The following is a 72,089-nucleotide window of genomic DNA, read 5'->3' as shown; positions in this document are numbered from 1 at the left end:
TGACCAGTTGGTGTCGCTATTTATGGCGGATAGGCGTCTTTTAATTGTTTGTATTAGTCGCTCTATCATTCCTGTGGCTCTGTGGTCTCCCACTGGAGCCAGTATTAATTTTATGTTGTTGTTTTTGCAGAATATTTCGAATTGTCGTGACTTAAATGCTTGTGCTTGGTCGCACCTTATGTTTCTGGGGATCCCGTGGAATTTTATGTACTGATTTAGATAACTAATGGCTGTCTCTGCGTCGCAATTATGGTATACTTTTGCGTGGGGGTATCTCGAGTATCTATCTACTGATGCTAGTATATATGATTCTTTGTATTGTTCATCAGTTATTGGGCCGGCAAAGTCCAATTGGACTTCTTCGTTGGGTTCTACTAGTGCTGGTAGTTCTGATATTTTGTTTTTGGGTATTAGTGGTTTTAGATTCTTACCTGTCTTTATGCACGGTTGGCAATTTTGAGTAAGGGTGACGATTTCCCGGTGTATTCGCGGGAACCAGATGAGGTTTGCTAGGTGCATCATACCGGTTTGTCCTGGATGTTTTCTGTGGATGGCGTTCATTATTGGTTTTCGTAGCTGTGTTGGTATAAACAGTTTACCATCGTATAGGATGCATCCTGTTGGAGTCACCCCTAGGTCGCGTTTCAATGAATGCCAGTACCGGCTAAAATGTTTCAGTGTTGTCCAGTCTTTGTCCTGTACTATTTGGAAAAGGCTTCGGCTCTGGGGATCTGCTCTGGTGGCCTCTGCGATGAATTCCTCTCCTAGGACTTTGTGTAGATTCTTGAGATACTCTGGTAGCTGTTCGTTGTTTGTATTTGCGAATGGGTTGAATTGTTGTCTAGTATTTAGTGGGGTGCGTCCAAGTCCTGTGTTGTTTGTTTCCTCTGTCTGTGTTGCTATTGTGTTTGTGTTTGATTCTGTGAGATTTTGTGGTGTGTCCATCTTCGTTTTGTTTTGTGCTCTGTGTCGTTTTGTTATAGGTATGTTGTTTGTGTCCAAGTTTGGTCTTCTTCTTGTTGTGATGTATACTTTCGATGTGAATAGATCTTGTGTAATTTGTTTTGGATGATAATGGTTGTGTTGTTTTGAATTGTTAATTAGAAAGTTTGTTAGATAAGAAGGCTTAATAAATAGCGACTGATTGTTAGCGTTAATTTGGCGAAAAGCGTGTTGCTTTTGTTCGTTCCAATTGGAATGGTTTTTGACGTCATTGTATGTTCTAGTTTTTCGAGCATTCTGATTGGCTAATTTTCTTTGTTGCGTTAACAGAGCGTATTTTAGCGATGTTATTATATTTATGACGTGGTTTTCGTTCATGTTCTCACCAGTTGGTGGTGAATTTGGATGGCGGCTTAAATAGTCCGCGAATCCCATATCCTTTCCTGCGATATGCTCGACTTTAAAGTGAAATGGTAATAATCTGTCGACCCACCTTGTCAGTCGGCTTTGATACGTTTTATTTCCTCTATTATTTTTTAGTGCGGATAATAACGCTTGGTGGTCTGTTTGAAGGGTAAAGTGTGATCCATATAAGTAGTATTTAAAATGTTCCAGAAAACATTAAAAGCAATAGATTGGCAAATTCAGGAGTTAGATCAACAAACTAAGATGATCCAGCAAGCTAGTTCCCAGTTTATTGAAGTATTAATGAAGTCTAATGAAGCTTTAATGAAGTCCGATGAAGCTGTAGAGGAAGCCCGAGATAAACCAGAAATTATAGTAGATAAAGACACAGTTGAAAGTATTAATTTAATGACAATTTAATCTAACCCTCAATTTAAGTTATTGTTCGGAAATTCAGATATTGGTGAGTTTGAAATGAATGGTGTTAAATTAATTTATCAAGAAATTCATTTAAAGTTAAAGATAAAATATATGAATTTTTAGATGGGTTTATGAACTTTCTCACTAAACCAAATATAACATATGGTGATATCGAGGAACATGAAAACAAAATTAAAAAGTGTTTACTAGATATTTGATATGATGTAGGAGAAGGTGATAGGAAAAGCAGTAGATATGGAACAATAAAATGTATACGATTGGGAAAAGATAGTGTATTTGGTAGGGCTTTAAATAGCATTGACATTGGCATTGGCATTGAACCCAATAGTTTAATAAAAAGATTAGAACTACTTATACTAGAAACAAAAGCTGGGCATGATTGATTATATGATTTAAATGTTAAATAAATCTAAACAACTATTATCTATGAATAATTTTAATCAAGATCAACTAGACAACTTTGTTTTTAATTATGGTAAATAAGTAATGGTGGAAAAACAACAACAAGATACAATTAAAGCTAAACAACAACTACTAGCTAAAGAAGTATTTGGCCCCCAAATCACAAAGTTCAGAAGAGAAAGAATAATACCATTATATAAAGATGAAACATGGTCAGCTGATTTAATTGATAAGTCTTCTCTAATTAAATACAAAAATAGTTTTAATTTATTTTAACAGTTATAGATTTATTCACAAAATATTCATGGGCTATTCCATTGAAGAATAAATCTGCAACTAATGGTTTTAAAATAGTATTAGGTGACGATAGAAAATCAGAAAAGTTTTGGGTAGATAGAGGTAGTGAGTTTTACAATAAAACGATTAAATCTTTACTAAAAGAATTTGAAACAGGCAAAGACGGTTCCGGGATGGAACTATATTCTACTTATAGTGATTCAAAGGCTGTGTTTGTAGAGAGATTTAATGGAACGCTATTACACATAGTTAATAAAACAATGGTCATTAACGGTGATGGTAATTGGTAATTGATATTAAATGATGCAGTAATAACCTATAACAATAACAGTCACTCTACTATTTATATGACACCAATTGATGCTTCTAATAATCCCGATAAAATTAAATACAGGTTTAGTTCTAAGAATATTATACCTAAACTTGAAGTCGGTGATTATGTGAGGAATGCTGAAAAACGTAACATTTTCTCTAAAGGTTACACTTCTAATTGGATTAGAGAATTGTTTAAAGTTAATGAAGTTTTAAAAACCCAACCACCAACATATAAAATAGAAGATATTAATGGTGAAATAATAGAACGTAAATACTATGAACAGGAATTATTAAAATCTGAGTTTGATTTTGAATCCAATAATAAGGTTTTGGAATCATCAAATATAGACCCCCGGTCAGCTACAAAGTAGATCGACATCGTCGCCACTACGTGGATCAGGGAACCTGCTTCGCAGATAATTTCTTACTGTAAACAAATACAAAGATGATAAGAAATAGAATTAAGGAAACGAAAAATCAAGGGTTATCATCAAACAACTTAACACTAAGTAAAGCTGGGTTCTTACAAGATAACAATAACATTGACATGAAAGATACTAATAAAATTAGAAATGTACACCCTCCCATAGACAAAAAAGATTTTGTTAATAAAGAGTATTGTGACAATAACTTATTATCTTCTTCTAATAAAACTGATATTTTAAATAAAAATATAACTGAAATAAGAAAAAGTGTTTTTGATAAAGTCATAACTAAAATCCTACAACTAAACAAAATACAAGTTAATCAAAAACTAATTAATGAGTTTATTAAATCAGCAAATGAAAATACAAATACTGTTAACTTTTGTAATAAAGTTGCCTCTGGCGCTATCTCTAAGTATAATCAATTTGATAATAATAAGAATTTGATATTTATAAGTTTAATCAGAATATTATTAACATTCACCTAGATCGTATGTTTCCTACTGGTCTAAGGGGATTAAAAAAATTAATGAAAAAACTAATTCTTTTATAGATGAAGCCCTTTTAAAGAATAAAAAGACAATAGTACAATATATAATTGTTATATTACTTGAAAGTAAACTTCTTGACGAGAAAAAACAAGCAAGACTAAAGAAGCATTATGATTTTGATCCAGAAGATATAATGAACGATATTCAGATTTTATTTACTACTGAAGATGAGTCAACTATCAGCACCGAGTGAGAGATTACTTTACCCAAACTTGACAACCATTAATGAACAATACATCAATGACAAAATCCTAGCTAATAATAAATTTAATAACAATATTAACATTATAAAATATATATTAGAAATTAATATGAAACTGAAACTAGTTACTATAATAAGACGTTGAGTAGATATTCGAATTACATTATCATTGCTGAGATAACAAAAATATTGTTATCATCTATAGCAACAACTGCAACATCAACATCAGTTGCATTAAAAGGCATAGGATTACCTTATTCTATACCAACAGCTTTTGCTACAGCAACTGTTTGTGGTTCAATATCAAAAACTATTAATACTAAAATAGGAAACAAAATTATGAAGCATTCTCAAATGTATATTTTAAGTAAACAGATTAGTGACGAGTTTATTGAACTATATAATAAATCAATGAGTGATAATAAAAAAGGATAATGATGAATATAATGAATTAGTTAGGATATATGAAGAATATAAGAAGAATAAGAAAAGTAAATTGAGTGTTTTTTTAAACTAAAGTTAATAATTAATTATATTATAATTAGTAATAATAACATTAGTATTAATATTTACTATTAGATCTATATCTAGTCATAGTCATAGTTATAGTCATAGCCATAGTCTTAGTCATACTTATACCCATAGCAATAGTTATAGTCATACTTATATTTACACTCTAAGATAATTACTTCAACTTCTTTGTACCTAAGTATAAACCTCTTCCTTTTTGTACTATTTTTATACCTTCACCAAAAGTTGCAAATTTAATTAAATCAGTTGTTGCTGATAAGGCTGCACTGGAGGTTTCTACTTGCAGCTGCAGCTCCCATTTTACTTGCTATTTCTAACGCCCTTACTGGTTTATTAGCAACTTTCTTTCCGAAGTTAATTATTGCTCTACCAACACTTTCAAAGAAATCTTTCAATCCTTCTGCCCCTATTATTGCATCATATACCGTCATAGATTCATTTCTTCTGCATTTAGTGCAATGACACTTTATTATCTTAGTTCCTTTAGCTGTGACAACCCCTCTGATATTATTAGTACTGTCGTGTAAGATAACTCAAGATAGCAAAAAGAGCAAGTTCGAAGCTTGAATTTTCAACTCTTTCTTGTAACGCTTTAGGCAGAACTGCAGTTCAGCTTTCACGCTCTACGTGAATTAGTCTAAGTACCAGTTGGCACTTGTGGTAACACTGTGTAACAAAGCTGTCACTCAAGTTTACAAATGGTTGTCACCAATTGGTGAAACTCAACAATAATGTAGCAACAAAATGAATATGAGTTCATTCCATCAGGAATATAAATATATGTAATATAGTTTATCCGTGTTTATATTAATAGTTGGGATACTTGGTTAACTGCTGTGGGTGGATCCGCCACCACACTTCCCCTCGAAGGTTTGATTTTTGATCTTAATCAAAAATCTTGTTTAGGGCTTCTATGTCCGCTGTGTTGAGTGAGGATGTCGAACTTGTTCCTGAGTACTCGTCCTCTTCTTCTTCCGTATGGATGTTGTCTCGTTCGGTATTCGTCTCTTGACGTTCCTCTGGTTGTTCTGCTAATCCTTTGTTCGGCATTACTGGTGGGTTTATTTTGTCTTCTAGTAGTGTTTGTGTAGTGTTGATGCGTATGTTAGAACCAGTTGTTTGCGTTGTATGTTTGTCAATGTTTTGTTGATGTGTGGTTTTGCTGTTGTCTATGTGTTGTGGTTGTTGTTTGTCGTCGATGGGTTGTCGTGCTTTTGTGTTATCTCCAATTGGTGTGGATGTTGAGGCTGGAGTGATTGTTATAATTTGTTCTTCTTCGGGTTCTGTAGTTGCCTTTTTCGGTGAGTTTGTAATTTTCTTTATTATCTTGTCTATTTTTGCTTCTCTTTTTGATGGGCTGTCGTCCTTGTTTTTGGGTTGTGCGTACATAAATGCGTTAGGACTATTGGAAGTCAAGATTTGTAGTGGGCTGTCTTGTGATGAGTCTGATGCGAGGTTGATTATTTGCACTGACTTGTCTCGCTGTAGTTGTTTCATATCCAGTTGGATACGTGGTGATCTCGCTTTGTCCTTTTGACGCTGTTTTGCTTTTTCTAATTTCGTTTGTGCGAGGGCTGCCTCTTTTGAACGTATATCGAATTCTTTGTTGGGTTTGTATGCGCGTTTCGTTGGGGCCGTTCCTTTTCGTCTGGGTTGTTTGGGTGCTTTTGCTGGTTGGGTCCTTTGCGATCCGCTCGGGCCGGGTTGGTCCTTCTGTGGGTTGCTCTCTCCTGCCCTGCTTGGTCCCGGTTGGTCCATATGGACCTGTGATTCTGGGGCGTGGTCGGTTAGTTTCTTGTTGGGTTGGTTCTTTTGGTTCTTCTTTTCTGTTAACAAAAATTCTTTTATTTTTTTCTTGGTTTCTATTATATTCTCGTACAGTTTTACAGGCTAGGAAGTGCATTAGTCGTGGTTTTGTTTCGTTAATTATAGCTAGATCGTTTTTTCTTACTACGACGTTTTTGCGGTTGTGTGTATCTAGTGTTATTGTTGTTGGAGAATAATTTGTGATTGTGCCGTCGGGTATTATGTTCCATAACGGTTTAAGTGTGCCTCGAGGCTCTTGTGATCTACGTGCTAATGTTTTTCGCGCTACTTGCTTTTTTGTTTTGGTGATGGTGGTAGTTTTGTCCCCAAAAGTTAGTGTAAGTTTATCTGGTATAATTTTAATAGGTGATGTTAGCTTACGTTTCGCTGCTTTTTTTCTTCACATTCTGTAGTGTGGAGTTGTCTGAAGCAGAATCTTCGTCCGGGGTGTCTTCGTTGAATCTGATATCAAGTTCGGGTTCCGAGTCGGTCTCGATGTTCCAGATGGATTCTGCGTTCAGCATTGGTTGTTTGAGGCCTCTCCTTTTGTCTAAATAGAAATTTTTTATGTTTTTGTATGATAGGTTGTTTTGTGATGGTTTTGTTGTTATGTTTGAAAGTTGTGTATTAGTTTTTCTTCCGAAGTGTGCTGTGTATGGTGTTATTTGTGTTGTTGTGTTTGGGATTAGTTTGATTTCTTGTATTATTTCTGCTACTTTGTCTGCAAGTGTTACTTGTGACCAGTTGGTGTCGCTATTTATGGCGGATAGGCGTCTTTTAATTGTTTGTATTAGTCGCTCTATCATTCCTGTGGCTCTGTGGTCTCCCACTGGAGCCAGTATTAATTTTATGTTGTTGTTTTTGCAGAATATTTCGAATTGTCGTGACTTAAATGCTTGTGCTTGGTCGCACCTTATGTTTCTGGGGATCCCGTGGAATTTTATGTACTGATTTAGATAACTAATGGCTGTCTCTGCGTCGCAATTATGGTATACTTTTGCGTGGGGGTATCTCGAGTATCTATCTAATGATGCTAGTATATATGATTCTTTGTATTGTTCATCAGTTATTGGGCCGGCAAAGTCCAATTGGACTTCTTCGTTGGGTTCTACTAGTGCTGGTAGTTCTGATATTTTGTTTTTGGGTATTAGTGGTTTTAGATTCTTACCTGTCTTTATGCACGGTTGGCAATTTTGAGTAAGGGTGACGATTTCCCGGTGTATTCGCGGGAACCAGATGAGGTTTGCTAGGTGCATCATACCGGTTTGTCCTGGATGTTTTCTGTGGATGGCGTTCATTATTGGTTTTCGTAGCTGTGTTGGTATAAACAGTTTACCATCGTATAGGATGCATCCTGTTGGAGTCACCCCTAGGTCGCGTTTCAATGAATGCCAGTACCGGCTAAAATGTTTTAGTGTTGTCCAGTCTTTGTCCTGTACTATTTGGAAAAGGCTTCGGCTCTGGGGATCTGCTCTGGTGGCCTCTGCGATGAATTCCTCTCCTAGGACTTTGTGTAGATTCTTGAGATACTCTGGTAGCTGTTCGTTGTTTGTATTTGCAAATGGGTTGAATTGTTGTCTAGTATTTAGTGGGGTGCGTCCAAGTCCTGTGTTGTTTGTTTCCTCTGTCTGTGTTGCTATTGTGTTTGTGTTTGATTCTGTGAGATTTTGTGGTGTGTCCATCTTCGTTTTGTTTTGTGCTCTGTGTCGTTTTGTTATAGGTATGTTGTTTGTGTCCAAGTTTGGTCTTCTTCTTGTTGTGATGTATACTTTCGATGTGAATAGGTCTTGTGTAATTTGTTTTGGATGATAATGGTTGTGTTGTTTTGAATTGTTAATTAGAAAGTTTGTTAGATAAGAAGGCTTAATAAATAGCGACTGATTGTTAGCGTTAATTTGGCGAAAAGCGTGTTGCTTTTGTTCGTTCCAATTGGAATGGTTTTTGACGTCATTGTATGTTCTAGTTTTTCGAGCATTCTGATTGGCTAATTTTCTTTGTTGCGTTAACAGAGCGTATTTTAGCGATGTTATTATATTTATGACGTGGTTTTCGTTCATGTTCTCACCAGTTGGTGGTGAATTTGGATGGCGGCTTAAATAGTCCGCGAATCCCATATCCTTTCCTGCGATATGCTCGACTTTAAAGTGAAATGGTAATAATCTGTCGACCCACCTTGTCAGTCGGCTTTGATACGTTTTATTTCCTCTATTATTTTTTAGTGCGGATAATAACGCTTGGTGGTCTGTTTGAAGGGTAAAGTGTGATCCATATAAGTAGTATTTAAAATGTTCCAAAAACCAAACGACTGGTAGTAGTTCGAGTTCGTTTATACTGTATCGCTGTTCATTTTTGTTTAAGAACCTACTGGCGTATGCGATCGGGTGCCAATTGTTGTTTTCTTTTTGTTCTAGGCATGCCCCTAATCCTTCTTTGCTAGCGTCGCATTTGACTCGTGTTTCATTGTTTATGTTGAAGTGTTTTTGTTCTATTATGTTTTTGATTGCATTTTTTATGTTTTAAAATGCTTTTGAATGTTGTTCGTTCCATTCCAGTCTTTTTTTTGATGTTGTTGATGATAACAGTGGTCTTATTGGTGCTGATAGTGTTGCCAATTTTGGTATGAATTTGATTAAGTGATGGATGCTACCCATGAATGATCGTAGTTGTTTGGGTGTTTTAGGGTTATCCAGTTGGATAATTGCGTCTGTTTTTCTTTTGGTTGGCGTTATTCCTTCGGCGTTTATTTTGTAACCCAACCACGTGATCTCGTTTAGACCGAATTCGCATTTGTGTAGACTAATTGCTAGATTTTCTTCATTTAGTCTGTTTAGTGTCTTATCAATTTCTTTTTCATGTTTTTCTATTGTGCCTTTTGTAATAACTATTATGTCGTCTAAAAATACGTTTGTTGAGTCTAGTCCGTCTAGCGTTGTGTCCATCATTTTTTGGAACGTTGCTGGTAAGTCTGTTAGGCCATAGAATCCGTTTAGAAATTTGTATGTGCCTGTAGCGTTGCCTCCTAATATGTTAAAATTACAGTGTTTTTGTGTCTCCGGGTGGAGAGGTAATTGGCTGTATGCGTACTTTAGATCAATTTTGCTGAAATATAATTGTCCTTCTTGCGTTTTTAATTCCGATATCTTCATACTTATTTTGTCCATTAGGTGGTCTATGCTTTGCATTTGGTATTTGTTTTTGTGAATTGCATCGTTTAATATCTTTGAGTCTAATGCAATTTTAATTGATTGATCTGATTTTACTGTGATGACTACTGGACTTATGAAGTGTTCATCCGAGCATTTTGTTAGTTTTTGGATCTGTTTTTCGTCAATTAATTTTTTGAGTTCTCTTTCGACTTTTTCTGTTAGGTGTAACGGGATTTTTCGTCCTTTGTGTTGTGTTGGGTGGAATTCTTTTTTAAATGTTGATTTTGCCACGTGGTTTTTTGATCTTCCCAATCGTGTACATAGGTGGGGGTATTTATTGAATATCCATTTGGTTATTCGTTGATGTGTATTTGTGATATTGAATAAACTATTCTCACCTTTGTTTTTTGTTGTCATTGTTAGGCGTAGGCCGAGTTGTTCCATGATGTCTCTCCCCATGATGTTGATGGTGTTGTTGTTGACCAGTAGTATTGTACAATTTGTGGCGGTGGATGACCCTGATGTTATATCCACTTGGATGATGCCGCTTATATTAATTTTGTTGTTATTGAAGCATCGGAATTCTCCAATTGATTTATTCGGCTGTTTGATGGTTGTCTTTTCATTAGCTAGTAATCTTTGTGCTGTGTCTATGTTCATGAAGCTACGCGGGCTTCCTGTATCTGCCAGCCAGTATATCTGTTGGTTGTTTGTTTTTGTTTTTATCCAGAATTCTCCTCTGTCTGTTTTGTTTACATCTGATACTTTCTCATTTGTGAAGTTTATTGTTTTGATGAGGTTGACGTTTTGCCAGTCCTCCATCATTTCTCTTATATAACACGTCGATTCTGTGTCGATTGTTTCTTCTGTTTCTGTTTGTTCTTCTGTTTCTGTTTCTTCGTTGATGTTCCTTATTTTGTGTTGTGGATTTCTTTGTGCCAGTTGGTTGTATCTGTTTTGGGTTTGTAGTCCTGTGCCCATTGATTGCGATCTTTGTTGTTGTCTGAATGTGTTGCGTGGTGGCATCTCTGATCTACAGAGCTTTGCGAAATGTCCAATCTTTTTGCATATTCTGCAGGCCTCGTTTTTCGCGGGACATGTGTTTAAATGTCCAGGGAGGAATTTTTTTCCGCATCTCCTACAATTTTGTATTTGTCCTGTTTGTGGGGTTGGTAGTATTGGTACTCTATTTTGTCTCTTAATGTACTGTATTTTTTTCGAACCATGGGTTGTCGTTGTATGTGGATGAGTGTGGTGATTGTGAGTTGTGCATTTTCTGTTGGTTAGCTTGTCCTCGTTCTCTTGCTAGTGCATAGTTTAATGTTTCACTGGGCGTTCTGTCTTCTGATAGTAAGTCCATTTGGATTTGTTGATTACGCATTCCTTGGATGAATATGCTTTTCACCATGCTTTCTTCGAGATGTTCCCAGTTGCATAATGCTGCATGCTTTTTTATTCGCGAGTGAAATACTTCGAGTGATTCTCCTTCTTTTTGTTGACATCTGAAAAACTGAAATCTATCAAATGTTTCGTTTCTTGTTTGTGTGAATGATTCCTTTAATTGTTCGACTAGTGCATCTGTGGTGCATTTTTGTAGGTCCGTGTGTGGAAATCTTTGATGGAATATGTTTGTGGCTTGAGCTCCTAGAGATAGATAGATTAAGCTTTTTGCTTTATTGTCTGCGTCATCCCATGGGATATTGTCGACCATTGGTCCTTTATCTTCGATTGCTTTGCAATCGTTTTGCCAGTCTGTTCTTCTTTTTTGATTACGTTGTTCGCGTTGCCTTCTTTCGGCCGTGGTTTCATCTGCTTGTGCTGGTTCATAGTGTAGTTGTGCTGGATAATCTAAGTCCTCTATTTCTGGTTTCGGTTGTAGTAGTTTTTCTACTTGAATATTGTCCTTTACCATGATTGCTAGTTTCACAGTTGATATCCATTTGTCCCAGTCTAGTTCTGGTTGGTGACCTTTGTCCCAAAAGAAGTTAACTCCTAATGGGGATCTTGCCATTACTGACTGCGCCATGTCGTGTAAGATAACTCAAGATAGCAAAAAGAGCAAGTTCGAAGCTTGAATTTTCAACTCTTTCTTGTTACGCTTTAGGCAGAACTGCAGTTCAGCTTTCACGCTCTACGTGAATTAGTCTAAGTACCAGTTGGCACTTGTGGTAACACTGTGTAACAAAGCTGTCACTCAAGTTTACAAATGGTTGTCACCAATTGGTGAAACTCAACAATAATGTAGCAACAAAATGAATATGAGTTCATTCCATCAGGAATATAAATATATGTAATATAGTTTATCCGTGTTTATATTAATAGTTGGGATACTTGGTTAACTGCTGTGGGTGGATCCGCCACCACAAGTACCACAATAATGTCTACCACCAACACAATAAGAATTAGTTTTAAACTTACTAAAGTTACTCATATTTATATATAAAAAATAATGGAAGTTAACAATTATAATCCCTTTTTTGTTGAGCCATTAGCTAAGACTAAGACTAAGCTTAAGACTAAACCTAAACCTAAACCCAAGACACTACCAAAGAGTAAGACTAAGGGAAAGCCCAAGACTAAACTTGAAGCTAGGGGTCTAACTCTAGAGAATAAAAAATAACTAGATAATAATTATGTACTAACTAGATACAAAAAGTTTTGTTAAGACTAAAAGGAAATAATTTGATTACGATAATGACTACGGCATTGACTATAACTATGAATAAGATATAATATCAACAATCTTATTACCATCACAATTAACACTAATAACCTTTCTAGTTAATACTATTGCATGGCAAATAACATCTGCAACTGCAGCACTAAACTTGAAATTAAGTTGTAATGGTTGTGGGCCTATATGACCATTTTGATATTTAGTATCAACTACATATATTCTATAACTACTTTTGACTATTATATGATTTATATATGGTTTAATATTTTGAGGTAATCCATTTTAACCTTTAGTAAAATTAACAATCTCTATAACAGCCTCATTATAGTTATTAGTACCATAATTAATATTCAGTCTATCCTCAGAACAAAATTCCCTACCAATCTTACAATAACATTCAGTAATTTTCATTTTATTGAATATGCTTGCATCATGAGTTTGTTCATTAACTTTATTTATTTGAAAACAATTTTTAAATATTGTGGTCTTTCCCTACCTTTTTCCATACCTAGATCAAATAAGAAGTTAGTAGCATTGGGTGCATTCTTATAATATGGCATTCTCTCATAATAACTAAAATCAATATTATTCTTTTCATTTAACCTTTTCTGTACAATAGTTCTATTATCTTTACTAGGTTCAATACTAGGTACACACCATGATATATCTCTAATATCTATATTACCATCATTAGCTACTGCATGAGCACCAGCACCAACTCTATATAGAGCTCTATCATCATTATCATTTTTTTAATATTGATTTAAAAACTAGTCCATATATAATCCAAATAGATCACTAATTTTAATTATCATATACATTTGACCTCTTTCTGCGTTTTCATGATCACCTTTGAGTTGACTATCCCTATTGCCTTGATTTCTAACAAAACCCTTCTCATATTCATCATCAGTGCTAGTGTAAAACTTATTTCACCACTAGTTTCAAGTTTTAATGACCTAAAAAATGCCATCGTACCATAATTAACTAATCTGATTTTAGCATCACTAGCAAATACACCACCAGCTTTTTATGATACAACAAACTCTATCTCTAGATTTTATTCGTGTATATTTAAATGATTCTCTTCTCTATTGAGAATGATATTAATATTGGTATAAACCGTATTCATTGTTGCTAGATTATTTGGTTTATACCTTAAAATTTATCTTTCGTGTATATCATTATTATATTCATAAGTTGTATCCAAAATAAAGTCCATTTTTATAAGTTAAAAAATGACAGACAACATATTCTTATGAGAACTACAAAGATACATGAAGGATTAACTAAAACTAAAGAAAAGCATACAGTTAACTTTAGAATGATAAGACCAACAGAACAGAACTTCAGTGCACCTATAATTAATACAACAAAATTAGGTTTATTTAAATTATCAAGCTATAGCTCACTGCTTAATGTGAATAGAAGGAATAATCATTTCTTATATAGTAGTACGGTTATAGAAGATTATTCACCAATCCGAGAAACGGCTTCGCCGATAGCAGAACCTCTTAGCCCTAACACTAACACGGTCACTAACACTAGCACTAACACTAACGCTAACGTTAACACTAAGACTAATAGAGAAAGAACAAAGTCCCCTTCTATGGCAGAATCTCTTATCTCTAGCACTAACACCGACTCTAACATTACATCTGTTCTTAATTATAATAATGAAGGAATCCTTTTGTTATATTTAACTATTACACCGGGTGCATATAAATTAACTGACATAGCAGAAAAAAAATGATGGTAATTTTATAATAGAACCTGGTAAAAATACAATGAAATGTAAAATGGAAATCAAACAAGGAGCACTTTGCTTTGACGTAGTAAACTCAATAGCCCTATAACTGGGATTTAGGAAAGTAGTTTATAAAGCGGGTATCTATACATCTCAAAAAATTATTGTTATTATGGGTTTTAGGACTATTAACGTTCATTGTATAATCATTCATAGATATATCATGTTATATCTGGTGTTAAAAATAATGGGAATAACACAGACATACTATATACTTTAATTCTAACAGAACCACCAGGTTACTTGATAAATATTATACCAACTAATATCTTGTATCAAAATGTAACAAAGGATAGAATAGAAAATATTGAATTTCATATTAAAGATGAGCATGGAAGACCAATTGATTTCAATGGTGATGTGTTGAGTTTTACTCTACATCTGATATAAATTTAGATTTAACCATAGTCATTGATATAGACATAGATTTAATCATAATAGACTATAAGACTCTCCAATCCCAATTAATTCTTAGTTTACCACAATTATATCTATTTTTAGATTTATCAGTGACAATGTAATTATAAGGCTCACCCCATACCTTTTCACATATAATACGAAAATCATTATAACTAAATTGAGATCCAGTAAAGTGATCATAATATATAGCAGTGACGGCTCTACCTTTTTGTTCAAAAAAATAAATAGATTACATTTTTCTCTAACATTCTGTCTTTCTGTTAAGAATATTTTTTGTTTAAGATATATAATATCACAATTCTCAAGTCTAGCTCTACAAAAGTATTCATTAATAATTGGTTCCTTACTCATAACATCATCAAATATTATGAGTTTCTATATATCTTCTGGTAGTTTATCAGGCCCGGGTAAATCTTTTATATCTTTCATATACACAATATCAAGATACTTTAAATCATCATATTGCTTACCGGTGAGACCAACGATATATAACTTATCAAACTTCATATTATGTATAATTAGATTCTTTAATAAGACCGTCTTACCACATTCACTAGGACCAGATATTATACATCTGAAATTTTTTGGGAAAGGGGGATTGAAAATTATATTTACATCAGCCAGGCATGATTGTAGATTAGCATTAACTTCAATCCATAAATTAGATCCCCCTTCATGGACGATACAAGACCAGAGGTCTTTGGTGAAAGGGAGTTCCCCCTTGACTTGTCTCCAACAATGCTCACACCTCCACATCTACATAGTGAGCAAGGTTTATTTCTTTGTTTGGTTTCACTAAATATACTAATTTCATCATATGGGTCTCCAACCATCCGTGAAACGGCTTCGCGATGCTACGCCATTATCACTATGGGTCTCCGGCCATGTTTCACCATTACCATTGCCATTTGCGAAGCAGGTTTTCTGACTACTATTATCATTACCATAATCATCAGCCGTAGGCTGAGGGTGAAACCCGTTGACATTGTCATTGACATTGACATTGACATTATCCTTAGCATCAACTTTGCCATTGACATTGTTGTTGACATTAACATTGTCAGTACCGTTGCCATCTGCGAAGCAGGTTCCCTGATTGTCATTAACATTGACATTACCACTGACATTTTCATCTGCGAAGCAGGTTTCCTGATTAACATTAACTTCAACTTTACCTTTAATTTTACAACCAAAGTAAAAGCAAATATCATACATCTTCAGACATTTAACTTGATCAACTAGAATATCCAAAGCACCCTCTATTGTAGATCTTCTATCAAAAAGATAGAACATATATAAACAATAAGCCCCACAATAAGATTCATCATATTCTTGTATTCTTTCATTAGAGCCCAGATCAACATATTCTTCTCAGAACGAAGGTGGAGTCTCAACAACAAAACTGTCAAAGTAATAAACTTTTCCACCTCCCCTTCTTAAAACTAAAACCCAATGTGTACCATCAGTTGGATGTAGATTTATAAAAATATTGAAGTTAGGTTCCCTGATGCTATCAGGTATCTGATCTCCTATAACTATTTCTATTGGTATTAGACTTATGTCTTTAGCTATATCTTCTTTTTTGATATTACTCATACTTTTATTATCAGTACTAAATTCATTATTCAATTCCTCAAGTTAGGATAAGCATTTTTATTTGAGACAGAAAATGGAGAAGGGTTGTGCAATTTTTATATTTATTTTCGTAATTATGATATGTTATATGATAAATGGTTCGTTTCTGAGTAAATATGCAAAACTAGAAGAAAGCTTTGGTGGATTTATAAACAAGAGTCTAATTAGATTTGAATATGAAAAGTCACCATTACATACTGTTGTTTATGGTGGAACTGGTACAGGTAAAACATATTTTGTCAGACAGATTTTGAAAGTATACTTAGATCAAGATCTAGATCGGGATCGAGATCAAGATCAAGATCAAAATCAAAATCAAGATCAGGGAACCTGCTTGGGGAACTAAGGGCGAAGCCCCTTCGCAGATAACAACAATATAATAATTGTATGCAAGAATGATAGGGATTGGATCGTTCCTGAGACTGGTGAATTTTATACTGGATATAATACATGTGATATAAAATGATGGCATCAGAAAAGATGCCTTAACTCAAAAAAAGTGTAATTGTTCTTGATGATATGGGTGATAAAATAAATAAGGACATAGCTCATTATCTTACAGAAGGAAGAGATCATAATATTCAAATGATTGTAATGTGTCATAAACCAGCCCAGATAATTAATACAGCAAGAATGGGTTGTGATACTATTTATTTAACAACTTATAATGGGGCAGATCTATTTAAAAATTTTAGTGAAAAATATAAATGTGAACATAAGTTCTATGACATAATTAATGACTTAATTAGTAACTACTATTATTGTACAGATGGAATATCTGATGAACTTCGTTATGGTATGATTAAAAAAAATAAGAAAAAGAAAACGTTATTATTATTGTTAGAAATGGAATTCTGATATATGACTCGGGAGATGGTTTCCTAGACTTAAAAGCTCTTAGTTTAAAAAATAGATTAGAAAATGATGAGATAGATAAACTTATAGCCTATATGAAACCACTAATGATGAATGCCACAGATAGAATTACTATTAATACAGATAATTATCAGTTCTATTATAATAAACTTCTTACATCAAAAGGTATTGAAATTCAGAATGATGTTCTAACAAAAAAAAACGGTTAAAGCTAATGATATAAAGTCAGTATCAAACAAAAGCGGAATTATAGCTACATGTCTTATGATATGTAATTATATGAATCCTCATACACCAGTAAAAACTGCTGCTCTTGTAGCAGCAGTTGCAAGTAATATATTAAATAGAACAAATTCATTATTCGGTCATGGTTATCGTATGGTGATAATGATAAAGATAGGGATCAGAGAAGCTGCTTCGCAGATAAGGCTAAAGGAAAGAGAAGAACAGGAAGATAAACAATCCAGGTTCTCAATCCAGCTTAATTGAAAAGATGAACCTAAACAAGGATGGACTCAATTCACAGATGGGACTTCGTCCATGTTTCACCATGAATATGTGAACAAAGAGACTGGCACTTTAAACAAAAAGGGTAGAGATGATTTAAATGATTTACATAAAAATAATCAAAAATTTAGAGATCAAATTATAAATTTTTTGAAGATAAAGCTGAATTGATTAATGAACAGATTATAGATAAAAGATATAAATATAAAACTCTTTATGTGTTAGGTAAGGAAAATTCAAATAAGTTTGTCTGGTATAGAGATAATAATAGAACTTTAATTGAAATTTTGGCCAGTTATAAATAATGGTTATAAAATGTTTAGAATGTAATCATAAATTTGGACTTACCATTAATTTAGCTTTTTCGTTATTCAATATATCATGAAGATAAAATTAGAAAATGTGCATGTGGTGATAAATCACTCAGTGGTATTTGCATGAAAACAGATTGTCCTTTTAATCCGAGAAATGGTAACTCTATTAATCCAAATCCTAATCCAAAATTAAATCCTAATCTAAATCCAAATCCTAATCCAAATCCTAATCCAAATCCAAATCCTAATACAAAACGTAATCCAAATCCAAATCCAAATCCTAACCCTAATCCAATTCCTAACCCAAATCCAAATTCTAATCCAATTCCAAATCCAAATCCAAATCCAAAACCTAATCCTAATCCTAATCCTAATGTTAATCCTAGTAATCTTAAAAATAAAACAAATAAAACTTGAAATAGAAAATGTAATAGGTGTGATTCTTTAAAACCACAAACTGATTTTGATGAGAGTAAGTATACATGTAGAAGTTGTACTTCGGCTAAAGTTTATTGTCCGCATTGTCTTTTTGCTGTGAGATATGATGGGATAAGGGCTCAAATAAAGAAACAACACCCAGATGGAGAATTACCTAGTAGAATTATAAATGTAGATTTAGTAGAAATATAAATGAAAGATATGTTAATACCCAAACTGGAGACACTTGTTTATGTAAATATTATAATTTTGTGTTTTTTTATTAATAATGATATAAATATAGAAAAATTAAAAGAAAATATAAATTTATTAAAGAGTATAGATAATTTTCAATAAATAAAAAAATAATTTTGAAGTAAATAATAAATAATTTAAAAATTGAAATAAAATAATAATTTTTTTTTAAAATTTAAATAATAAAATATATAACTTAAAAATTTAAATATAAAAGAGGGAAATCGTTCTTTAAGCGTGATAAATAGTGATTTTGTACTCGGGCATCACTCTTAGGGGGGACCACTCTTAAGAATGATTTCGCTATTAAAAAGAGGGAATTCACTCTTATTTACACGACACAAAGTAAACGCGAAGCGGTTGGTTCACCCATAATCAGATTTTGGCGCGCAAAAGTGAAGTGTTTGGTTCCCCCTAATTAAATTTAAAAATTTTTTGACTCGGGGTCTATGAGAACTTATTATTTATGTTAATATAAGCAAAATACTTAATATTTCGGTTTAAAGCTTATTTTTGGCTAATTTTAATTTTTGATTGTTCTTGTAGTAGTGAATAAAACGGAGCTTCCATTTAGCAGGACGATTTGGCCAATTTCCCCGAATTAGTGTGCGTGAATGTGACAAATTGGGCTGGTGGCTGGAAGCCCCGTTTTATCCAATACTTACAAGATCTTAGCAGATAACCGTTTTTCGCAAGAACCTTGCAAGATCTTAGCAGATAACCGTCCCAGTTCGTCTAGGGCATTTAAAGCAACAGCGAGGAACAGCTGTGAGGAACAGCGCTGCAAGTGATTAACTAAATCAAGCAAAATTATATCATGAAATTAAATATTAAAACAATCTTTTTCATCTAAAAATTGAGTAGTTTATTTAGTGAAATTCTGAATTGATAGTAACGACTTGATAACAACGAGAACTATCAAATTTTGATTGATATTAGTATAAATTTCCATTTCAGCATCGAAAGCTGACATGCTCTAATTCTCGTATTTGTAGATAGGAGGGGGCATTAAGCGAGTAAATACATTGTTCTCGAGGCTGAGAACTCGGAGGGTAAAGGGAGATTGAAAACTGCCTCCTTCAAACGGTGAAAGCATGCCCAGTTCTTCTAAATCTGTCAGAATTACTGTTTTTAGATCTCGTACTTTTCGGCTGCAGTCGCGGAAGAAGTCCTCGTTTCAATGTTGTCAGAATCATTGTTTCTAACATGTCGTTTATTAGCAAAACCTTAGCTAGTTGATGCTCTTCCTGAGCGTTTAGCAGTGAAGAATATGTCATAGGAATCGTGGCGCTAGTATTGCGTTAAATTTGTTGCGGGTTTGAATTCCTTCCGGTTTAATTGGTTTTCTCGTGTTCATGGATTTGGAGATGAAAGATATTGCAAATGAAAAACCAAATTATCTGCTTGACAATGACGCATTTTTACATCTCATTTATAATTCTTTTTCAGGTCTTTGATGTGGATGCTTATGTTCTTCTCCGTCGGCGATAAGCAAGGAAGGGTCGGCGATGAGCATACGTTCACAAATTCATTTCGCGTTTGGCTTTTGTCGTGCGGGAGGATAATTATGCTTTGCTTTGTGGAGCGACTGTACTTCAAAAGTATAGTAAAAATAGGGTTTTGCAAGGCGAGAGATGCGCTTAAATTGCTATTCTTTGTCTTTTTATTTTCTCAAGTGAAACTAAGATTCATTTTGATTAACAAAATTAAGATTGTGAAGTTATTCAATTTTGCAAGGTCAATTTAATAAGTGGACATGCTTTTGTTCAGTAACAGGGGAGATGGAAAAAGAAGGAATGAAAAGAAGTGTGAATAAATCCATCAGAAAATTTAAGGGGTAAACAAAATCAGCAAAATATGGCATCTATGAAACTTACTGCATTGATTTCATGTATGGAACACTCCTTTGCCTTTTGAATTAAAATGAAACAGAATCTGAATTTTTTATTATAGCTTATTTTACAGTAATTAATTATTATTCCTCCGTTAAAAAATAGTTAAATAATATTAACAATATAGTTACTGGTTATAAAAAACTAGTGATGCTCAATAACTTAAGAATGTTTTTGCTTGCTGATCAGTTCTAACCATCATCAGTGTTTTGGTTCATTTTCGCCGGCCGAGAGTGAGAATCATCAGGCGTTTATTGGCGTGAATTGCACAATTAACTGACCCTCGAATCCACAGTCGAGACTTCACCAATTATTAGTGAAATATTCGTTTCCTGAGGAGCCTGATTGGCTTTGTCTTGGATTAATGCCAGGACAGATGTAATTTGATTGGGTTGTGGCTGACACTTTTTCAACGTCAACAGAATGTTCGCAATTATTTGTTTGGTTGTCAGAGCTCGGGGAATCTGTCAATTTCTCATAGCTGCCATAGTAATGGTAAAGAATTCTTCTGTTACGGCCGCTGGTTCTTGTGTTCATATTGTGCTCTTCTGTTGGGGATTTGATTGCTGAAAAGCGGATTGCAGGGCATTCGTCGCAGGAGTTTTGCCCCGGAGCTTTTCTGTAATATGTAATCAACCCACATCCCCATAAAAACCTTGACACTGTGACTCTGTTCTACATCAGAAGGTTGCTGACGTTACTGGGGGAAAGACAAAAAAGACAAGGAGAGACAAGCCTTGTCGTTACAATGTGGCCACCTGAAGAAGATTTCCAGCTCGTGTAGGAGCAAGAGTGAGAAGTATGATTAGTTGGTTTGGGCACGTCATCTGTGGGGTCAAAATTTGTCTAGCTGTCTGGGGGACCAATTTCGTGGAGTGATTAACTTGGGTTAGGGGACTCTGCATGTGCAGCCAAGTGCCAGAGGAGCAAATGAAAGCAAATAAAGTAAAAGTTAGAATGCATTCTCCTCTAAGGATAACAGTTTCCTCGTCGCACGCAATCCCTGCAGCTAAACCCTGCCTTAATGACAATTTCTGTCTTCAGGTTTGTCAAGATACTATAGAAGTTGAACAGAACACCAACTTCTATATTAATTTAGTCTACTAGATTATTTTTGATTACACCAGAAGAAAAAAACAAACGCTAACGTTATGCTAAAAAACATTTTCTTGACCCTCAAACAAAGAGACAGACCACTTCGTTGCTCTGTAGTACAGCCAACAGCTGGCATCTGATTCAGAAACACTGCAGGAAAGAAATGATTTTTGCACTCTACGTAAAAATTTACGCCGGGCTGTACTCTTTTCACAACAAAAAGCTTACCTAGGGCAACTCTAGTTTTTAGAAAAACACATTGAGAGTAAAGACACAATGTGAGTAACAATACACAATTTGAGTAAAGAAGAACAGATTAGAGCACAAAAAAAACAATAAGGGATATTTTTTAGTTTAGTAGAGGGTTCATAGTGCCAAAAATGATTTAAAGGTGAAGTCCAACTTAAAATGAGTCCTCGTGTGGTTTTACCCGAAACACATTTATAGTAAACTGGGCAGAGCTCGAATTGAGCTCAGAAACAGAGTGAATATTATGCGGCGGGTGAAGATTGTTTTCTGTATTCTGCTGAATAATTTGCGCCTCGTACGTACTCGCTAAAGCTTGATAAACCTCCTAGTGGAGACACCACCTTTCAAGATTATATGCAAGCAGTCAGAAATAATGCATTAGAGGAGCAATGCAGGAAAACTATCGAAAAATCCAGGATGTATTTGAAGTTGAAAAAATGAGGTTAGGTTAAAAGTTCGGACAGAATTTTGACAAAAAGTCAGTTCTGTCTCTAAGACCAAACAAAAGTGATGGCAATAGAGCTTAAAATGTACTGTGTAAACACTTCAAAAACTGAAGGAAGCGTGGATCGCTGGATCGGAGTAGATGACATGCCAAACAATAATCACTAGTAATTGAACGAGACATTGAAGAAAATTGGTTCGCTTCAGTTATTCTGAAAAGGTTCTCGAAGGTATAAGAAAATTTCACAACATTGGTCGAATACAGGAAAAGCCCGAAAACTCTAGAAGACATGAAACAAGATTTGATAAATTCGACAATGAAGATATACAAAAAGCTTAGTGTTTTTTCATCACTACCGGCATGAAATATATGAAGTGCACATGAAGTGCAAGAAATCGGTAGATATCGCTAAAGACGGTGGAGTTTTGAAAAAGTTCAGGAAAAAGTCAAATCAGCCAACCAAAATTAAATATTTAAGGTATGATGAGCAGAGAAGTAAAGCTAAGCTTGGTAGATAGCAAAAAAAACAAGAAAAAATGTATCAGCCCAAGGAGAAGAACCACTCAAAGGGACTCACTTAATATAGTCGAGGAGCAGGAATAAGAAAACTCGTTTTTTCTTTGTTTCAAACTACTCAAAAACTGGTCCTGCAACTGAGCTAGTTTTGAACTCAAGAGCTACCAGTCTTATGATTAAAAACGTAAATTTTTTAATAGGTATAGACAAGAAATTTTATGTTTTAATTTGTGGGAAAGGAGCAGTTGAAATCAGAGTTATAGATTCTAAAGAGTGAAAACAAAGTATCAGATTAAAAAGGGCGTTGCGTGTTACCAACAATACAATGAATCAAGTCCGAACGTTACAACTAAGGTAAACAAGCTGTGATAACCCTGACTATAGGGTACAATCGTGCTGTAAATCCACGTAGATTTAGATGTATGGATTCGAGGTGCGAATCCAAGTTTCCAAAGTTAAATGAATTGTTACTTTTAGAATTAGCCACAATCGCGGTGCGAATGTAGGCAAACTAAATGAGGTTGGATTTCTCCTTCAAATCCGCTAAGATTTTGTCTAGTGGAAAATAGATTAGATTGCGAACAACTGAATTCAGTAAGGAGATTCAAAAGAATGAATAGTTGAGAAAAAGTGGGAGGTGTGAACGGTATGAAATAATGACTTTTTAGTCGGCGGTAATTTATAGTTATGTGAATACTGACTTTTTGTTTTACAAGGACATGTAAAAATTAATTAAGTACATTTTAATAAATGAGAACTAAATTATGGTACAACCGTACCACATATCCTGCGCTGAGCGAAAATTTTAAACTGTATCAGTATAAAATTTGGAATAATATTAAAATATGTACTGGTTATTATAGATAGTATACATAGTGAGTAGCAACAAATGAGTACCGAAGAATTAATGTAATTGAGTCTCGAATGTAAGAGAAAACTAACATAACGGAAACTGACAACATATGCAGTAAATTTTATGCACTTATGATACGCGAATTATCGTTACAAATGCAACATCAAATTGAAGGAATGTAGAATTAACACACATGTAGAACTAAAATTGAACATAAACACAAAATTAATAGAAAAGCAGAGCAATTCCAAAATTATTTTAACAATTACAGATTGGAAACAATTCAATAATTTAAAAATGGAAGTTTGAAACAGTTTTAGTTTAAATTTGGTTCTCCGCATCAAATACACTCATGCTAACGTCCCGAGCGTAATCTTCATAATTGTACTTTTCAGGAGACCAAGTTCTCACTGGTGGTGGTGCAGAGGGGCTTGCAATTGTCAGTTCATAATCTGTATCAGGAACTGGCGGCTGTGTAGCTTCTTCCTGAAGAATTGTCTCAATCACCGGATTTGTTAGTTTCGTTTTCTTGGAAACCGGAGCTGTTGAGTCGTCACTGACCGAATTGACCGAACTTTCAAATCCGTAATACTCTGGGGCTCGTCGGTTTTGTTTGGTGCTGGTAGTTGATGGGGATGTGGTTGAAGACGTTACTGAAGGGGCAGCAACAGACGATGCATTCGATGTATTCAGGCTCACCGATGTGTGACGTGACCGTTTTCCTCCGGCTTGGGGCTTTCGTGGTTTTCTTGCCGACATTGCTTTCGATATATTGCTATTTGCAGATGACACGCCCGATGCTGCATCTGACTGTGTCGGGCGGTGGCGAATTTTGATCTCCCCGCGAAACTTTTTCTCTAAATCCTTCGTGTGCTGTGCAATTTTTTCTTCCGTTGTTTTTTCGTATGGTAGGGGTCGACGTTGCGCGTATTGCCATAAATCGGTGTTCAGTTCTGCGCGAGTACCGAATTTAGCAATATCGCTATTGCGAACACTAACTTCGGTTACTCCTGGTTCTTTGATGACGGTTGTCGTATCCGATATACGACCAACCGTACTTTCTGGAGCCAGTGTTTCCCAAAGACCGCGGAGGTCTCTTTTTGATCGCTTAGTCACCTTGCGGGCGAGCTTCAAATCCAGTGACTGTTCCGATCTGGGGATGGGATTATTTAATTTTGGGTGTAAGATGAAGCGAGAGACAGATTTGTTGTGTTCGCCGTTGTAGCGGCGTCCGGCGTCAACTTGGGCTCTTTGCATAGCCTCTTCAATCAGAGTGTCGCTTCTGTCTCCCGTCACCCATCCATTGTCGTCTAGGTAGTCCTCAACAGGGACAGTATCGGTGTCTAAAAAGTGGTAAAGAATGTTTTCATATGACAGATTAGATGATTTAGGTGTTGTACTTATATTACTTGGTGGTGTGTTTGGCTTTCTTCCGAAATGTGCTTGGAAAGGTGTTACATTTGTAGTCTTTTGTTTACATATACGTAATTGATATACAATTGACTTTATTGCTTCTTTAATTGTGAATGTTTTATTTCTATTGTCTAATTTCATGCAGCCTAAGCGTCCTTTAATTGTTTGTATCAAACGCTCCACTAAACCTATGGCTCTATGATCGTTTACAGGGGCAGGTAGTATGTTAATATTATGTTGTTTGCAAAAGTTTTTAACTTTATAACCTATTAAACACCGTGCTTGATCTAGTCTAATATTTCGGGGAACACCGTGGATTTGAATGTAATCATCTAAAAACTTTAGTACATTTGGTCCATTTGCTTTATCAAATACTTCTACAGAAGGATATTTGGAAAAACGATCAATACATTTAAGAAAATATGTATCTTGATCTTTTTCATTCGTGATAGGACCTCCGAAGTCAATCTGTATTTCTTCATTGGGCTCTGTACATGGTAGTAAAGGTTTCCATTTAGACGCCGGAATAACAGGCTTAAGGTTCTTACCAATATCAGTACATGGCTTGCACTGAGCCGCTTTATTTAAGATTTCGCGGTGCATGTACGGCCAGAACGCGTATTGGCCAAGCGTGATCATCCCCCAACTTCCCGGGTGGGTTAGATGGAGGCTTTCCAGTACCGCGTCTTGTATGGCATGGGGAATCGCCACACGTTCGTCTACACAGACGCATCCTGACCGGACGTGCAAGTCTCGCCAGTACGAGAATAGATACGGGTTGACTTCCTTGCATCTCTGGGGGTCATCTTGAAGTATGCAATCCCGTACCTCCTTCAGAACTGCGTCTTTGCTTGTCAGTACTGCCAGGAAGCCTTTTGTGAACAACTGTGTCAATTTGTTCTCAAACACCTCTTCTTTGGACAATTCTACACTAGGGGAAGGGTGTCCGTCATTTGAGGATCGAGTTGTTCCTGAATTTAGAGTAGATTGAAATGTCACTCGGCTGTGAGTAGGGGGAGTTTGCGGGTTTCGGCTGTGTGAAGGAGAGCTGCTCATTTTGTGGTTTTCGATTACGTGGATATGAGTTTGGTTTGATTTAGTATTTAATTGTGGCTGGATTTGAGTTGGATTTGTACTAGTATTAGAATGAGTTTGCAATTGTGCTGCGTGTGCAGAGTATTTAAGAAGCAACTGATTTGTATTTCTATTAATGGCAGAAAGCAAATTGGAATAGTTTGTTGAGCGAGGATGTGAGGCACGTGTGGAATGTGTGTTAATGACGCTGTTGAAGTGTTGTGATTGGCAGGTTTGTGGTGTGGTATTTACATAAATTGCTGCAATTGCGTCACGAATGCGGGTAATTGTTGCTACCGCAAATTCCTCGTCATATTTGTTTGTAACTTTTGCTTTTTGATTTGGTTGGCGAGAAATATAATCTACCAGCCCCATTTTTCCACCAGGAATATGTCCAATGTTAAAGTCAAAGGGTAAAAGACGATCAATCCAGCGCGTTAATCTACTATTATAAGATTTATTTGATCTATGTTCTTTCATAATTGAAAGTAATGCTCGATGATCTGTGATGATTGTAAATGAATTGCCAAATAAATAATATTTGAAATATTCGACGGACCACACAACACCTAGTAATTCAAGTTCATTAATGCTATAACGTTCCTCATTAGAGTTAAGGAATCGAGATGCAAATGCAACTGTATGCCAACCTGTGGTTGAACGTTGTTCTAATGCTGCTCCTAACCCTGCTCTAGAAGCATCGCATTTGATCCGCGTTTCCAAGTGAGGATTGTAATGTGTGTTTTCTGTGGCGCTTGCTACTCTATTTTTAATTGCTTGGAAATGTGTGTCATGTTCAGTGTTCCAAATGAATTTTGCGTTCTTTTTTAATAATGGACGAAGAGGATGACATAATTGGGATAAGTTAGGAATAAATTTTCCAAGGTAGTGTACAGAACCTAAAAATGATCGGAGTTGTTTTAAATTTTTAGGTGCTGTTAGTGATGCGATTGCCGCTGTTTTTGACTCAAGTGGAGCTATTCCAGATTGACTGAATTTATGTCCCAACCATTCGATTTCGGTTTTTGCAAAATGACATTTAGGTAAGTTGATTCGTAGATTATCCTCATCTAGTTTCTGTAAGCACTGATAGACAAGTTTTAAGTGGTCTTCTTTGGACCCACGGCTAACTACTATAAGGTCATCTAGACAACAGTAAGTATTTTTTTAGTCCGACTAAAGTATAGTCCATTACTTTTTGGAAAGCTGCTGGCAGTGAAACCGTAGAAACCTGTTATGAAACGATATGTTCCGGTTCTCTCACCGCTAATAATATTAAAGTTACAATGTCTGGCCGTTTCCGGGTCTAATATAAATTGACTGTATGCGTACTTCAAATCCAGTGTGGAATAATATGCTGTTTCTTGTGATGCGGATGTATTCAAATTTTGTTGAATTGTGTCATTTAAATTACCAATATTTGGCATTTGATATTTGTTTTTGTGAATAGATTTATTTAAAATTTTTGAATCTAGAGCTAATTTAACTGTTTGATCTCTTTTAACTGTAATGACTATGGGTGAGATGAAATTTTTGTCAGAACAACTGTTTAATTTTATGATGTGTTTTTCATCAAGTAATATTTTAAGTTCTATATTAATTAGTGGTTGTAAATTAATAGGTACTCGTCTTCCTTTTTGATGAGTAGGTGTAAATTCACTATGAAATGTTGACTTTACTGAATGTTTTAAAAATTTACCGACACGGGTGATGAGTTCAGGAAAGTCAAAAGAGATCTGCCTCTTAATTGGGCATTGATTTTGATCAATGTTTGCCACTTGTTTTGATTGGATTACTGAGAAACCTAGCTTTGGGAAAAGGTCTCGTCCAATGATCGGTCGGTGACCATCTTCAACGACAGTTACATCAACGTCTGTGGCTATCCAGTCATTACACTTTATTGATGTCTTGATTATACCTACTATTTTGATTATATCATTGGAGAAAGTTTTTAAATCGTGTATTTCAGGAGACTGTATCCAATAGCTATCTTTACATTTCGATACCACTTTGTCCGCCAGACTTTTGTTAACGATCGTACAAACACTTCCTGAATCCACCAATGCTTTCGTGCTTGTATTTCCAACTCGAATGTCCAAATTTACGGGCTCTACCTCACGGGTGTCAGTTTTGTATGAAATTGCCGCTACACAGTTATCATAGTAATCGTCGTAGTCTGAGTCATAATTGGCATCGTATATGCTCTTTTGTTGTAGGAGTTTGCTAAAATTATTTACTTGTTCGGTTACTGATGTCACGGTGCCTACTGTAGCCGCTTCCAAATTTGAGTCATCTACATAATTTACTCGAGATCTAGGTTTGCTAGCTTGTTTTGGTTTTCGACGAACCTTAGCGAAATGGTTCGAGATTCCACAATTTTTACATATTTTCCCACGGGCGGGACAACTTTGTCTATGAGAGGGATTCCAACCATACCCACAATTTGGACAGATCGTCGGTTTTACGAACTGATTTGTAGATGGTCGGTTTCTATTCCACGATCCTTGGGCATTGTTTATCGAATGGACATCATTAGTTGAATTGGTTGTTGGGGTTCCAGAGATTTTTAGTTGTGTTTGTATGCCCATTTCGATATTGATCGCAACTTCGAGAGCTTTTTTAGCTTCTCGTGTTTCTTTTAGCAATTCTCTTTGAATTTCTCCATCTTGCATGTTAGCGATAAACACATCCCGTATTATCAATTCCTCGTGGCTTCCTAAATCACAATTTAAAGAGAGTTCTCGAAGGCACCCGTAGAACTTTTCCACTAGTTCTCCTTTCATTTGTTTTCGAGTTAAGAAAGTATATCTGTCAAATGTAATATTCCTTTGTTTGGTGAACACTTTATCAAGGCATTCCCAAAGAACTTTCGTGGTCACTCTGTCAATTTGAATGTTTGGTTCTTGCAAACCAAAAATTCGTCTCCCTTCAACTCCCAGGCTGAGATACGTTAGGGATACTGCTTTACTATCGCAGTATTTCCAAGGCTTTTCCCCACATAGTATGCCAACAAGTTCTGCTTTCTGACATCGGTTGAGCCATGAGTTTTTTAGCTGTTCATTCCTAGTACGTCTGTCTCTTTCACTTTGAGCTGTGCTGTTTTGAACGTCCTCCTCGTAGATGGGTTCTGGAGGTAGGGTAACTTTGTCTGGGGGGTCGTCAAGAAGAGTATCGATTGATATTCCTTCTTTAGCCATGATGGCTAACTTTAGCATGACCTGCCATCTGTCCCATTGCAATGGAGGTTCCAACATCGGTTTTTCCCAAAAGGGCTCGATTCCCAAGACTGCGCGTTCTTTTGTAGCTGACTGCGCCATGTGATAACCCTGACTATAGGGTACAATCGTGCTGTAAATCCACGTAGATTTAGATGTATGGATTCGAGGTGCGAATTCAAGTTTCCAAAGTTAAATGAATTGTTACTTTTAGAATTAGCCACAATCGCGGTGCGGAAGGAGAAATTAGCCACATTTCTCCTTCAATTCCGCTAAGATTTTGTCTAGTGGAAAATAGATTAGATTGCGAACAACTGAATTCAGTAAGGAGATTCAAAAGAATGAATAGTTGAGTAAAAGTGGGAGGTGTGAACGGTATGAAATAATGACTTTTTAGTCGGCGGTAACTTATAGTTATGTGAATACTGACTTTTAGTTTTACAAGGACAAGTATAAACTAATTAAGTACATTTTAATAAATGAGAACTAAATTATGGTACCACACAGGCAATAGGGTTTTTTGGTAAAAGTAGAGTTTTCAACTATAAGAGGAACAATTGTTCTGTTTGAAGAAGGAGATAGTTGGCTTTAGTTGAAATCCAATTGAATTTCCAGGGGAAAATGTGAAAAAACAGAACTATTACCTAAGTCTATTGATGTAGTCACAAGGCATATTAGCTGAAAATAGAATTTAGAGAACAATGTTATGGAGAACAATGTCATGGAGCTGAAAAGGATGTTTGGAGAACAAATCTCATGGAGAACAATGTATCTAAGGCAGATCGTGTACACTGGCACTTCTTGCCTAAGTTCGGTGCTAGCGGGCAGAAAACAAGATATAAGCCAAGACTGTTAGCAAAGATTTTATCCATGCACCATGTAGAGATCACCACGAAACGTACTCACCAAAAGACGCGTCTCAACAATTAGAGTAATCATGAGATAGGTAGTATGTACGGACAACGAGTTCGAGCAAAAGGACATCAAACAAAATACTTAGATGCGGACGTCGACAAAGATTTTGTTATACCATAAACTGATCGCTTTGAAAGATTTTATAGGCAAGGATATATACTAATTTGTAACCTGAAGAAAAATTTGTAAGGATTGGAAAATACCGTTAGAAAATTGTACTCAAGATTAGTGTCTCTTTATTTTAAAAAAGGCGAATATTTTACTCAATTAAGGATTTGACTTTGCGTAGACGATATGATAATATTAAGAGCGCAAATAATGGTAATGAAAAAAAAACTAATCAAACAGCTCTCAATTAGCAATTATTAGCAATTACGGAGATCTTGTTTCTTCTTAAAGGTAAAAAATGAGCAAAGAGAAAACAAAATAATGCTGATTCATGAAGTTTTTGTAGGAATTACCGGAAAAATTTTAGATGAGCCAATAAAGAAACTAGGAACATCAGTAGATTTAAGCTTAAAACTGTCAAAACTAGCTTTATCAGAAAAAGATAGCCATGAGCACAGAGAATAAGCCAGTGGAGATACTCTTAGTTTGTGGTACAAGTGTTTTGTTCACGATAGCACGATTTAACGAAATGAGAATCATTTCAGTAAGACTTATCAACGATACATGCAATGGAGAAAAACTCAGAGACGAGAGCATTTTATGTCATAGAAATTGTTGAAACTGACCTAATAGAGCCCATACACCCAGAGGTGGTCGATAATCACAGATAAGCAATAGGTTTTGCGGACAATGTTAGCAGTTTTCATTAAATATATTTTCTGAAGTCGACGGATAACGTCTATCGAAACCTTGAATTCTTTGCCTATATAGAAAAATCAGGAGTTTTATTTTGTGATGGGGCAGGGGAATGTTTTTCAATTTTCATAAACCAACTATAAATACCAAAAGGTGCTAGCGTATATGATTTTTCAGCACATTAGACAGATCAAGATGATGTATGGTAATTTCAAAAATGAATTGTTGTCGTGGCAAGAGTAAGAGAAGTTTTTTTTTCATAGTTATTCCAAGTGTGAATAATCATGGAATTTGGGAAAATTTTGAAAGTAACAATCAATGCAAACGAAACGTTCAATAAAGTCAAAAAATTATTAAAGGTAATGTGTATATAATGTATAAATATAGATCAGCACGGTGGCGATTTATTACCAAATCCAGTCGAACTTCATAAGAAAATTGCGAAAAAGGAATTTATTGATAACACCACTGGGGATAAAATTTAGATTTTAAAGAGTTAGAGCAAAATGTTAGATTAAAAAAGGCGCTGCTTGTGACCAATAATACAAGGAATCCGGTCTGAACGTTACAACTAAGGGAAAGAGGAAATACTGTTTTTTGGTAAGACTAGAAACTCCAACTATAAGGGGAACATTTGCTCCTTTTGAAGAAAGAGATAGTTGGTTTTAGCATAAGTGAAAATAAATTTCCTGGGTGAAATTGTGATAACAACACAATTATTACCTAAGACTATTGATGAAGTCACTGGGCATAAAATTGACATAAAGCTCTGAAGTTATAATACAACTCATTGGCTGAAAGGAAGTTTGTGATCTCATGGAAAACAATGTATTTAAGCCAGATCTTATAAACTGGCACTTCTTGCTTACGTTCGGTGATAGCTGCTAGGAAACATGATATTAGCCAAGATTGTTAGCGAAGGTTTTATCCATGTAACATGTCGAGATCAAAACGAAACGTACCCATCAAACAGACGCCTCTCAACAATTAGAGTAATCTTGAGATAGGTAGTATGTACAGACAACGATTTCAAACAAAGGAACATCAAACAGAATGCTTAGACGCGGACGTTGACAAAGATTTTCTCATACCATAAACAGATCGCTTTGAAAAAATTGACAGGCAAAGATATATGCTAACTTGTAACCTGAAGAGAAATTTATTAGGATTGGGAAATACGGTGGAAAATGGTACTCAAGATGAGTGCCTCTTTATTTAAAAGAAAGTGAATAATTTATTGAGTTAAAGATGTAACTTTGCGTAGACGATATGATAATATTAAGAGGGCAAATAATGGTAATTAAAAAAATGAACTAATCAAACAGCTCTCAATTACCAATTACGGAGATATTCTTGCTTCTCAAAGGTATAATTTGAGCCAAAAGAAAACAAAATAATGCTAAGTGATGACGTTTTGTAGACATTGCCGGAAAAATTTAAGATGAGCGAAGCAAAGAAACTAGGAACATCAGTAGATTTAAGCTGAAAAACTGTCAAAACTAGATTCATCAGAAAAAGATAGCCATGCGCACAGAGAAATAAAGTCATGAGACTATACTGGTATAGTGAAGTGCTTGAACTTATTGGTAATAATTTGTAGAGATATGTTGCGAATATTAACAGAAAGGTAAGTATTTTCATAGTTATAGACAAGAACTATTATGTCTTAATAAGTGGGGAAGAAAAAGTTGAAACCAGAGTTTTAGATTCTAAACATTGAGAGCAAAAAATCAGACTAAATAGGGCGTTGATTGTGAGAAACAGTACGAAGAATCCAGTATGAGCGTTAAAACTAAGGGAAACAGGTATTGAGGTTCTTTTTGTTAAGGCTCTCGAAATGCCAATTATAAGAAGAAAAGTAGTTGCTTTTGAAGAAAGAGATAGTTTGCTTACGTGGAACAACATTGACTCTGGAGAAATTTAGCGGTGAAACTAAGCCAGTGGAGATACTCTTAGTTTGTGGCACAAGTGTTTTATTTCCGTGAGCACGACTTAACGAACTGTGAATCATTTCAGTAAGACTTTTCAAGGATACCTCCAGTGGCGGAGAAATCAGAAACGAGAGCAATTTTTGTTCTAGAAATTTTTGACACTGATATAATAGAGCCCATACACCCAGAGGTGGACGATAATCACGGATAAGCAATAGGTTTTGCGGACAGTTTTAGCAGTTTTCAATAAATACATTTTCTGAAGTCGACGGATAACATCAATCAAAACCTTGAAGTCTTTGCCTATGTAGGAAAACCAGGAGTTTTATTTTGTGATGGGGCAGTGGAATGTTTTTCAATTTTCATAAACCAACTATAACTACCAAAAAGTGCTAGGGTGTATAATTTTTCAGCATATTACACAGAGCACGAAGATGTATGGTAATTTCAAAAATGAATTATTGTCGTGGCAAGAGTAAGAAAAGTTGTTTCATAGTTGTTCCAAGTGTGAAAAATCATGGAATTGCGAAAATTTGGAATGTAACAATCAACGCAAACGAAACGCTCATTAAAGTCAAAAAATGATTAAAAGTAATGTGTATTTAATGTATAAATATAAATCAGCACGGTGGCGATTTATTTCTAAATCCAGTCAAATTTCATAGGAAAATTGTGAAAAAGGAATTTAATGATGAAGCCACTGGGGATAAGATTGAGATTCTACAGAGTGAAAGCACAAAATCAGATTAGGAAGGGCATTGCTTGTGACAAACAATACCAGGAATCCGGTCTGAACGTTACAAATAAGGGAAACAGGCAATAGGGTTTTTTGGTAAGACTAGAAACTCCAACTATAAGGGGAACATTTGCTCCTTTTGAAGAAGGGGATAGTTGGTTTCAGCATAAATGAAATTAAATTTCCTGGGGATGTTGTGAAAACAAAAGAATTATAACCAAAGTCTATTGATGAAGTCACTGGGCATAAAATTGGCATAAAGCTCTGAAGTTATAATACAACTCATTGGCTGAAAGGAAGTTTGTAATCTCATGGAAAACAATGTATTTAAGCCAGATCGTATACACTGGCACTTCTTGCCTAAGTTCGGTGCTAGCGGCTAGAAAACAAGATATTAGCCAAGATTGTTAGCGAAGGTTTTATCCATGTAACATGTCGAGATCACAACAAAACGTACCCACCAAACAGACAACATGTCGAGATCACAACAAAACGTACCCACCACAGCCTCTCAACAATTAGAATAATCTTGAGATATGTAGTATGTACGGACAACGATTTCGAACAAAGGAACATCAAACAGAATGCTTTGACGCGGACGTTGACAAAGAATTTCTTATACCATAAACAGATCGCTTTGAAAGATTTGACAGGCAAAGATATATGCTAATTTGTAACCTGAAGAGAAATTTATTAGGATTGGGAAATGCCGCTGGTAAAAGGGTACTCAGGATGAGTGCCTCTTTATTTAAATGAAGGTGAATACTTTATTGAGTTAAAGAAGTGACTTTGCGTAGACAAAATGATAAAATTAGGAGTGCAAATATGGTAATGAAAAAAATTTACTAATCAAACAGCTCTCAATTGGCAATTATTAGCAATTACGGAGATCTTGTTTCTTCTTAAAGGTAAAAAATGAGCAAAGAGAAAACAAAATAATGCTGAGTCATGAAGCTTTTGTAGGAATTACCGGAAAAATTTTAGATGAGCGAATAAAGAAACTAGGAACATCAGTAGATTTAAGCTTAAAACTGTCAAAACTAGCTTTATCAGAAAAAGATAGTCATGAGCACAGAGAATTAAAGTTGTGAGACTATATTGGTATAGTGAGTTGCTTGAACTTATTGGTAATAATCTGTAGAGATATGTTGCAATTTTGATCAGAAACGTAAGTATTTTCATAGCTTTAGAGAAAAACTATTATATCTTAATAAGTAGGGAAGAAACAGTTGAAACCAGAGTTTTAGATTCTAAACATTGAGAGCAAAATTCCTGCAGTGTCTTTCTGTCACGTTCTCCTACGAATTTGTCATATAAGGTCTGACAAATACCCTTCCAGTTCTGTTGCTCTTTTCTGTCAGTAACATTTCGTCGCACTAAGGAATAGAAAGCGACAGAGCGAGAAAGACAGGACCGTTTTCAGGAATTGTTATTTTTCCGTACGCTAAATTTGTTGACCACTTGGAAATTTTTTTTCTCGTATGATTATTGGACACCTCTAATTACTTAGCTACGACAAAGGAAGCTAACAACAAAAGTATTATTTGGAGCCAAATGCAATTTCGGCAAGAAAAAAAAGTTGCCCATAAAACCCATTTTGATGTTTACTTCCATCCAATTTCAGATTCAAAGCAACAATTTTGCAAACTAATAGCAACGCACAAATCGAAAACAGCACAAAACGCACACAGAAGAAAAATCGTTCGAGAAAAATATCAGACGTCTTGAAATTTAATAATCGTAAATTATGGAAAAACGTCTCTCCCAATATAGCCTCGTGATTATTGAGTGTACAGGAGTCCCTATGACTTCTCTCAGCAATCAAATTTCCCTTATAACTCAGCGGTTGTGCATTTCACTTATAAGTGCAAGTTTTCTAGAAAAGAAAATGGATCTACTCTGCCCCTCCCCCCTCCCCCCCTTAAATTTTTGAGGCCACTGGCGAACGTGCTGATTTTTACATAGTTCCGTGCTATATAGTATCACAATATTTGTAGTTGGGGGAAAAACACCGAAGGGGGTAGAATAGATCCAAGAAGGTCAACAAATGACATCGATACGAAGTTTTCTCCTATTTAACCGAAATGACGCTGAATAGTATTAGAAAAATTATCCATGAGTTTTCCAAATGGGATTTTACAATTTCATCCCTCAGCTGTAAAGCACCTATATGTTTTCAAACAGATGGGTGTTTTCCAGCTGAGGGACGAAATTGTGAATTATAGCCTCGTGATTATTGAGTCATTTCGGATAAATGGGAAAAAACTTCGTATCGATGTTATTTCTTGATTTTCTTGGATTTCTTCTTCCCCACTTCCGTATTCTATCCGCCATAACAATTAATGTGACGTTATATATCACGCAACTATGTACAAATCAGCACGTTTGCCAGGGGGCTTAAAAATTTAAGGGGTGGGGGAGCAGAGTACATCCCTTTTCTTTTAGAGAAAACTTGCACTTATAAGAGAAAAGCAGAACCGTTGAGTTATAAGGAAAATTTGATTGCTGAGAGAAGTCAAAGGGACTTCTGTACACTCAATAATCACGAAGCTATAATGCGAGAGACCCAAAACTTGAAGATGATCAGAATAAATTGGGTTTCGGTTGTTTTTCTCTATATGGAAGGAAAAAAATCTTCTTGATCTTCTTAATAATTCTTGCCTGTAATTGCATGAATTTCTGGATCATTTCCATTTGTGCCCCCAGACTCAAGTGCCATATTCTAACATAGTGATTTACTATGTAATGGCGCGTGCACTGTAACTGGAGAGCGAATAACGTACTGGGGGCACAAACGGAAAAGATCCGAATTTCTTTTTCTACCCTAGTCGAGACCTGGAATTATTCAAAGACCGTCCTCGACAGATTTAAGGTATGAAAAGACTGTCCTCGACAGATATTGGGTATGCAAAGAATGTGTCTGGACCCAGTGTGATGTCCTGGACTTTGGCTGGAACCAAAACAGCCGTCCTAGAATTTGGCTGGAACTAAAGCTTTTGTCCTGGAATTTTGCTGTACAAGAAAAGGTGTTCTGGAAATTGGTTTGATGAATATCAGTTGTTCTGTAATTTGTAAGCTTATTTTTTGGAAGCACAGAGAATTTAAATTGTCGCTGCAAAACAGAATTGTCGATGGACTATTAAAACTTATGAAATTGAGGACGTGCTAAAAGAAATCCCGGGTCGAGGTGTAACCACCATTCAACGCAAAACTGTCTAAGATAAGCGGTGAATGCGGTGAAATTACATAAATCAAGCGGTGAATGCGGTGAAAAAAAACTTTTATAGCCTGATAGCGGTGAACTTACATAATTTCACTGCATTTCATCGTAAAATTATGTATGAAATTTGTGGTAAAGGAAAACAACTTTTCATCGCCCCTTTCACCAATTTTTCCGATTTTTCCACGACCTGGGTGTCGTTTGGTCAATCAAAAAAATTGGTTTATGAGAAGAATTTGGTTGGATGCAGGTTTATATATTAAAATAGTTTGGATGTAAGTATGAAAAGAATTTGGATGGACGCAGCTTTGTATATGTAAAGAATTTGGATGGACACATGTTTGTATATAAAAAGAATTAGTTTGGATGGATGTTTATGTATGAAAAGAATTTGGATGGAACTATGAAATGAATTAACGTAGACATTAACTAGGGTCATCGACCGTGTAATTTAATTCATTTTTACCCCCCCCCACCTGGATTTAATAGGTCTTTTCATATATTCCCGGTCTCGATTAGGAGACAGCGAGAGCAGGCTTTTTGCTACATTAATTTAGTTTAAAAATCGTGCTCATATTTACGAGAAAAATGGATCTTTTCAGGGATATTTTCCGTTTGTGCCCCCCAGTACGTTATGCCCCCCAGTTATAGAGCACGTGTCATTACCTGTTAAATCATTAGATAAAAATATGGCACGTGCGTCGGGGGGGGGGGGGTGCAAATAATATGCACCCACTAAGCTGGGCGGCACCAACGGAAAAGATCCATTTTTAGTTTGCGCCCCTCAGACGCACGTGTCATGTTTTTACATAAGGTTAAGTAATGGCAAGTGCTCTTTAATAGGGAGGGGGGGGGGGCGGAATAGATCCAAAAAAAATCATCCAAGTATAGGTAAAGATCTTATTTGAAACCGCAATCGTTTTTTAGATCATTATTTCATGGATCATGCCACAATAAATCACGTGCGCTTTTAAACGTATAAGCAAAAGGTTGGACGCACGTTTTGTTTGTATTTTTGCTTTCAAACACGTATACACGTATTACAAAAAGCATAAGCGTTGAACTATCAATGCAAAAATTAAACGTCAGTACCTTACAATATAGCCAAGACATACAAGACTTTGCCAGATTAACAGTTTAGCTAGCACTGCCAGCAGCACTTTTTTGTTTTTGGTCTTCATTTTACCTTTCAATAAATAAGATATGCTGAAGGGAGGCGAAGGAAAGGTGCTCCTTGACAATTGGCAGGAGGAGGTTAGACACAATTTTCAAATTTTCATTTTTAGAAGCGTTTTATTGCAAAGAGTTTACGCTTTCGAATCTATTCATTTTTGGCGCGTGATGTTTTTTATAGTGCCCAGTTACACGTTATGGGCTTGCACTTTACTATGAAAAACAATTCACGTGCACCATGGGGCGTAAAAGTTATACGCCCGCTCCGTGGGGGGGGGCAAAAATGATCTAAATTTCCGAGACCGAATAATTTTTGCGAAAATACGTCTCGTCCTAGATAAACCAGTCTTTCTGCACCCCCAACATGTTGTTTTTTGGGGGTCTTTCCTATTATAGCCCGCCAGCTTAGTGGTTAGATAGAGTATAGCCCCCCCATCATGGTAATTGTAGCATAATGGGGGTACCAACAGTTACTTATTTTGATTATGGATAAATTGTAACCTGATAAACTAACAAAGTGGGTCTTTTCCATTATAACCCCCCCCCCTTCACCCTCATGAGATTATAGCCCCCACCCAAAAAAAAAACAAAATCGATCGAAAGCCCCTTGAACATAGATTTTAGAAGAATTTTTTGATCCATTATGTCAAGAAAACTAATTAAATTATGTTCATTTTTGAACAGATCTTTAGCTAGTTTTAAGATATCTTTCCATTTTCTCCGTTTTTTCAGAACACGTTGTTCTGGTACAAAAAATGTTGTTCCATGAGGCCCCATTATTAAAAAAATACACCTATAGGTTTAATAGGCTGTTTTTTTATACAAATGAGATATTTTTCGTTTCTATATTTTCCTCCTCTTTGCACTTCTGAATGTTTAATTTTTGGGTCTTTCCCATTATATCCCCCCACGAAAATATAGCCCCCATTATGATATATTTACCATGATTGGGGGGTATAGGTTACCTGACAACTAAGCTGGGGGGGCTATAATGGGAAAGACCCTGATTTTTTTAGTGTCTTAGTCCTTTGGCTGACGACGGTAGATACAATGATCGGATCTATTCTACTTCCGCTCCCATTTAGTGGGCTTATATTTTTTTACGCTGTCAGGCGCATATACTATTTTTTTACATAGTAACGTGCTGTATAACAACATAAATTTTGGTATCCTTTCCGTTTGTGCCTCCCCAGCTTAGTGGGCGCATATTATTTGCATCCCCCAGACGCACGTGCCATATTTTAACATAATGATTTACTATGTAATGGCACGTGCTCTGTAACTGGGGAGCGCATAACCTACTGGGGGTACAAACGGAAAAGATCCAAATTTTGTAATGGGGGTGTAAAAAAAACACTGAGGGGCCTACACAGAAATTATCCCAATGATTAAACCCAATATTCGCAACAAGTTTACATGAACGCTATTAATGAGACTTCGCAGCTCGTTGAGAATTTGTTAATGAAACAGTTAGAAGATTTTACGTTTTTTTGCTACCCCGAGACAAAATTGCGTTCAAATTTTTTTGTCTATTGTGTGGAAATTTTACACGGTCTGCTGAAGATAAGTGATCAGAAAAATTTAACCTACCCATTTTCGAATAAATACCTATGATTGGGATCTATAGGTCATATGACCACTAAGCGGGGGGCTATAATGTGAAGGACTCGTCATAAAAGGTGCGGATTCAAAAAAATAATGTTTGTGGACTTTTTTTTGCGTTTCTATTTTTTAAATTGAATTGAAATGATGACTGTGATCAAAAGCGTATTTTATTTGGGATCACTCCAACAATCTTCAGTATTCTGTCCAATTCGAAGGCAAAATATTGTATTTTTTCGAAAATAGGATGATTTTTTTGTAAAACAAGATGTAAACGCGAATGCCACACGTAAAAAATGAAGTTTTTCACTGAACAAAAATAAAGAGCGGAAGACAAAATCAAGTTTTTGTCTGTGTAAGTTTTGAAGTATAACGGAAAAACTAGGCATTACGACGCAGATGTATACCCCATAGTAAAATTGGCTCGAAAATTAGATACATACAATGAACGAAATTAGGAGACATCCTTTGTATCTTACTTTTCGCAAAAGGGGTTTCGCCAGTTTTGCGAAATAAAAAAACATTCGGTGCAAAAAGTAGGTAACAAATCTTGTAGCACGTTTCCGCTCATTTTAGGTATCTATTGTTCGCAAGTTTTTTGAGCATGCAATAAGAACTTTTATAAAAATTTAATTGAAGCTTTCAAAGCTTTAAAGTGCTTTAAATACATGCAACCACAAAAACTGATCGTTTTCCGAAGAATCCCTTGCACATCAAGGGCTTTGTATATCAATGTGGGACTGGCCGATTTCAATAAGTAGTAATAAATAGTACTAATAAGTAGTAATAAAGTACTATAAGTAGTAATAAAGTAGTAATAAAGTACTACTAGTAGTAATAAAGTAGGCTAAATTGAATAAGTAGTAATTAAGTGAGGCTTAATTGCGGATTATATGCGAAATCGAGCACCATTGCGTGCAAAAAATTGATACATAAATGGAGCGGATGCGTGATACAACTCGCGCGAAAAATAGGTTGTTAAGTTTGTACTTGTATTTCGCGGCTAAAATTAGGACACTTTTGCGAACACGGGATACGATATTCATTCCCATTTTGCCGGTTTCTGCTAAAGTAGCTATTTTCCGCAATATTGTTCCACTTTCAATGTATTAAGATAGTAAAAACGAACACGAGATACACGCATCGGGCATATCTGCCCGTGACGATTTGGGTATACCTCTGCATCGTAATGGGTTCTATTCAACAGCTAAGCAAAAAATTTGTCTTATGTACAGATTCTCCAAAGCTGTTCGTTTGTAAAAACGTTTGTGATTTTTTTTTCTTATATATAAAAGAAATCAAATTATATTGATATAAATTATAAGTTTAAGCCAGTTTTAGTTTTTTGCCCTGCTACTTTTTTCTATTTTTAGATACAGTTAGCGTCTATGATTGTTTTCGTAATAATTTGTTGTGGTTTCTACCATTTTTAACTAATCAAATTTAAGATTCTTTCGCTTGATTTCTGGAGTTGTGTTAATAATTCGTCTGCTTTGTCTTATCTGAAATGTTTTTCAGAAAGCTGAATTTTTACTATTTTACGAGATTTATTTCGAGCGTGGAGACATGGGTGTTTGATGCGGAAAAATTTGACCTTTTTTGGTATTTGTTACATATACCACAATAAATTAAACTTTTTGGTAGTTTTCTTGTGCTCATGCGTTTCACTGTACTGGGTTTAATTGATGTTTATTGAATATATACTATAGTCTCTGATTGGAATGAAAGGCCTTCTAAAGAACAATGTCAGCAGACCGAAAACTTGTTACAAAACAGTTGAGATGTGATGTAAAAATATTCCGGATTTGTTTCCCTCTTATTGTTTTCTTAGTGCGCAACTGGCCATAGTTTGTCTATTACACTGAAAGCCATTTGCTAATTTATAATCAACGGAAAAATAGCATTTTTCGATGCTGTGGAATTGCAATTGGCGAAAGGTTTACGGAATTTTTTTCAAGTTTAGGGGTTTTTTGTTCAAGTGGCATATAACAATGAAATAAATACAAAATGTCAAAAACCATCCGGCACAAAACCGAAACATTCAAAAAATGGATAAGCAATCCAACAGAAACAAACCAATCCAACAATGGATCTGAATATTTTCTGACCCGAAAGTGGACAGAAATATTCTTAATGGAAACATTGCCTATTATGATCAAACATCATAAAAATCTATCAAATTTCTAGGATTATTACATGTTCTGCAAATCAAATCAACATAGATACATTGCCCTGCCCAACAACTTTATTTGTTTTTTTTAGAAAATATTGGCGCAGACCTATCTAAAAATGATAACGAGCTGTGCAAAACCAACAATTAAGGGGTCTACAATAGTTTTTGTCTTCATAAAGACCACTCCAAAGTAAACGACAATAAAGAAGAAAAAACTCAAATTCAGTTGATCATGATGGCATAACCATTAAAGTGAGGAAGATGTGTTTGCCTGTACTTCGAACCTCCTAAGATGACAATTTAATCAATTCTATTTTGAAGGCTATTATCCGACTCAATTTAAAATTCCGAGACAAATCTTCAGATTGGGCAGCAAAATTGGTCTTCATAATTACAAGCCCACAAGTCTTCTGAATTCTATGAACAAGATTTTTGAACCAATGATATGTCATTGGATGTCTTTTTTTCTTGTCAAAGACACTATTATTTGCAATTAACAGTTTAGATTTAGAGCAAACAGAACGTGTGCTTATTATTTACTGAATTTTATTGACAATCTTCGGAAGACCGAAGATGAAAAAATTCTCCATCTCTCTTGGAATTTAAAAAAAACTATTTGAAACAATAATTCGTGTAAATTTATTTTTCTAAAAGTTGAATTCTCTGTTTTTTGTTGAAATTTCTCATCTTTAGTTGCAAACTATTTCGATAACAGACAGCATTATTTTGATTTCAATTTCGTTTCATCCAGTATGAACAAAAGTTCACTGTCGCGTTCCTCAAGGATCGGTGTTGGCTCACTCCACTTCTTTTTCATATATATCAACGACTTTTCGCATTGTGTTAAAAAATTCTTTTCGCTCATGACAAAGCTTAATGTTGACATCGAGTTGAAATTATTCAAGACGTCAATTCAGATGTTGAGGTGTCAAGAAATTGGTTCACGCACAAGGGTCTTACGTCAAAGGAACAGAAATGCAAGCTAGTATCTTTTGTTAATAAAGAACATATAAAGCAACCTTTTTCTGATTTTTATTTCTGAATTTCAATCCCGTTCATTTCAATTTGAATTCAATCCCGTTCGTTTCAATCCCGAATTTCAATTGCGTGATTGAAGTAAGAAAAATGGCAGAAAACCAACCCTCTTCGTAATTATGTTGTTGCAACAGAAACTTATACCAACAGTCATCATGGCTCTCTTATTTTAATAAAGAACAACATCGTCATAAACCAAACTGAACCGGCTGAAAAAGAGAACGATTGCAGCGGAAAAACACTGGAAATACTAAAATTATGCATCACGCTACCGTCTTTTGGAGAATTTTGGATAATATCGGTTTACAATTCACCTGGAAAACCACTCTCACTAGAAAAAGTATTCTCAGAAAGTATGACAAATGTTTTTGTTTGTGGTGACTTCAACTCTCCCCACCAAGAATTAAACTGCTCCTATGATTCTGAGAACGGTGAGAAACTCCTGAATCTAATAGACAACGGTCATTTTAAACTGCTAAACAACGGTCACCACACATATCAGTCGTTCGACGGAAAAAGTAAAAACATGCTCGTTTTACATTTTTGCGATAGTACAGTTTTTAGAAATTTTAGTAATTTCGAAGTCTAAGAGGATCTGGGAAGTGACCATAGAACCACAATCACAACGTTTAACCTCAAAATAAGCAAAAAATTTGAATTGAAATCGGAAATTGACTTCAGACAATTCAGAGAAAACGCTAGAAAATCGTATCTAGGTCTGCGCATCGGACCTTTGGCCTGCGCAGTATCCGGGAAAGGATGAACTAAATAAGTTTAGCAGCAATCTGGTTGAAATAATACACAAATCGTTGGAAGACTCCTATGTCAACAAAAACAAGCTTCCTTACAGTATTGAGACACAAAAATTGATAAAACTGAAAAGGAAAAGCCAAGAGAACTCAAAGGTGCAGTTAACGATGAATTTAGGTCTCTAAAAACCGAGATAAATTATCTGCAGAAAGAAATCAAACGATCAATCAGGCAATCAGAAGAACAAAAAAGAGCTAAAATTTTGGCACGTGCAAGAGACAAAGGCAGCAAAGGTTTTTGGAGAGCGATAAAAGAACTAACAAATGACCACGAGTCAAAACAAAAAACTTGCGACTATCCCGATTTAACATATAAGGAGTCGAAGGCAGTCACAGATCATGAGAAAAGCGAGCTTTTCAAACAACTCCTAAAAGACACAATGAAAGACCACACAACATTACCAACAGAAATTGCCGAACACCACGAGAAAATCGAAAAAGAAACCAAAGCATTTCTAAGTACAAACGACGACACCGAGGAACTTTGTATTGTGATTAAAACAAAGGAATTCAATGAAATATTGAGAGTATCGAGAAAGTCATGCCCAGGACCAGATAAAATCAGCTACAAAGTGCTCAGTGAGTTACCACGGCGTATAAAAGCCCTAACCTGCCTCCTCATTTCTAGTTCAATTAACAACTCGTATGTTCCAGTAAATTGGAAAGAATCACAGACAACAATGATACCAAAGCAAGATAAAGACAGATCAAAGGCTGAAAACTATCGACCTATTAGTCTTACAAATTGCCTGGCCAAAGTTTGCAAAACTGTTGTCAAAAACATTGTCTTAGAACATTGCGAAAGTCTAAATGTATTTGGCGAAACTCAGAGCGTTTACAGGAAACATCGCTGTACCACAGACAATCTTATCAAACTCACTCAGCACGTTAGTGAAGCTTTCCAATGGTCTGAAATGGTTGGTTTAGTTTGCTTGGATGTTGAAAAAGCATTTGATGCCGTATGGCGTCTAGGGTTGATCCACAAATTGAATTCAATTGAGCTGAAGATCCCAATCATTAAGTGGATAAATTCATTCTTGTCACAAAGGAACGTTTACGTAAAGATGAATTATAGTGTTAGCCCCAGTTTCTGCCCGCCAGCCGGTGAGCCCCAAGGCAGCGTAATTGCTCCCATTCTCTTCCTTATATACGTTAGCCGATTGCTAAAAATGAAAGCACAGATTTCACAGTTCGCTGACGATTTTGCCCTGTACTACAGATCTCGCTCAACACAACTAATTCAAAACAATCTGCAATCATCACTGAATAGCCTTATAGGCTGGTGTGACCACTTGAAAATTAAAATAAATCCTAACAAAACTCAGTACATGATTATTAAAAACCCATCTAAGAAAAAGTCTGAGCTCAATTTAAAAATAAAAGGCGTACCCGTCGGAAAAACACAAAAACTAAACTTTCTGGGTATTACTCTCACTCCTCGTCTCAGATGGAACGATCACTGCCAAAGCCTAATAAAGAGAGCAAACAGCAGGTTATTTCAACTGTGGAGACTTAGCAATCTAAACATCAACGAAGAGAGTCTTTTATTGGTATACAAATCTTGGATCCGGCCTCTTTTTTTGTACTCAAATGCCTGTTGGATTGACCAATCCCAAGCACTCATTAATAAAATACAATGTGTCCAGAATAGAGCCTTGAGGATCTGCCTACAAAAACCTATATTTTACAAGGTCCAAAAACTTCATGAAGACGCAAACATGCAAACAATTAGAGAAGTTCAGATTAAACTAGCAAACGGGTATATTAGTCGGGCAATTAAACACAACACACAGTCTGTAGTGGAACTAATTCACAAAAAAAGGCAGTGCCCGCTTAATAATAGCAAAAGTACTCTCGATCACCTTCAATACTAAAAAAAAAGAAATGACAAACTGGTGCACACTAGCCATCCGGCGTAGGTAGCAGCTCAAAACACTGATGAATGACAGAATGAGGATTGAGCCCCAGTGCATCCCCAACTTCAAGGCCATAAATTGTTTTCCAAGAAAAATCGGCAGCCGGACTGACATCAGTGGGAAACTTGGGAACTGAATAAATAGGAATACGAAGACAAAAACGGGAAAACAAGGAAGTGCAACTTTATATCGAAATCTCAGCGAAAAACATCACACGGTTTTAATGACTAGCAAACGAAATAAGACAAATTATTAGCCAGCAGCGCAGTTGTGAGGAGCAACGAACACGAAGATCTCTGTACTTACAGCTACGGTTCGACTCCAACTTTGTTTATTTATCACTATGCGATTTTGTTTTTTTTCATATATCAGTCAAAGCGTTTACTACCTACAGCCAACTGAAAACGATTTAGTATAATTGTTGAAGCCAAGCCGATTGGCTCAGCGGAGAATTACGTATACACGTAACTAACAAATCGAACCGATAAAAGTTCGAGGCCGAGAAGTGTCACCTTCCTTTTATTTCCTTCTCTTTTTTTTTATTTTGCACATAGGCGTCTTTTTATCCGATCAGAAAAATTATGAGTGTATGGCCAGCCGCTTGCTTAGTCAATTCGGGGCCAGACACAATTTAATTTTAATCCACTTCATTCTTTTCATTCTAATCAGCCAGCCGCTCGCTTAGTAAATTCGGGGCTGAACAAATCACCAAAAACACCAAAACAAAAGCTAATTACGGCAATTATCAATTTAATCAAGCTTCGTTTCCTTTTGAAATCTTTATTTCAGTCTTTTTACTGTCTATTTCATACTCCACTGAATTAAATTAAACAAGAGAAACACTTCATCATCTAGCTTTGTGCTGCGCGCGGTTTGGTTTCAGTGGTTTTATGGTTAGGTCAGCGTAGCACTTTTAATCAAGCACTTCTTATTTTTCGTCAGTTTTGATTTTTTTTATTCATTTTCTTTTTGTAAAACTAAAACAAAGTTCATTTTAACATTTTCAGTGCTTCCTTTTCGAACAGAAAATTTTTGCATTTGTTCTCCTCAGACTGACGACTATTATATTATACGAATTAAGATCATTTGTTTTATACTACCTATCTGCTTTAATTGGTTGGAAGTTAATTCGTATTGCGATCGAAAAAGTATTGAAAATATGGGCCATCAAACATGGAACTTAGCGCGGACAGCTAACTCAATATTAACAATGCGAGCGCGGGTTCGAGACTCAGGATGAGCCAATTTCATCCGTCTCAATTTTTCAGACAATTCCAAACTGAGAACAATGAAACTATGATGCCAAACACCTCCAAAAACAGAACAAAACTTAGTGCAATGCACTAATATCGGTTAAAATTCTGACATCCACACAATGAGGTTCGAGTCCCACCAACGTCATCAAACATTTAATATCCTGAAAATTTATTTTTTTTGTTTTAATTAATTAACAGTACTTGTTACTTACCTTGTGATAATGAAAGTTGACGATCACACCATCTCCTACGAGGCTAGCCATGTATCCGATCCATTATTTTTTTGAAATGCCAAATTCAGCCAGTAGAAGCCCTCCATGGTGCTTGAAATGGCTGAGTGCGCCGGATGCAAAAGAAGTCTTTAATACAACAGGAACAGAAACTCAGTTTTAACGAGAACTTTCTGCTTCAATTCTTCTTTTCAAACTGAAACTCTTTCTTAATATGTATTAAACTTCTTTTAACGAATGGTTGTACATAAATTGTGTAATTGTAATTTTGAATTTCAATCCCGTTCAAGAAATCAGGAGTTCTTGTTGATAACAAATTGAATGTCGAGGAAAACATTTCACTAACAAATTGAGTGAGATTTGTTGTATTTATTACACAATGCGATATATGTTCAGCAAAAAAACAACTGCTCTTGTTTTACAATTTTTTGAATTTTTCCGTTTGTGCCCCCCCCCCCCCCCCAGTACGTGCACCACCCAATTACAGAGCACGTGTCATTACATGGTAAATCATTATGTAAAATATTGCACGTGCTTCTGGGGGGGTGCAAATAATATGCACCCACTAAGCTGGGGGGGACACAAACGGAAAAGATCCCAATTTTTATTTTAAAAAAACGTTATTGGGCCAGGAATATTATTGCATGGTAATGTTGTTAAGAACAGAACTTGACTACATTCATATTTTACTGAAAAATTTATCGTATAACTTGTTTTCGCAGAAAGTTTTAATCAACTGAATTCGTTTAACATTGTCCTCCGGGACATCCTTCAGGAATTGAACTAATCTAAGGATTGTTCAATCCAGTCGGTTGACTATTTTTAAAAACAGTTATATGTGTTAAATGAAATCGGACTTCATATAAATTTGTAGTTTAATATGTAGCTGACTGTAGCCTGGTTGAATCTTAGACATTGAGTGCATTCAAGATTCTTGCAGCTCTGTTTTTTAAAAGATTTTTTTTGCAACAAGTAAATTAAAATTATAACCATACGGTTAAATATACCTGAAACAAAAAATATTTCAAATCATTCAAACAATAATAATATAATAAACATAAACAAATTTCTTAAAGAATCACATTTTAAAATTTTCTTTTGATTGTTTTCTTCCTAAAAATGAAAATAACTTTTAAAAGCTCCTACGTTACTATTCAAAGGAATTTTTTCATGTTTTGAGAGCAAGAAATCATTCAACGTTTTCTTAAAAACGTTTTCATTTTTTGCCAACCGAAGCCAATGTGGTAACTTATTCCATTTCTGTACGCATTGACGAGCAATCGAATTCATTCCAAAGCTGGTTTTGACATTTTGTCCAATTTTGAATTGTTTTGTTCGAGTATTTTGATGAAGACTCAGATACCCGTGAAGTTTTTCAGAATTTTCTGGCCTAGCGATATCATAACAAAATTTGATACGCGACATTTTTGCTGTTATTAGCTCAGCTGGTAGGGTCTTTGTCTGGATTAGCAGATCTGTCGCTTTGTCATACTTTTTGCGTAGAAAGCACACCTTTATACCCCAGTTAATCTGTCGGTAAAGGCGTTTTATTTTTTTGCAGATAAATTTTGAAAAAAGAGTGCCGAAAATGATAAGTGTGAAAACACACGTGATTTTAGAAGAAGAATTCGCGCGTTCAGGGGACTTGATGTCTCATAAGGTAAATTGATCTTAAAGCATGAGTCATCTTTTTCAAGGTTTTATTCAGCTGCTCCTCGAAACTAAGATTCCTGTCAATTTTAATACCAAGATATCTGCAACTTTTTTGTGTTGCAAGAACTTCGTTTTTGTAGAAAATAGATCCAAAATCTAAATTATTGCGCGAGAAAAAGATTAATTCGGTTTTGTTTGTATTCAAAGTTAGTTTGTTCATCTTTACATATTCTTCTGTTTTTTGTAAAATTTCCGTGACGTTTCCATGTAAGCAATCTTTCTGTCCGCAGCAGACAATACTTGTGTCATCTGCGAATTGGATAACCTTTTCCGTTGTGCTTATATTAGACGAGAAATCATTCACATATAAAAGAAAAATGAGTTGTCCTAAAACAGTTCCTTGTGGCACACCATGATTCAAAATTTCACAATCAGAGAATATGCCGTTAAGTTTTACCTTTTGTCTGGGGCTGGCAAGAAATGAAAACAGTAATTCTTTTGCTTCCTGGGAAAAACCATACATTTCAATTTTTTTAAGGAAAATGTTATGCGAAATGGAATTAAACGCTTTTGCAAGGTCTAGAAAAATAAAAACAGTTTCCTTGCTTTGATCTAAGTTAGCCAAAACTGTTTCAACCAGTTCTAGAACTGCATCTGTTGCAGACTTTTTTTACTGAAATCCGAATGGCTCTTTGTTTATAATTTTATGCTTATCAATGAGCTCCATCATCTAATTTAAAAGGAGGCGCTCAAAAATTTTTGCAAAACTTAGAGTTACAGAAATTGGTCGATAAGTTGTGCTATCTATTTTATCACTTTTTTGAAAATTGCTGTTGTATAGGCTAGTTTCATATTAATTGGGAAAATTTTCTCCTTAATACACTCATTTAAGGCGAACTGTAGATGTATGCCTATAGCTAATTTGCAAAACTTTATGAGTCCAATTGAGATTTCACCAGGTCCTGCTGCGTTGTTTTCGTCCAGCGAGTAAATGACTGAATAAAGTTCTTTTCTAGTCACAGTTCTGAATGTGAACTCATGTATATTAAGTTCACCAGGGTATTTACAAGAAATATCCGAACCTTTGAAAAGACATAGGTTAGCAAAAGATCTATTCAGACAATTGACACAATTTTTTGGTTCCCTTGAAATTTTACAACTGTCTAATCTGATTTCATCAACCTTGACAATTCTTTCATTCGGTCTGGTCTTTTGTTTAATGAATTTCCATCGTTCCTTACTTGTTGGTAAATTTTGGAAGAAATTTATGCAAAAATTGTTGTGCGCCTCCCTTAGTCTCCTATTAACTAAGTTTGTTAAGCGCTTAAATTCTTTGTACGTCCCGCTATCAGGAATTTTTTCCATTTAATGGACAAAAAATGTTTTTCTGCAATCAAATGTTTCAATTCTTGTGTTAACCAGGGCTTAGAATTCGTATAAATTTCTCCCCTTTTTTAACACTCTGAATTGGTGCGTGTTTTTCAACAATTTTCTAAAAAAAAATTTGGAGGAAAGAATCAAACATATCGTTGCCATTCTCAGATTGGTGCATTCTACACCATTCGGCAATGGCAAGGTCTCTGTTAAATTTAGAGCGTGAGAAAAGTCGAAATTTCTCATCTTTATTATGTTGTCACTCTCACAATTCGATGAGAGGTTTGATTCGAAAGTAACAAGAAAATGGTCGGAGTTAAAAGGGGTTGTTGTGAAATTCTAGGCAATTATCTGATCGTTTTAAACGAAACAGTGATCAATAAGTGTAAATGTTTTATCAGTACATCTGGTTGCATTCCTTAGGTTAAAAATTTCTAATTCTGAATTTGAAGCAAAAATCTCTAGTTTACTTTTTTCTGTTTTGTTCTGATAATTCAAGTTGTAGTCTCCCAGCAAAATAACGTTATCTGTAACGCTATATGCTCCCGATAAATCGGTACTTAACTGATCAAGAAAATACTCACCCAGACGTTTGTTTGGGCAATAAGAAAAGTTAACAAGTAACTTTTCAGTCAAAGGGTCAGTTATTTCAACCCAAATTGATTCAAAAAAACTCTCATCAACCATTTCAATGCTTGATTTAATATCGGCGGTATATTTTTTCGGGACAAAAATACCTACTCCTCCGCCCTTTGAAGCCCCTGTTTTGTCTGATCTACATTTCCCAAAGAAAGTATGCGATGCTGTTAAAAAGTTATTTTTAATATTACAATCAGTGTCCAACCAGGTTTCAGTTACAGCGACAAACGTATTAATGGGAGCTGTTTGCAAAAAGTTTGCAAACTCTTCAAACTTGTTCTTCAAGCTTTGAAAATTAATAAGGAAAAATAAAGGCGAAAGGCTTGTTCCTCTGTTTTTTAAGTAACTTGAATACTCAATCAAATTTTCCAGATGAAGCCCTGGGTTAAATTCAATGTCCCCTGACAGCATGAGACGTACAAGTGAACAAAAAACTAACAGTTTTAGGAAGAAATCAAAAAAGTATGAATCAATTGTTTTTAGAAAATAACAAACATTAGGTTTGTTGGAATAATACTTTTCAAATATGCGCTTATGAATTTCAGTATGATTTTTTCTTCCCATAAGTATACTGAAAATTAAAAATATCGAGAGAAGTCGCATTGTTCTATATTTCAACAAACCATCAGCTAAATTTATAATGAGTTGGAGGTAAAAATATTTGTTTTGGATGGAAACCAAAAAAAATGTTGTTATCATAGTGATCAAAATTTTTTCCAAAGTTCGGTTGATAATTCTCGGTTTTATTTCAGTTTCTGACACACTAAGCCCAAGATGCACGTAGAAGTTCCGAATATTTCTGACAAGTTTAGGTATACCATGACTGACTTAAGTATACCTAAATTTACAAGTTTAGGTATACCATTTTTACGCACATTGAGAATTTGAGTGGCTTAGCGACGTGTATTTTTTTCTAATTTTTAAGTAGCGTGAGAAAACGGTGTTCGAAAGAAAATCAGTTTTTTTCAAGTGCTTCGCTGTTTTAACTGCGTCAATTTAACTTAGTTTTTCCGATTTCTTTGTTCTTTCTGATTTTCAAAGTCCGTTTCTCGTCATTTTCGGTCTAGCTTTCAAATGGTCTACGAAAATTTTTTTCTATGAAAATTTTGAATTGTAGTTCAAAAATCTTCTAACTAAAGGTTAAAATTGAAGTTATTTGATTGTTATGTTGGATATGACTGGATTATCTAGCAGAATGGATTATATTGACACAAATTTCAGCGTCAAGTGTACCCGTTGGACAAAGTGTTCACAAAACATGGTCACCAAGGACTCCTCACAACGAACCTAGATGCGACTGCTTCTGACGTCACCGAAGTGAGAGAGAACTACACCCCACAAACTGTGATCCACACCAATTTAGTCGGGAAGCGGCAGGCTCTATTGGAACAGGCACTCTACAAGAAAGTCACGTGAGTTGTATACCAATTAATGCAAATATATATTTCTTTTTTACCTTTGCCACCATGTGGTCTGTACCTGTCTTAGGAAAAGCTCGTCAGATAACCTGAAGCAAATGTAACTGTTAAACTTTTGTGTTAGTTTAAAACTACCACAAAAGTTTAACTGTTAAACTTTTGTGGTAGTTTTCAGAAAGTCACGTGAGTTGTATACCCATCAAAATTAGAAGACTTAATTGCCGAGATAATTGCTGTGAGCTAGCATAATTGGGACGCGCAACAACCTAACTCCTTTAAGCATGACATTAACACACTTTTGGTCATGACCCGCCGGCCACGACCATGCCTTTTCCACATATTGCATTACCAAAGTACAACTATGCCGTTGTCTAATAGTGTTGAAACTAAAATTCATATTAAATGTCTCAAAACTGAAAACAGCAACCAAAATGTTCGCTGAAATGACTTTAACAGCAACGTCGGCAACCTGATCACCAGTTCGGTTGTGACAGATTCATATCAAGTCAGGCATCGCCATAGTCCACAGTTATCACTGTTTGCTTAAAATATTTCTCGCTCGAACTATCGAATATTTTCAGCTAGCGCCCCCCCCCCCCCTCCCCCCTCCTATATAGCCGAATTTAGGCACCTCCTCCCAATAAAAAATTTTTGCTAAATTTTGAAAGTGCAAATTCAGTTCCTAATTACGTACCTGTGCGGGTCGAGTTTTCCCGCCCAAAGAAATGCGAGAGATGGGCTGCAATGGGATTATTACAATTCAAAGAATTTGAATTGTATTGGGGCGCTGTCTTTTTTTTAAGATCTGTTCACACATTTTCATGATTTTTGAAGTCAAATTGGAGTAGTGATTTTGGTCACGCCGAAACAGGATATGGAGCGAAAAAGCGAGTGGTTTTGCGGCGTGAATTTTTTTCGCTCTAATTTTAAAGTAGAATAAGAATACGGCGTTTGAACAAAAATTCGCTTTATCGGTAGTGGTTTTTTGTTCACATGCGGCAATTTCACTTTGATTTTTACTGTTTTTTCGATTTTTTGGATCGGATTGTTTTTTAAATGGTTTTTCCAATCCATTCATAGTCTGTTCTAGGTCTAGTTTTCTGTTTAGTCAATGAAAATTCTTTGAATTGTACGTCAGGACTTGTCCTGCTATGTTCTTTTTTTTAAAATGCAGCTCAGAACTCTCTTCCATTTTTCGGGCTGCAATGGGCTGCCAAAGGGGGTAAAATGATAGAGGAATGAGGGATAATAGAAAAAAAACCCAAAAATCTCACATTTACCCCCTCCCCAATCCCTTGACAGACCACAAAGATGTAAGAGTGAGGGGTTAATTAATCTTTTAACCCCTCACTCTTACATCATTTTACCCCCTGGCAGACCAAAGAGATGTAACAGTGGGGCTTGCTTCATCTTTTACCTCCTTACCCCCTCACTTGTACATGATTTTACCCCCTGGAAGCACATTGCAGCCCAAAAGAATGTAAGAGTTTAGAACTGCTTTTTCCAAAAAAACTCCCATTGCAGTGCTTCTCTTACATCATTATCTCCCCCCGGCAGTCCAACTCTGCCCTTTCCCCCCCCCTTCGCAGCCACACTTTTACACTTATTTACGCCCTCTCAACAATTTATCTCCCTACTCTTAAATCATTTACCCCCCCCCCCTGGAAGCGCTTATCTTATGTTGTTTTTGCCCCTATACTTGAAGGCTGAGAGTCTTGAACCCACAACCTTTTGCGCCCTTGGCAGGTCAATTCTGTAAAAAAATTTTACCTCTCTTAAGTAATTTTCCCTTCCCATTTACACAGTTTTACCCCCTCGCAGCCCAATGCTTACATCATTTTACCCCCTCTGAGCATAATACATCTCACTGTTACATCTATTTACCCCCGCGCAGCCCAATTTTTTCATAATTTTACACCCTCTCAACAAAAGTCTGCAAAATACTTTCACTGCAGCCCATTGCAGCCCACTCTTACTTCCCAATTTTAGTCAGGGGGTAGTCCCTCAAAAGTCCTCCAACTGCAGCCCATTGCAGCCCACTCTTGCGTTGCAATTTTGGCCAGGGGGTAATTCCTCTAAAGTGCTCCCATTGCAGCCCCACTCTTACATCATTTTACCCCCCCCCCCCCCCCGACCAAATTACCGCCTCACTCTTACATTAATTTACCCCCCATAGACAAATTACCTCCCCACTCAACACTTACACTAAAATGGTAGGATCTTGGGGAGGAAATTCGTCAGACACCACATTTCCCATATTTTTCAGACACCATATTCATCAGACACCACATTTCCCATATTTTTCGAGAAATTTATAGTAGTAGAACCCTTTAAAAAGCACGTAAATTCTAAAAATGTATTACGAACAAATTTTTAGTGAATCTTTACGTTATATGCAGTGACTATTTGCTATACACATTCTATCACATTCTATTTTCAAACCTCCGCTCTACCAGTATTTTCTAAATGCTCATTCACACGTATCCATGCGTAATAGTTCAAAATATTGTTTAAACATATACCAATGGGGGTTGCCTATTTTTGTGGGGGCAGATCATTTCAACGATTGCCTCCATTTTTGCAAAAGGTTGGTTATTCTTGAATAGAATTTAAGCGAGCGGTTTATTAACCAATAATTAGAGACGACTAATAACTTTCCACGTATGCTTATACTATGTTAAATTGAATAGAGTAAAATACGCTATGCTATGTTAATTAGCCGCATTGGAATACAAAGCAAAAAATTGCAACTGGTTGGTCAGTGGCGCGCTTTGCGCGCGTCGCGGCTTCGCGACAATAACCGACCTGCGATTTCCGGATTATATCCCACAGCGCGTTAGAGGCATGGCCGTGAAGAGTGGTCCGCAATTGCGGTTAAATTATTAATATTGGGCTATCTAAACTATAGGCCAAGTAATATTGTAGTAAAGCATAGCACAGAAGGGGGCGATTCTCTACTGCGTACCAAGCGGAGGGGCTAGCAGAAAAGATCCCAATTATCTTGCTCTGATGAAATCTAAAACTTAAAATGTTCGAAATTTTTCGGGCGTAAATTTTTGGAACTCCTATAATCGGTACTGTATTGTTATACGTCGGCTTAGTTGCACGTCACTTATGGTACTAATATGAATCTATCGCAACCGAAAAAAAACAAAATATCACATGAGACCAGGAGGTGGCAGAAAATCTTGATAAGATAGAAAAATCTGCTATGAAATTGGTGTGATGTTATTTGTGAACAGGGCACTATGGGAGTGAAAATTGCGCGTCTGGCTGTTTCAGTACCATCGGCTCAAAAACACCATGTCGGAACGTTGACAGGTGTACATAAAGGAAAATCATTAATCATCAATATTTAGGAAGGCAATAACATTAATTATTTGCAAGGAGGTGCTGGGTTGTTGAAACAAAAAAGTTGGTTGTTTTGAGAACATACTCATGAAGCTATGAGAGTTCGTAACCTGTCATTGAATTGAAATGAAAAACTTCTGCAGCTATTTGTTTTGAACTTAAATAAAATTCACTCTACTAAAACATGCGCGTTGAATTTTTGTAAGATTTGCGACCTTGAGCGGTGAAATTAAATAATTTATCGGTGAAATGTGCTAAATTTTTGTAAGTTCACCGCTTACTCTAGTACTTTTTTCATCGTCATTTACGGACTTTTTCAATTATGCGGGACATCGACCAAGTTACCTAATAAAATTACACCCTAATCTTACATATTTTTGACTTTTTTCAAAACGGTGACTTTATGTAGTTTCACCGCTAAATTCAGCACTGAAGTTATGTAATTTCACCGCTACCAGACGATAAAAATTTTTTCCACACCGCATTCACCGCCTGATTCATGTAATTTCACCGCGTTCACCGCTTATCTTTCAAAATTTCCCTTAATAACCGCTTATCTTACATAATTTTGCGTTAAATGGCGGTGACATCTCGACCCGGGTGACCGAAAATATTATCACAATATTTGTGCTTTCTCAGATCTGATTGGCTAATGGCTCCTCTCTGGCTACTATTCCATTCGGCTAATTTTCCCTTTGGCTAATATTCACGGTACCTAATACACCGTTGTGTAAAATTGGCTGAACATAAAGCTTACGGAGCTAGGAATTAAAGCCGATCGGGACTAGAGCCGAATTAAATAAAAATGAGAATGCTTAAATTTGATTAGCCAAAAAATCTGATTGGTTTACATTAAAGTACATCAAATGTAACAAATGGCGAATTAATTCGTTGTCGCTTGATTATCTATGGTGCGCGGTTGGGTTGTGCTCCACTCGGCTTCTCAGTGGAGCGCAACATCTCACCCCCTGACGGGTCGAGGGGAGGTTTCCACCACGAGATTACCATCGTTACGCTATTTGGACAAGTAGTTTTTCACAAAAAATGCCTCCAAGGTAATAAGTTTGTGATCAACACTAAAAACAGGGAAATATTCGGAAATATCCTCAATTTATGGCATTTTGCTCTGCTCCCGCCCGTTCATGCCCGAGGTGTCATCGCTAAAAATTCTTAAAAGATGTCAGATTTGCGGTGAATTTGATTAAAAAGTGTACGAATTGCGCTCAATGCGATGAATGCGGTGATAAAAAACCGGTGTCCTCCAAGCCTGACATAAGTGCATGAGTGTTACTGTATTCGTATTGTTTTAGCTCTGAGGTAGTTGAGCAGGCAGACACAGAGTCGGCAAAAGAGTTCCCGAAACAGTCAGTGACACACGAGCACTACAACAAAGACTTCACACCCATCGAACACCCCGTCACCATGGCACACGACGCCAACAAGGAGATGCCAATCTCATTCTGGACACAACAAGTCGACTCTGCTCATGTAAAGTGTTTTTTTTCGTTCAACACCAAAAAATTGGTCAATTTAACTTAAAAAAATTTTAAAAAAACTTAAATATAAAAAATATAAAAAATATCTTAAATTTATAATAAAAAAATAAAATAAAAAAATAAAAAAAAACAATTTAAAAGCTTAGCTGCCTTGTGGGTTTACGAAAGAAGTTCGTTACCAAGGTTGAGGTTCCATGACAAAGCACCCTATTATTAGATCCCGTGTTACATTCGTTTCTATATTTTACAAATTATTCTTACATGTACTGTACAACTAGATTTCACTAGACTGGACATGATTAGATGAGGCGATCAGTTTTCAATCTGCTCTTATATATTATACTGCAGGGTTACTCTGGTGTGTTTTTTACTGATTGGGCGTTATAGCTGTTACAATTAGAGTGGTTTACAAATATTTTATTTTTTTTGTATGAAACTTGTATGATTACGGGGAAATCATACAAATCATATATGACCGACCTAGTATGAAATCAAGGAAAGTTGCATGATGGGCAACCCGGGTGAGTTTAAGCTAGAAATAGACTACGCTTACAAGGACTATTGGGGACTTCTCTCAGATCCAAGTGATCTATTGAACGCAATATAGCTTCAGTTCATGATATCTGCTCAGATTTGGTAACCAAAGTTTGTTTTGTTTCCACATTTCGATATCATTCAATAAACACTTCTTAGTCTCGACAGGGGAGGTATCAAACGTTTCCAAAAGTCTCTCCTGAAAAAATTTGGCATATACACCACATACCCTTAAAATCTCTTCTTGCAATAGTTACGAAATAATGAATTTGGTTCTTACAAGCTAAATTGTTGCACAGTTCTTGCACATGCTATGTTGTTGACTAGTAGTTGCACTGTTTTTGGTCTTCATAAACAAAAACCATTTTAATAAGAAGTTCCATCAATAGTTCATGCTCAGGTCACTACCGCTACCGTTGTAGAAAGTTTTTGGAACACTTTCGACTACTTTTACTTAGTTATATACTGACGTGTAAGAAACAGACAGCAGGGACGTGTAAGAAACAGACAGCTGTAAATCATCGCCTTGACTGCAGCTCTCACAATGCGTATGTTTTATACGATGAATACCGGCAGATTTCTGTTTGACAATTTTCATTGTTTACATTATGAACTATCAAATGAGACAAAATTTTAATTTTAAAGAGGTTGCAATTATTAGGCTCCAAAAAAGTTCTTTTAGTGTCTTTTCTACGCTTTTCTAAAATTTTGCACTATGATATGTATCTGAATCTGCAAATTGAATATAAAGGAATCCAAGTATAGATAGAACTGTTCTGGGATAGCCGTGGTTATCCCCTATACGTTTATCCTTGGTGCAAGTTCTTTGTCGCATGCGATTCGATCTTTAGCCTGGTTTATCCGAAAAAGACTAAATCGTCACATACTTGCCATACCCGGTTTGTGCTTCAATCAGAAAAAGAACAACAAACGGAACACTGTTCAGTTCATACTCCGGTGATCTCTGCGACGTCGTACGGACATTATTATCTGGCACGATACGCTCAATAAATCGCTGACTCAACATAGAAGTAACAACTTCACTCAGGTGTCGCCAGAAAGATTGAGAAGATGTTATTGTCGTTTGGCAATCAGATACAACGGGTCGTCCGTTGCACCCGTGAAGGTGCTCCAGATATTTGGGATCATATCAAAACCTTGAAAACCCAAGGTTTCCAAGTAGCAAACATTGTTCGTGAAGTTCTGCCGAAGCAAAAATCTAACGATCCTGAAACCCTGACAAGTATCTTCAGTTGCATCAGAAACCTCTGTACGAAATTCGAACGTTAGCAGCTGTGAAGAGAGTCAACGGTGAATTGAATCGCTTGGCCCAGAAAAAGAAAAGACTATCAAAAGCTCGTCGGGAAAAATCGCTTCGCGACCAAAAAATCACTAAGAGCAATTAACTCTTGGTTCTCAGTTTATCATTTGATACAGCTTGACAACTCATCTTGTGCTACTTCGGACCGGTTTGAGTACCAGGGCCTTAGTATCACGTGCTGAGTTTATTGGCTGAAGTATTGTGGGGCAAAATGTCTCGCAACTCCGAAGGGACATGGAAAACATGTAAAAGTCAAATCAATATAGGAGAAGCTGTATACAACTGTATCTCTTGTGGATTGAAGATGCACATGGAATGTGCTGGATTGGAAGAAGACGCCATAAAGGTGCTCTCAAGTCTGATGAGTATAATTTTACTCCTGTGTAACGAATGCGTGAATAAAGGGAAGAAACAGCAAATCATCCAGAACTGCACAAAAGGGAACGTGGAACAAAAAATTGACGATAAGATAAACGAAAGCCTGAAAAGGATGGAGAATTCCCTAATCAAACAGATCGATCAGGAAATCGAAGCTGCTCTTGTAGGCAGCGATGTGAAGACTGAGAAATCCATGGAGAAAATCTTTGAAGAGAAGATAGTTAAGAAAGTTGTGAATGTGCAGAAAACGTCTGACGAACAGAAGGAAGTACCTCACATTATCTTGAAAACCTTCAGAATTCAAGGAATTCCCGAAGACCTGGAAAAGACAAAAGATGAGAACTTGATTTCACTAAATGAGAACATAAAAGATATAATTGATGCAATTGAAGTCAACACGACGGTTGAAAACGTGAAAAGACTTGGAAGGTTTGATGAAGAAGGCTCGAAGCCAAGAAGCGTTCTAGTAACTGTTCCCAACTGATGGGACACACGTAGGATTTTAGCTAAAGCTAGAGAAAAATGGAAACTACTTTCTGACCGCAGTTTTTATGTACTTCCATCACTAACTAAGGCAGAATCCGAAAAGGAGAATATGTGTCTTAAGAAGAAACGTGAGATGATACAGAACGGAACACCTACAACCGAACTCAAAATTAGAAACTTTGAACTGCTTCACAACGGTAAGAAAGTCGATTTGGAAGAACTATCCGATTGACTAGCAAATTCGAATCTGATGTTAGTAAATGCTCGTAATCTTTTGAATTTTGATAGACGAACTAAGTTTGCATATGCTTTGATGAGCTGTAGATACCCCATTGTCATCTTTACGAAAAATTGGTGGAATGAAGACATAGAAGACTCAGAAGTTATGCTTCCTGGGTATATCTTACTCAGATGTGAAAGAGCTGTCAACAAACACGGAGGTGTTTTGGTAGCTATCCAGAGCATCATCAGTGCAAAACAAATCAGTGACGATCTCCCGGATGGATGTATTTTCACTATCGTTGACATACAACTGAAGAAATATATTGTATGTGTCATCTACAATCCTCCACTACGTAGCGCCTACAGATACACTTCCGCTGACTTTGAACAGGTACTCAGAGTTATTGAAGAGTTCAAGCAATACGCATGTTTGATTTGCGGAGACTTCAACCTACCATAGCTCAACTGGAGCCTAAATCACAGTGCAGATGATTACGAGCAATCGGTGATTGAAATGTTTGAGAGACATAACTTTCACCAAATAGTGGACTTCAGTACTTGTGGAAAGAACACACTAGATCTTGTGTTTGAACGGAAAGTGGAAAACACGGCTGCCAAGATTGATCTTGTCTTCAGACAACTGTTTGACGTTTCAAATCACGAACCGATATTAATATCGAATAAAGGACACAGAAAAGAACGCAAAACCCCTGTCTCCAATTAATTCCGCTTTGCAACGCCGATTACGATGCAATGCGGCAAGAAATGATCTTGTTCTGTTTCGAGGCTAGATGCCTCACTAGCATCGATCGCATGGTTGAAGAGTTTTATGATTACATTAAATCCTTAATAGAGAAACATTGTCCCAAGCGTACTCAACATAGACAGCTTGGGCCTCCCTGGTTTTCTAGGGAGACCTCTCATACTATGAAGATGCTGAGCACGGCTCGGCGAGCTCAACGCAAGAAACCAAACAACTTAGTGCTATCAGAAAAAGATTTGAGACTAGAAAATATGTTACTGGAACTTGCAGAAGAAGATAGGTGTCAGTATCAACAGAAGCATGTGACCACTCGTGATACGACAGTGATCTTCAAGCACTTAAAGAGCCTTAGAAAAACAGTAACTCTACCCAAAATACTTTCTCCAGAGGAAGAGGCTGCCGATTCCACTCAACCGAAAGTAGACCAGCTAAATAGGCATTTTCAGTCTGTATTTTTTGAGAAGACCGAAGACACGGTAGCCGATGACCTTCCGGACCCAACCCTAATGAATTTTGATGCGAGCTCAAAAAGAAATAGAGCAATCTTAACAAACCTTGATGTCTCAAAAACTCGAGGTCCAGATAACATTCCCGCCTGTTTCTTGAAGCAACTGGTTGAACCGCTCAGTTTGTTCTTGAGCGCAGTCTTTAGGAACATCAAAAGATTAGGAAAATCCGGAACTGTTGGAAAATTGGTGCTGCGTCATCCATCCATAAAAAAGGCTGCAGAGCAAGTGTCAAAAATTTCAGACCAGTGACATTGCTGTCTATAGTTTCGAAAGTACTCGAACGATGTATGTATGATCCGATCGAAAAGAAGTTCTCGGATCATTTAACAACCAGTCAACATGGATTTGTGAAAAAACGATCCGTTGTGTCGAACATGCTCTGTTTCTTGAACGACGTTCAAGTTGCGTTGTAAGGAAACCCACGGTGTATTCCTTATACACCGACTTCTCAAAAGCATTCGATAAGGTCCCGCATGCTGAATTGTTGATCAAAGTAAGGAGAATTGGAGTGGGCGGGTGTGTACTTAGTCTTCTCAAGGACTATTTTTGTAACCGTAAACAGTTCGTAAGATGTGATGGTGTCAGGTTGGACCTTCTACAAGTATCAAGTGGTGTTCCGCAGGGGTCCATTATGGGCCCCTTACTCTTCTGCATCTTCATAAATGATTTGCCAACTTCCTTGATATCCAGCACCCCATATCTGTATGCGGATGACTCAAAGTTCTTGTTTATTGACAAAACTAACCAAGAAATTCAAAAAGAAGTTGACAGAATCTCACTTTGGGTATCCAGGAACAGAATGTCACTTGCTGCTGTAAAATGTTGTTATATAGCATTTAAGGGACAGTCCCTCAGCCTTACGATGAATAACACTACATTAGAGCAATCCACAAAAGTGACTGACTTGGGAGTGCAGCTTACAGGTACCCTGAAAGCGGCAAAGCACCTCGAGCCTAGGCTTGCGAAAGCTAATCGAACTTTTGGTTTTCTGTAGAGAAATTTATCGAAGAATATGGAAACGAGAGTGCAAATTTGTGCTTACAAATCCCTAATTCTACTTGATTACTTTTGCTTCAAGCACTTGGCACCCATCGCGTGGAAGTATGACACTAATGGAATGCTTTCAAAAACCTGCGTTGAAGCAGATAACGGGCTATAGGAATGCGTCGTACTTTGAAAACATGGTATCCCTAAGATTATTTCAGCTTCCTATGTTTTTGCAACTCAATGATTTACTTCTACTGTCTAAACTGTACCATGATAAAGAAAACGCACTTCCATTGATAGAAACCTATGAACACCAATATGGTAGAGTTAAAAGCAGATTATTCAAAATTCCAAAACTGAGAACCGAGAAATTCAGAGAGAACTTTTACTTTCGAACTGCCAAAATTGCCAACAATCTGCCTGAAGAGATAGACTTTTCCCAGCCTGTGGGACTCAAAAGACGTATTCTGTCATTCACGTGGGACCGTCTGATGTTGAACTTTAACGAATGAGTAGTGTGTACATGGACCATTTTCTGTGATTGCTCCGATTGCAGAAAATAGTGGAATGAAGACCAAAACTTCTATGGGGGCAATCCCTCCGGCTTGATGCCGAAAAGTCACAACAACAACAACAACAACAAGAACCATTATCGAAGGAATCCATTAGGCTCAATGAACCTATCTACAGTTACCATACTTACAGGCATTCCATCTCTTTGCAACCTCAAATGTATGGCGAGCTTCGTCTCAATCTAAAAAAATTGTTTGAATGGACATTTTTTTAAAATTTTTGCATGGAAATTGAAAAGAGGAGTCGCAGTCAATAATTTCAAATCTGTGTGGGTCTTCAGAAGCCAATTTTACTATTAATTTGTTTTCTACTCAAGCTATTTGGGCTTAAATATAGCAGAAACGTTGTATAATTTTTATATCGATTTATAAAAAACTAAACAAGGTACGCGATGATCATTTGAATAAGTTTTCTAATGATTTCACTTATACGTTATTTAAAGATAACGAGGCTTGTAGATGGGCGTACTTTCAAAAGTTGGGCTATTGTTTATTTAGTATATAGTCAATAGGATGCCGGCGGAAAAGGTATCATTTGGGTAACCATATTTTCTTTTTAAATACGGATTGTCAATTAAAACTACATTTATACAAGACAGCGTGTAAATTTTCACTCGAATATCTGAAGCTTAGGCTTATTATTGTGATTTGCACTAACAATCATGTAAAATTACAGCAAATGGTCTTGTGAATCTAACATTTTTGATTGTCATGATTTTTCTTGTGAAGCGTAGGAGTGCCTTCGATTATTAATCCGAAAACAACTGCGTAAATTTATATAATATCTCGTGTATAAAGGTGTTGTCTCGTGTCTTTCTTACATAGAAAATTGGTAAAGGAAACACTATGTTATACAGATGTTAAACTTATTTATTTAGATGTATTTTGATCACAATCCATTCCAGGTTGAGGTGTCATCCGGAAGTGACCTCAGATCAGACCGTGACAAACAAAAGCAACCTCTGATCAGACCATCCCAGATCAAAGTGTCCACTTATTAGACTGATGCGCGCTCGAAACACCGAGTGAGCCCTGAGTGCGCTCGAAGTTGTCTCTGATCAGAGATTTTCAGACAGAAATGACCTCCGATCAGACCGTGTCAGACAAAAGTAACCTCTGATCAGACCGTCCTAGACCAAAATGTCTAGTGATCAGACTCAATTGCGCTCGAAATAGTCTAATCAGTCAACGAATACACGCTGTACACGAATTTTTTTAGTTTTGCTATATATTTTTTTAAATAAAAATTGATATTTTCAGTATCCACTTTTAGATAAACCAATTGCTAATGCAAATAAATCCCAGCTGTTGACAAAAAATTATTTAGTATACTTCTGACTCAATTTGTGAACTTAGGCACATTTCCATAATAAACGTTGTGGACTACAGTTAATCAGAATTTCCTCTTCAAAATGGGACTGGCATTTGCTATCAGCTGGACCTCTTTGGCCATCAGACTCTACAAATGTTTCTGATCAGAATGCTGCTTTTGTGTCGCCTCTTGGCAGAGAGCCAACATCTCTCAGCAAAAAGAAACAAAAAATCGAAAGAAAAAAAAGCGCTCGAAATGGTCTTTGATCAGATCCAACTGCGCTCGAAATCTTCTCTGATCAGACTAATGTGTGCTTGAATTCGCCTGTGATCAGACCTACCCAGACGGAAATGACCTCTGATCAAACCATAACCATCCGAAAGTGACCTCTGATCAGACCATCCCCAGATCAAAGTGACCTCTGATCATATCAACCAAATCCCAGACCCTGTGATTTTGGTCTGGAAACACACAGTGTGCGTTGAATTCTGGTCTAATCAGAGGTTACTTCCGTCTGGCACCTCAACTTGGGATATTTATGACAGTTTTATTATAACCATAATGTTAGATGCACTGTACTGTTTTCAGGGTGTGACCCAGATTAAGACATTCGATACGCCCTTCAGGAAGAATGCCAAATTCAGTACCCCAGTAGAGATAGCCTATGACGAGCCAAAGCCATACGAACCAGAGAACTATCCATACATGACTAAGGACGGATACAACTGAACGTATTGATCCAAACTATCATACTATATATTACATTTTTCATACTGTGAAACATCAAATTGTGTTGATAATAATTCGGGCCAAGGGATAACTTGATTCAATTATTGATAATCTTGTGAGAGTGAGGGTGAGTTAAATGGATTCAGAAGAAGCAAGACAGAGAAAAGTGATTACTACAAAAACATGAACTAAAATACTGCTGTGAACTTCATCTGAACAGCTCTTGATGAGTGGCAATTGCGCTCCATTACGACGAATTATTATGACAGCTACGATAATTGAGTCAGAAGGTTATATTCGTTTTTCTATTCGCGAATCTTTGAAAAAGTTCCCCGAGCCGAGGCTTTTCCCAAATCGTTTGCTAAAAATAGGTGAATTATGCATTTACGCTATTAAATTTTGTCAATGTTACACGAGCATGCATGCCTTGCATTTTTATTTGGTCATTTCGTGTCGAATTTCTTAATGAGCTTTTTAGCTTTGTTGGAACAATGGCAACTTTTTCACAAATTTTAACCAAGAAGTTATTAAAGGGCATGAATCAAACATACGCAGTAAAATTTGCAACACAATTAGTTTGTGTTGATACGTAAACTTTGTGTTGACGAGCCTACAGGCAGGATCACAAAATTGTTTAGATCGAGCAACAGATTAATGCAATAGAAGCTAACTAACAGTAAATGTCCAGCAACTTTTTCGTCATTTAGAGCAATTTCTCGCCACACTTTATCGACCAGTTTTTAAGTTATTTCAACACTCAACGGGCGGGGACCAAATTTTTCCCTGAAAGAAAAAAATGCCTCACAATTACATTCTTAAAAATGAAGAAAAAAGTCTGGGCTTGATATGTTCCCTGAATATCACAACCAGTAACTCGTCAAGATTGTTACTTGCATGTCATAGAAATTTAGAAGAAAATGGAGTTTTTTAAATGTGGAAATTTATTTTTTTTTAAAAAAATTGGAAATCTTTTCAAAAATAATAATTTGCATTCATACTAAATAGTAAAAACTTTTTCTATAGAAACCGAGTTCTAAAGACTGTTAAATTTTCCAAAATTTTAAATATGTGATTTACCAAGAATTGCCTCTAGTGGTTATAAACATACCTTTAAGCTTTTTTTTGTTTTCACCTTCCAGTCATTTTCTGATTGAAATCTGTACATACAAGTCTTTTACACGTATAAACAAGATTTAAAATGCAGGAAAAAAATTAAATTCATCACTCATTTTGATTAATTTTCGTAGAGTTTTCGCCTACCAGATTAGCATTTTTTATTTTCCTGTCTACATGCCGTTTACTAAAATTCACTATTTTATAAATGGTTATCACAGATGAAGACTGCAATTTGTTTGCAATTACCAATCTACTGGTACGCGATCCGACCAATCGGTAACAGAGACGCTGCAGACTTGTTAGATATTAAAATTTCTAATTTCGAGCGCTTTTGCGAGCTATAAAACTTCAAAATGACCTCTAAATAAGACTTATTCTATGTTTTTTCCTGGTTTCATTCTGCTTTTAATCAATCTTTTCTTCTTGTCCTCTTTTCAATCCCTTTATATCTACCACTCTTGCTTTCTTTGGTTTTCCTTTTACTTACTTCTTTCGTTTATTCTCTGATTCATTTTCCCCTTTTGAAAAGGAATGTACTCTATGTGTAAAGAACACGTTTCTTGCAATGTAAATTCAGTAATATAAAGTCATGTTCAGTCTCCTTTATCGGAGAGTTACTGTTTTACACGTTTTATTTGGACAAAGTCAATTTCCCACTTTTTTGCCGGGAAGTTTTGACTTTTGTAATATTGGCTTCGGCCATCGTGAATTGATGTATCATAAACAAGAAGCAAAGTTAAAAGTGCAAAAATTTTAGCATGTAGAATACGGGGTTTTGACAGTAAACCGTCAATTTCGCTCTCAATCCAATAGCCAATTTGTGCGTCAAATCAGTAGCAAACTTTAATTTTTCAGTGTCAGGTAAAAAAAACTGGCTTCATCTTTACATGATAAAATGACTTCAACTTTAACTCCACTGCCATCTTGCTATTTTTTTAAAAATCTGTAACATGTAAATAAAACTAACAACTTGGTTAATATTACATGTTAGAAATTTATTTTCAAACATTATTATTTTAATTCATAACAAACTAAGGTTCAGTTTTTTCAAAATAGTTTAATAAAAAATATGTTTGAATCCTGCAACCCTTCTGTCTATTGGAACTCGTGCCCTTTAAGCATTTCCGCTGTAACTTTTTGTTTAAATTTGTTCTTCGACGTTTCTTTTCTAATTGTAATTGGAAGTGTGTTCCATTTTCGAATAAAGTTACGAACAATTGAAGCATTACTCCATTTTGACTTACATTTTGGTTGTAAGAAAAGGTTAAGGGTTCGTTTGTTTGCAATAATTGGCACGTTTTCTGAAAATCTGAAATGTTTAACGGAGCGATTTCTTGTTTGTTGGAGAATATTGAAAAACCTATTTAATGACACCCGTGTTATTTGGAGCTCTGCTGGAAGAATTTTAGTCTCCAGAAGTAGATCTCTGGCAGTATCGTATTTGGTTTTCATAAAGCAATTTTTATGCCCCAGTTTATCTGTTTGTTAATCCTGTCAATAGAGTAAGATGTTAATTTTTGAAAAAACATCGCACTAAAATCTAAATGAGACAAAACTAGTGATTTAAAAAGGTTTATTCTTGTTTTTAACGGTACCTGATAACGAACCAAATATAATGATCTGATTGCTGAAGCCATTTTACTGATAACTTTATTTAGTTGATTTTGGTATGTCAGTTCCCTATCAATTATTACACCTAAATATCTACATTTTTCAGATGCTTCCAATCGGTGTCCCCTGAAATCGCCAGTTTCAATGATGGGCAATTTTTCATTCCTGAACACCATTAACTCCGTTTTTCCTCATTCAAGGTTAACCTGTTTTGTTTCATATATTGATCTGTCGTGTTTAATGTATCTTCAGCTATTAGCTGCAAATTTGCTTCATTCTTTGCATGACATAGAATTGCTGTATCATTGGCAAACTTTGCTGTATCATCGGCAAACTTTGCTGTATCATCGGCAAACTACATCGAAATTTTCAGTTAAATCGTTAACACAAAATTGTTTTTAAACAGCTGGCATTAAAATGTTTGCTTCAGCTGTACAAATTAGGTGATTGTTTAAAGATTTTGCAAAGATTTATACTGTCGTGTATACAAAATTAACCGAATGGGACACTAGCTAAACCTGGGCTTATCTTGAATTGACCAGGCTTCAGAATTGACCACACTCTGCGCTAAATTGTTCACCCATGATCATCGTTTAATTTCTGTATTCAAGTCCTTCCTCTTTTGTTAACCAGGGTTGGTTTCGGATGTTATAATAAAAAGAATTTGAAAGAATGACAATGAAATTTTACAAAGGACTCTTTTCATGAGAACATATGTTTCTTTTCATAATCAGAGTACAAAAACGAAAAACCAGCCGAAGTGTATAAGTTGATCTATGGGACACAAGTGTTCTCAAACAGTGCAATTTATTTCAAAGATAAACGAAGCGCTTAATTTTGTAAATCTCGAAATATTAGTTTTAATTTCCTAAGAGGTTCAAAAGTTGCGTTAGTATTGCTCAATGGAACAGTAACGATTTATCCTTCACTAACTGAACTTAGGTAGTTTTTGTTTTTTTTCAATCTATGTCTTAAAATACACGCAACAACCATTTCTGCGCATAATGAAAGATGATGAGAACCAGTGACAACATATAGGTCAACCAGAACGATCTTTAGCACATCGTCTTGCAAGATTTACTTCTGGTCTAAGTCAGCCAACGCGTAATTTCTCAGAAACTCTCCAAGAAGTTAACTTAAGAAAATAACGGTGGAAAACTTGGATAAAATAATATTTTATTCAATGATTTTACAATTGATTCTATTTACAATTTACATTTAAAAATTCGCGAATGATACACCTTTATACAAATTCTGTCAAAAAATATTTTCTGACTTAAATGAATGCTGGCTACGATTGAAGATTCCACTCTGAAAATGGGAAAAATGAAAATTTTGCGTTGGATTCTTGCTGTATGCGTATTAATTGTAAATTGTAATGTAGATATTAGTCATAAGCGCTATCAACTACCATCAGAAACGACTATTTCACTCGAGGAAAAATGAAACAGACTGCTGTTATTTGATTCATTAGACTGTTGATCTATTGTACTGACGACCAGAGTTGTGATAAACAAGTTATTTGTCCAAGCTAATTAAAATTATAGTTGTTAATCATAATAAATTGTTATTCGAATATCAGTCGAAAAATTGATAAAAATAGACAATACACCCTTCATGTCAAATACTCGCACTTGTTCGTGTCAGCATTTATTGGCAGACTTCGCCGAACTACTTCCTATATTTCGCAGAAAATATTTTGTTTGCTTTGTTCGAAATTTTTTTGATAGTCAATAGAACAAATAAAGGCGTCAACGCTAACAGTTAATGTTTCTGGTAATGTTAGTCGTTATACAGCAGTGATTAAATCTGTGTTGGTTTTAAAATGGCATCACAGGAGACTGTCCTCCCTGTGAAGGCTCTCTGCCACTAGTCTGGGCTTCATGACAGGGTTAAATGTGTGTCCTACAGCTTCACTCATTATGTTAGATAGACAGTTCTCCAGGGCCTTCTCCGCGCAGAAGGATACCTCTGCGTCGCTACAACAAAACAATACAAAACAGCTTCATTAGGTACTAAATGCATTTCAGGCAAGTATATATTCTCCGGGACCAGACAATGGACCAAAAGGACAATAGATTGACAACACTTTAAGTGGGACACATTGAAATTTACAATTTCATTTATTGGCTGTAATTAAGCGTTGTTTGTGAGCTTAAATATAGATTGAGCGCATTTGGCCATACATCAGGTGTCAATTGACTTGATATGAAACTATCACAACCAAACGTCTCAAGACCGAGCATGTTATACGTTGTGTATGTGAATTTTTTCTATATCTGATTGTCTGGCCAATATACGATTTTCAATCTATTGTCTCAATATTTGCTTTCGAACTTTTTTTACTAGCATCATGTATTCGCATCTGTCTTCCACGATCCATGCTACCAAGTTGAAAAGGCAGAAATAGAAATAAAAAAAACATCTTAGTAAAAAAAATGCAAATTTTTTTTCTTCAAAACTCAAACATGTAAATTCGAATAACCACAAGGTTAGAGTTACATATTGCAACATAATAAATCAAACATACTATATTTTTCCTTTGAATAACTAAATATAATATTAAAAAAAACTAAGGTTCAGTTTCTAGTTTTCGTGAATTATTTTATAAAAATAATTTTTTTAAAGCCTTCAATTTTTTTTGTCCATTGGAACTCGTTCGTGTCTTTTTTGCATCTCTTCCTTTAATTCATCTTTTAATTTTTTCTCTGATTTTTCCTTCCTCAGAGCCCTAGGAAGTTCATTCCATCGAACGTTTCTTATAATTGAATTTTGACTCCATTTTGATTTACATTTTGTTGTGAGAGAAAAATGATATGTACAGTTAATTAATTTAATTTCAACGTCTCGATTATTCTGAATTACTTTTGGTCTTGTATGTTTGTTTGTTGGACAATATCGAAAATTCTAATTAATGAAGTTTTTGCTATTTGAAGTTCTGCGGGAAGTATTTTATTTTCAAGAAGTAGTTTATGAGCAGTCATATTTTGTTCAAAAAAGCAAACTTTTATGTCCCATGAAATTTGTTTGTTCATTCTGTCAATTGAGTAGGTCGGCAAACTTTGAAAAAAATAGCACTAAATTCTAAATGCGACAAAACAAGTGATCTAAAGAGATTTATTCGAGCCTTTAAAGATATTTGATTTTGTACCAAATTGATCTGAAAGCTAAAGCCATTTCACTGATCACATTATTAAGTTGTTTTTGGAATGTCAACTCTTTGTCAAGAATAACACCTAAATATTTGCATTCATCTTGGTTTCATGGTATGACTTTTAAATTCAATGCAATTGATAGTTGGTGACTTTTCATTTTTGAAAACCATTATTATTGTTTTCCCTTCATTTAGAGTTAACTTTTTTTGCTTCATATAATGTTGGCGCCACTTCAAATGAGCTAAAAAAACCATCAGATAGGAAGAAATAACTTTTGAAACTGAAAAAACTTAGAATTTGTCAAAACTCAAAAATGGTCAAAACTGAAAAATTTTACAAGTTGGGACCGAAAATTTGTCCACCCCCTCCGATTTTGGTAAGGCAAAACCCGAGCAACCCGAGGTTATGGCTGACGGTTAGGGTTACCTCTAAGCTACTCATGGACCCAACGAACGTTATTGCATCAGACCCGCAAGTGTGGCTAACAGCACTTATTTGGTGCAAAATTGGCATTTTTCGATATTTTGTTATTTATTGGTAAACTTCTTAAATTGTTTAGTTTATGATACTTTAGATAATCATTAAAGGTGAAATACCGTACATTCGAGGCATTAACAGCCACGTAATAACCATCCGTGCTTATGTGAACAAAAGTAAATATTGCAGTAATTTGACATTTACTATGTAAACAATGACCTAAATCATTTTCTTGATTAACCAATCAGAGACAAGTAGCGATGATGTTATAATTGACAAATATTTATTTGATTTAACCCAATTGTTTGATTAGTGAAACCGTATTGTATTTAGAACCATTAGAAACTGTTACCAAGAGCAGTTGGCTCTCAGATAGACTAAAATTTGATTCTTTAACAACTTTAGTCTTTTTTGCTAAGTTTTGCTAGATCTTAAGATCTTGCAAGTTCTAAGTTAGTTGAGCTTACTTAACAAGAAGTTAGCAACATTACTAACACTGGTTGAAGCCTTACAAACTTCAGCACGAGATTGAACATAGATTATCACTAAGGATTTTCTTAACTTCAATCAACAAAATTAAAGTTACAGTCCTTTAAATACGTCCGAGCGACTAATTATTTCTGCGAGATCGTTAGTCAATCGAACCCAGTGAAGAACCAGGCCGGCGTAAAACTCGAGAACCAGGCTGTGATATATCGGTTCCGCTGAGATTCTTGAGCAGCCGCAACATTTGGTCCGCCGACCCGGACAACAACAATAGCAGTTACACGAACAGCAACGAATCTTCGATTCAACCTGGTGGACCAAAACACATCCAGCAACGATGGCCAAAGAAGTCATAAGAGACACTGGTAGACAGACGATTGGAAGGCGAGTGGTCAACTCAAGACGTTAGAGAAAGAGCAAGCTGACCTACTCAAGTCCTTCTCCAGACACCTCAACGAGCTAGATGGCTATCTGACACAAAACAAAACAATGACGGCCGATGGTGCTTATCGATGTTTCTTCGAGACGTACGACAACTTGGAAGACAACCGACAACAGCAAAGGTTACTATTAAAAC

The 72,089-nt window shown here is 35.8% G+C and overlaps 2 protein-coding genes across 2 annotated transcripts in view; one reads left to right on the top strand and one right to left on the bottom strand.

Moving 5' to 3' along the window:
• Window positions 1-37,701: 37,701 nt before the first annotated feature.
• On the top strand, window positions 37,702-64,778 carry LOC142340010 (sperm-associated antigen 8-like). The gene is made up of 4 exons (XM_075390404.1): window positions 37,702-37,983; window positions 51,811-52,001; window positions 56,669-56,846; window positions 64,527-64,778. The coding sequence occupies exons 1-4, from the start codon at window positions 37,933-37,935 to the stop codon at window positions 64,665-64,667; spliced, it is 561 nt and encodes a 186-aa protein (XP_075246519.1). The 5' UTR covers window positions 37,702-37,932; the 3' UTR covers window positions 64,668-64,778.
• A 3,799-nt stretch (window positions 64,779-68,577) lies between these two features.
• LOC142340366 (cilia- and flagella-associated protein 65-like) overlaps window positions 68,578-72,089 on the bottom strand; it is a 113,986-nt gene continuing 110,474 nt past the window's right edge. The window contains exon 15 of the mRNA XM_075390941.1: window positions 68,578-69,373. Coding sequence (XP_075247056.1) covers window positions 69,226-69,373 — 148 coding nt within the window. The 3' untranslated portion in view covers window positions 68,578-69,225. The remainder of the gene's footprint in view (window positions 69,374-72,089) is intronic.

The sequence above is a fragment of the Convolutriloba macropyga genome, chromosome 5 (assembly GCF_964194025.1).
Source record: "Convolutriloba macropyga chromosome 5, txConMacr16.3, whole genome shotgun sequence".
Classification (NCBI taxonomy): Eukaryota; Metazoa; Xenacoelomorpha; order Acoela; family Convolutidae; genus Convolutriloba; species Convolutriloba macropyga.
This window is presented reverse-complemented; position numbering and strand designations above follow the sequence as displayed.

Coding starts and splice junctions, on each gene's coding strand:
- LOC142340010 (XM_075390404.1), top strand. CDS start 37,933: ATGCTGAAGGGAGGCGAAGGAAAGGTGCTCCTTGACAATTGGCAGGAG. Junction 37,984..51,810: donor TTGACAATTGGCAGGAGGAG/GTTAGACACAAT, acceptor CACAAATTTCAG/CGTCAAGTGTACCCGTTGGA. Junction 52,002..56,668: donor GCACTCTACAAGAAAGTCAC/GTGAGTTGTATA, acceptor GTATTGTTTTAG/CTCTGAGGTAGTTGAGCAGG.